This window comes from Pyrus communis, chromosome 17, assembly GCF_041283825.1.
Source record: "Pyrus communis isolate YQ-2024b chromosome 17, ASM4128382v1, whole genome shotgun sequence".
Taxonomy (NCBI): domain Eukaryota; kingdom Viridiplantae; phylum Streptophyta; class Magnoliopsida; order Rosales; family Rosaceae; genus Pyrus; species Pyrus communis.
Genome location: NC_142581.1, coordinates 7825254 through 7897342, shown reverse-complemented (window position 1 = coordinate 7897342; position 72089 = coordinate 7825254). Strand labels below are relative to the sequence as shown.

The window sequence follows — 72089 nt, the reverse complement described above, 5'->3', positions numbered from 1 at the left end:
CTTCCATATAGTATATTGCAAGTTTGAGGATATCTCTACATCTTAATTTCTGCTCTCTTTGGCTGCTTCAAGTTTGTAATTTTACGTGCTACACTGCCACTTGATTTGATTATAAAAATGTAAAACAAAATCCGTCCATAATTTACAAATTTGTATTCGATTTTTGATGTTTTTCCAGTGTAAGGCATATGTTGCACAAGCATGTAAATGGTACAAATTATTTGGTTTTGGACAGTAAGCTTTGAGTTTTACAATCCTTGCGAGGGGATTGTGACTCAGGTGAACAAATTTACTGTAGGAGAAGTTATGCATGCATTCATTTAGGTAATTGTAGGAGAAGTTATACATGCATTCTTTTGGCAATCCTTTCCCAGAACCTGTAGTGATCCTGATATGAGTCTGACTTTGCTAGCAGAAGCACGGCGTTCATGAACTATTTTCTTTCAATTGCTCCTTAAACATAAGAGGGCATACTAGCATAAACTCTTTGGCACAAGGTGGCATAAACTGCTTATCTTATCGACCTTATTCACTCATGTATCCCTCTGTTTGTTCATAATTGTGCTGAATTTATTCAATTTAAATGTGTTTCATTCATCCGATTACACCTGGAACAGATGATTCCCGCAGCAACGCGCATGCGTATTTTCTAGTAATCATTAAAGTTGGGGAAAGATATGGTAGTCTTACTCAAACATCCATATGTTGACGTTGGATAGTTGAATCCATTAGATCAAATAAACGGTTATGATTTTGTTAAATGTAGATAAATGCACTGATACTGAATGTAGATAAATGCACTGATACTGAATGTACAGAATTGGAATCCAACTCGAACTATGTGTGATTGACTTGTGGTTTTAACGTGTAACTAGCTTAGAACATTGGTGAAATTCCCCTTGTAGAGAAATACGTTCGTAAAGCCAACAACAACTTTAACTTTCTTTGCTAAAGCAAAGTCTTATCTAAACAGCGCCAATCAAACCCCGACAACTACTAACTTTGCTTTTCAAAGTCATAAAAAGAGTCTGGATACTAATTATGAAGTACCAACAACGACTCAAAGCAAGATTTTGATGTTATCTTCGGGTAAATTGTAGCAATAGTCACTCAATTTTAATTAAATTAGAGCAATAGTTTATAAACTAAAAATTCATTACCATTGATTCTTTAACTCATCAAAATATGGTTATGATTTTTTTTTCGTCAACTTAGTTAAAATTTTGTCAAAATAAATTATGTTGGAAGGAGCATTGTTACAATTGAGGTCCCTCGTCAAAACGTGTAGCTATAGTTATTTTCGTCAACTTCGTCAGAATTTTGTCAAAATAAGTTATGTTGGAAGGACCATTGCTACAATTGGATTAAACTTGAGAGGGACTAGTGATTCAATTGGATTCAAGTTGAGAGATCATTTCTCCAGTTGGATTAAAGTTGAGGGATCAATGATAATGAATTTTTAGTTGAGGCACCATAGCTAAACATTTTGATGAGTTGAGGGACCAATGGTAAATGATTTTTAGTTAAAGGATCATTGCTTTAATTGAGTTAAAGTTAAAGAACTATTGCTACAATTTACTCTTTATTTCCTATGCTCTTACACTTTATCTATACAAGTCACCCCTCAGCGTATTGGAAAAAGGAATGATGAGTTGTGTTATATCCATTTCTATTTCTATAAGAACTCAGAGGTTGGCTTCCTCGTGGGAAGATCCGAAGTTTTTTTTTTTCCCCGACATATTTGTGGGAAAACTCTCTCTTGCTCTTGGCTAAGAAAATGGAAAAGCTATTTTCTCTCGGTGTTAATTAACGAAGGGACAAGCTCTATTTTCTGCTTGCCCTCGCTCTCGGTGACAAGCTCTTGGCTTGCACACCTTTCCTTTTCAGCTCACAGTCTCATGTAGACCTGACAATTTCTTACACGATCCGTTAACACGACACGTAAACGACACGAAAATAACGGGTTTCGGGTCAACACGATAACTAATCGGGTCATTATTGGGTCACACGATAATAACCCGTTAATAACGGGTCCTTAACAGGTTTACACGAGAGTGACACGCGGATAACCTGTTTCGACACGATAAGAAAAATGCTATTTTGATGATTTTAATTTTTTAAACTACTAAAAAAAACTTACTATAAAATGCAATAGATATAATGAATATGTATATATTGTTTATTAATTATTATTCTATATAAACTTTAAATTTTAAGTTTTATTTATTTATTTATTTTTATAGTATATTATAGGCAAAGATTGAGATTAAAAATCATAAAACACATTAAAAATAAAAATATCAAGTAATATAAAAATACCAAACACATAAAAAAATTATAATAATTAATTTCCCGCCTAATATTTCAAGAGTTTCATCCATTTCCCGCCTAATGTTTGGGAAATTTTGCAGCCTATATCCATCTATTTCCCGCCTAATATTTAACCCAAAGAAACTCTAAGTGTTAGTTAATGTATCGTTTTGATGGGATACGCATCCTATGAAACAAATTTCAATGATCCAACCGTCAAACTTGTTTATATATGCTCCGAGATCGCATACGCTAAAATTTGCAAAAAAAAAAATATTCAGAGATCAAGAAACGAGACAAAACTTTTCAACGGTTATAAACGAAAAATCACGATTTAACGGTTGTTTTAACTCTGATTTTGATGATTTTTTACAGCTATATTCTTTGACCCTATATGAATATAATGAATGAATTCGATCTTCAATTTAAAATATTTACATTGGTGGATACCACAAAATCTTATGTTATACTTGATAAAAGTATAAATAAACTCTCAAGTGTTAGTGAATTTATCATTTTGATGGGATACGCATTTTACAAAACTAATTTCAACAATCCAACCGTCAAACTTGTTTATATATGCTTCGATATCGCATACACCAAAAATTGCAAAAAACAAACATTCAGAGATCAAGTAACGAGACAAAAAATTTTGACGGTTATAAACGAAAAATCACGATTTAACTGTTATTTTAACTCCGATTTTGATGATTTTTTACAGCTACACTCCTTGACCCTGTATGAATACAATGAATGAATTCGATCTTCAATTTAAAATATTTATACTAGCGGACACCACAAAATCTTATGTTATACTTAATGAAAGTATAAATAAACTCTTAAGTGTTAGTGAATCTATCGTTTTGATGGGATACGCATCCTACGAAACTAATTTCAACGATCTAACCGTCAAACTTGTTTATATATGCTTCGAGATCGCATATGCCAAAAATTCCAAAAAACAAACATTTAGAGATCAAGTAACGAGACAAAACTTTTCAACGGTTATAAACGAAAAATCATGATTTAACGGTTATTTTAACTCTAATTTTGATGATTTTTTACAGCTACACTCCTTGACTCTATATGAATACAATGAATGAATTCGATCTTCAATTTAAAATATTTACACTAGTGGATACCACAAAATCTTATGTTATACTTGATGAAAATATAAATAAACTCTCAAGTGTTAGTGAATCTATCATTTTGATGGGATACGCTTCCTACGAAACTAATGTCAACGATTCAACCGTCAAACTTGTTTATATATGATTCAAGATCCCATACACCAAAAATTGAAAAAAAACAAACATTTAGAGAACAAGTAATGAGACAAAACTTTTCGACGGTTATAAATGAAAAATCACGATTTAACGGTTATTTTAACTCCAATTTTGATGATTTTTTATAGCTACACTCCTTGACCCTATATGAATACAATGAATGAATTCGATCTTCAATTTAAAATATTTACACTAGTGGATACCACAAAATCTTATGTTATACTTGATGACAGTATAAATAAACTCTTAAGTGTTAGTGAATCTATTGTTTTGATTGGATACGCATCCTACAAAACTAATTTCAACAATGCAACCGTCAAACTTGTTTATATATGCTTCGAGATTGCATACGCCAAAAATTGCAAAAAAAAAAACATTCAAAGATCAAGTAAAGAGACAAAACTTTTCAACGATTATAAACGAAAAATCACGATTTAACGGTTATTTTAACTTCGATTTTGATGATTTTTTACAGCTACACTTCTTGACCCTATATGAATACAATGAATGAATTCGATCTTCAATTTGAAATATTTACACTAGTGGATACCACAAAATCTTATGTTATACTTGATGAAAGTATAAATAAACTCTTAAATGTTAGTGAATTTATCGTTTTGATGGGATACGCATCCTACAAAACTAATTTCAACGATCCAACCGTCAAACTTATTTATATATGCTTCAAGATCACATACGCCAAAAATTGCAAAAAACAAACATTCAGAGATCAAGTAATGAGACAAAACTTTTCGACGGTTATAAATGAAAAAGCACAATTTAACGGTTATTTTAACTCCGATTTTGATGATTTTTTATAGCTACACTCCTTGACCCTATATGAATACAATGAATGAATTCGATCTTCAATTTAAAATATTTACATTAGTGGATACCACAAAATCTTATGTTATACTTAATGAAAATATAAATAAACTCTAAGTGTTAGTTAATCTATCGTTTTGATGGGATACGCATCATATGAAACTAATTTCAATGATCTAACCATCAAACGTGTTTTAGTGTTTATATATGCTTCGAGATCGCATACGCCAGAAATTGCAAAAAATAAACATTCAGAGATCAAGTAACGAGACAAAATGTTTCGACGGTTATAAACGAAAAATCACGATTTAACGGTTATTTTAACTCTGATTTTGATGATTTTTTACAACTACACTCCTTGATCCTATATGAATACAATGAACTAATTTGATCATCAATTTAAAATATTTACAGAAGTGAATATATACCACAAAATCTTATGTCATGATGATCTATGAAAATTGAGGATTTTGTAAAAGGAATAACATGTAAGCTTTGAATTCCATTGGCAAGGTTACATGGTCGTTTAGATTTTTAAAACCCTCCAAATCTCATGAACAATGTTATTTATTTTAGTGAAAAATTAATAAAATTAATAATAATTATTGTAGAAGTGTGAAAAATGTAATCACTCGTAATAAAAAGTTTTACAACTTTCATTAAGAGGTCAACTCCGAAATTTAGTATGCATATACTGATTTAGTATTATGTTTTACATTTTTTTGGGTCAAATTATGTTTTTCATTTTCATTTTTATTGATTTAAAATATATTTTTCTTAACGGGTAACGGGTCGGGTCATATTACCTGAAAATATTAACGGGTTGATTTCGGGTCGGGTCATATTACCCGTTTACTTTAACGGGTATTACACGACACGACCCGTTAAGCTATCGGGTATGACACGAAAACGACACGAACACAAGAAACACGACACGAATGCCAGGTCTAGTCTCATGTATCTAGATAAGATATGGTCGTAAATATCTCTAACCACTCAACTTCTTCTTCTTCTTCCTTTTATTTTTTATTTTTTTTATTGTGGAAACTACCACTCAACTTCTTTGTGTGGTGTGGAAGCTTGACTATCACACAATTGTTGTCTTCTTTAACCACTCAACTTATTTGTGTGGTGTGGAAACTTGACCATCTCACACAATTATTGTCTTCTCCCATGAACTTTATTAAAGGGCAGGCTTTTCCAACTCATACACAGGAAACTAGAGCGTTCTGTGTAAAAGCTTCTTTTGATTGAAGCATCTTTGGCTTCATCATTCACGCATACAACTTGAACATTAGATTTCAACATTCAGTTCCTCCCTTCATTGTGTGAGTTTTGTTTAATCAGGAAAAGATAAACAGACATGGGAACGGGATTGGGGTCTTCATGGTTTAGCTTGTTTTTTATAGGTTGTATTAATTTGCTTTTACTCAATGCTACTCACTGTGTTTCGTTTGTGCAAACACTTTCGCATTTCGCTGAGTGCTCTGCCTTGTTTCAATTCAAGGAAAGCCTTACGATCAATATGTCTGCTTCTAATGATCCATCTGCTTATCTGAAGGTTGCATCTTGGTCGCAAGAAGATCAAGTTGATCGGAATCGGAGTAACTGTTGTTCGTGGGATGGTGTTGAGTGCTATGAGGAGTATGGCCATGTCATTGGCCTTGACCTCGCCAGCAGCTGTCTATATGGTTCTATCACTTCCAACAGCAGCCTCTTCCGACTTGTTCACTTGCAGAGGCTCGACCTCTCAGATAATCACTTATTCTCTCCAATACCGTCAAGATTAGGCCATGATCTTACGAGCCTAACATATCTCAACCTTTCTCAGTCGTCTTTTTTTGGCCAAATTCCATCTGAAATTTCCAAGTTGTCCAAACTGTCTACCCTGGATCTGTCTTACAATGAAAAACATGAACGTGATGGTGCAAATCATTTCCATTTAAAACTGACAAAGGCCAACCTGAGAAGCCTAGTCCAAAACTTGACCAACATAAAACAGCTTCACCTTAGCTGGGTAGACATATACTCCACTGTGCCTGATATCTTGGTCAATGCATCTTCTCTCACATCTCTCAAACTTGAAGACTCTGGTTTGTATGGGGAATTCCCTGTTGGCCTTTTTCACCTACCTAACTTAGAGGTTCTTTATGTGTCCTGGAACTTAGACCTCACAGGTTATTTTCCAAACTTTAACAGGACCAATTCCTTGAAGAAGTTAACAGTTGCGCAATCAAGCTTCTCCGGTCAACTGCCTACCTCTCTCGGAAACCTTCATTCCTTAAATCTATTGGACATCCATTTCTGTAACTTTTATCCCCATGTTCCATCTTCACTCAGGAACCTTACCAAGCTCAGGTATCTTGACATTTCTTCATTTTATGATTCCATGTATTTTCCTGGCAAAAGTTCTTTCACAACAACAAACCAATCTCTAGTTTCCGAATCCTTGTCTTGGCTTGGAAAGCTAACCAAACTTTATCACTTGGGCCTTTCATATACCAACCAAAGGGGAAAATTCCCATGTTTTGTGTCTAACCTGACCAACCTTGAATATCTAGATTTGGGCACTAATGAAATAACTGGTCAAATCCCATCTTGGGTTACAATGAATTTGACCCAGTTAACTGTTCTAGATCTTTCCTTTAATAACTTGAGGGGATCAGTTGAGTTTGATCAGTTTTCCAACCTCAAGAAGTTAAAGGATCTTCGGTTATCAAACAACAAGTTATCTCTACGGATCAAATCCAATTTGAGTGCTACTCTTCCTATGTTCCAAATTCTGCGGCTGTCTTGGTGCAACTTAACAGAGTTTCCTGAATTTTTAAGTAATCAAAAGGAATTGTACGACCTACACCTTTCTTATAACAACATTCATGGCCAAATACCAAAATGGTTCTGGAATGCAACTACAGATACGTTGTTGAATGTTGACTTCTCTGGAAACTTGTTAACCGGTTTTGACCAAAATCCACTCATTCTTCCATGGAAAAATATGTTGTATTTTGGTATAGCGTCCAACAGGTTACAAGGATCACTGCCAGTTCCGCCACAATCAATCACAGCTTATGATGTCGCAAACAATGATTATAGTGGAGAAATATCACCTTTGTTTTGCTGCTTGGATTATCTACAACTTCTTGACTTGTCCAACAACAACTTGAGTGGCATGCTTCCGCAATGTTTGGGGAACTCCAGTACATTGGAAGTACTGTACCTAAGGAACAATTCTTTCCATGGCAATATTCCTCAATTGTGTGCAAACAAAAATAGTTTGAAAATGGTTGATTTAAGTTTCAATCGGTTGCAAGGAAAGTTGCCAAGAACAGTGGCCAATTGCACTCAGTTAGAGTTTCTCAATCTTGGAAACAATCGCATCAGCGACAGCTTCCCATCTTCGTTAGGGGCACTTCCAGTACTAAGGGCTCTCATTTTGCGGCATAATGGATTTCATGGCATAATTGGGAAGCCTGCAACTATACACGAGTTCCCGAACTTGTGCATCATTGATCTATCTAACAATGATTTTTCCGGTATGTTGCCCTCAAATTACCTAGAGAACTGGAATTTCATGAAATTTGTTGGTGAAGCCAATCAAACTTATTTTAAAGTCTCTTCAACCGGCAACCCACATAAAATCTGGTATGAGTATCCATACACCATCACGATTGTTGCTAAAGGTGTTGAGTTGAAATATTTGGATACGCCTTATCTTTTGAGACTCATTGATCTCTCAAGTAATAGATTTGAAGGTGAGATTCCGGCAGGTATAATTGGGAATCTAAGAGGCCTTCATTTTCTAAGCCTTTCCAACAACTCTCTCACGGGTCTCATCCCCTCATCTCTAGGGAACTTGGCAGCTCTTGAATCATTGGATCTCTCTGAAAACCAGCTCTCAGGAAGGATCCCTAGCAATTTGGTACAACTGAATTTTCTTGCATATTTCAACGTATCCCACAACCGTCTTTGGGGGCCTATCCCACTTGGCCAACAGTTTGGTACATTCCTAGAAGATTCATACCAAGAAAACCCGGGTTTGTGTGGAAAGCCTTTGTCAAAGAAATGCAAGGATTCTGAGAGCACAAAGCTACCACCACCATCAATCCTTGAAGAAGGTGAAGATTCGGGATTTCGATTTGAGTTTGATTGGTACGTGGTTCTGCCCGGAGTCATTAGTGGACTAATAGTTGGAGTGATTTCTGGGAACACTTTGGCAAACAACAAGCATGAATGGTTTGTGGAGAAATTTAGCAGGAAGAGGCAGCCAAGAGGCACAAAGGGAAAGGGACGCTGGACATAGTCATTATTTTATCCATGAAATGTTTGGCTCTTCAAGGCCAATTCAGGTACTTTCTTTTTATTCAATAAGATTTCTCTCATGCTGTCGTCGAGGTTTCCTTAAAAACATTAATTCTAACTTGTGATGCATGCTTGGTGTTAATAAGTGTAACATTTATTTGTGAGAGTTGTATTATATTTCTGAGCAGTGAGTATCTAAAATTATATTTCTAACTGAGTAGTGAGTACCCAAAATTTTACTGCATGCATCTTCTGGCATTGCTGCCTTAGTTTGCCACCAGAAGGTTTTTGGCAACCTTAATGAGGAAGTTGCCTTTCCGAAAGTAACTTGGAATAAATTAAAACATGACAACTGAATCGAAACTAACATGCTTGCATATATAGTCACTAGGAATGCCTTTATGTTTTTCTTTTCTTTTGAGAAAAAATGGGATTCTTTTCAAATGAATTATTGGTCATATGATTAGGGAGTACTTACACAAACTACAGCATAGCTGGCAGCTTGCTTTCTTTATCAATTGCTAGAAGAATAGTTAAAGCAAATGAATTTATGAGGGCTAGCTTATATGATGAATGGCTTCTTAATCTGTATGACTACTATATTTACCGTTACGATCGATTCTTCATTAATCCATTCATGATATATAAATTATAAATTTCATTCATCTCTTATAATCTATTGATTTGTCCATTTTACTATTGCAGGTTTGTCGAAAACTTGCTTAAAGAGTAGATTGTCGGTGTGATTGAAGTTGGTCGTATTAGTTTTGCACAATGTTATTTTCCTGGTTACATTTGTTCAATCTTAAGCTTGGTTCATCTGAACATGTAATATATGTAAATAGCGTTGTAAAAATTATCATCTCTGTCTGTAATCATATTATATATTATATATGTAAAATAGTATCACCTTAAACGGTCTTAAACCCCGCAGCACCGCCTAAAAATTTTCATCTATAAATTAGTATATAGAAAATCATAAAATATTTATAACATATTTTCATTGGCTAAAGTTGTTGAAACCATGTATGTTATGGTTTGATTATGCCATGCAGGCGTGTTTCGTGAAGGATTTGTTTCTGCCCAAAAGTGTAACATAATCATGAAATTGTAACCGGTTCGATCCTCACTTCATAATTGACGATTTGGCTACATCCATAGTTTGAATACTAGGTAAATGGAATTCATGTTTTAACGTATTGCTTATTGATGCTGGTATGAGAAAGTAACATCGATCATTATGTTTTAATTAGCTTGGCTCGAAAATTAAAACATGCACAATTTTACCTTTTTAGTTGGAACTCTCGATTCTACTTTGCATATTATTTTGATTCGTTTCACTTCATGATAAAACTTAGGGAAATTACCAGAAATGACCTATTTTCTTAGAATAAACTGGCTATGTACAAGTTATGCACATTATGCACAAAAATGAAATGACGAAACACGCACATATAAATTATAAAAACTCACGGCTTTTTCCTGACTTCGAAGAGAGAGTTGTGAGCTCTGAGTGTTTATGTTGAGCTCAAATATGTGAGCATATCATGTGTATATCGTGTACACTGGGCTCTTCTCCTTCATTTCTCAGATCGCCGCCCTCCATCTTCCCTAATCTCTCTCCCATGGCAAAATCTGACTCCGAAACTCAAAACCCAATTTCTCTGTGTTGGTGGTAAGACAAAGGCATGAGATTCCAAAACCCAATTTCCAGGTTTGAGGCAATTTTGATTGAATTTTTTAGGGTTTTAGAGTGGTAGACAAAGGCATGTGATTCCAAACCCGTTTTCCCAATACCCACATAAATTAATCACAACCAACCTGTTCGATCCAAGGCAAGAACATTCCCTTAAACTGGCTAGTGAAGTAGAATAGCAATTTACAGGCCAAAACTTTCTCCCTTTGTGACATGAACCTCAAGACTGTCGGACATTTAGAGGCCATAGTCAAAACACAGATTTCTTAAGATATTAGTATAATTTGATGTCCCATCTTGGTAATGATACACACTAGATCTCCTTGCCGCAGATAAGTGATTGCTATACCTTTGGTTGGCTTTTTTATTCTGAGCAGACTGAATCAAGCCAGGCATCAGATCATCGACATAGATTAAAAAATCATCCCCTAGGAGCCTACATGGTTTCGCCAACGCCTTGTAAATGGGATTTGAGAAATTGGGTTGCTTGTTGAATATTGTAGTACCTTGCCATCGCCTCTTTCGCAAAAACCCATTTGGGGGTTAGGGTTCTTTGAGGGTGAGAGAGTTTTTCAAAGAAATATGCAATGACTACGTTCGAGAAAATAACCTATTTATAGACAAGGGCATTTAGGTTATTTTCAGTCTTCAAAAAATCATATTTCTGTCATATTGTTATGTTGGAGTGGAAAAAAAAATTCTGAAATTCGCGAACCAAACCAAAAAAGTCCCGATACCGAACCAAAAACGTTTTGAACTGAAAATTCCAAACCATTCGGTAACAGATCCCGAAAATTTTGGTATGGGATTTGGAATCCCATATGCCTTCGTTCAAGAATCCTGAATTGAACCAAAACATTCATAAAATATAGGGAACTTTAACGAAAAGTCCCCGGTACTATTCACTTTAACTAAAAATCACATTTTTATATGTCTTTGCATGTCTTTGTTTTGTGTTGCATTTGTTATATGAAGGGAATGTTTAGAAGTGCTTTTAAAATGTCTGAAAGCACTTTTAGAGAAAATATTTTCGAGTTTCAAAAGCACTTAAAGTGTTTCCCGAAAGAAGCACATAACGAGTGCTTTTTCAAGTGCTTGTTATTTTGGAGAGTTAGCATACTCTTACTCATCTCCCTCCACACACCCTCACCACTTGATTGGCCGTGTATTATGCCACTTAGTGATCCCTCTTTATTCTGGCTGAGCGGCGATTATCTGACAATCTGGGCTTCCCTTAACGGGGCTACGAACCATGGTATCGGAGGTTTGAATCCCTCCTTACCCACAACCAGCCAAAAAGGGAAGAACCTTTCCCTTTGGATGTAGGAAAATCATGATCGGGAAGCGGACCCGAAGCTATGGTGGGTTAGGTTTCAATCGTTAGGTTTTTTGCCAAAACTAATCCGAAATTACTCTTTAGTTCGGTTTTCTTTGGTTTTTTTGTTTAGTTTGACTTTGATTCAGTTTTTAAGTTTGGGTTCAGTTCGGTTTTTTATTTTATTTTATAAGACCTTGCAAGTGCTTTGCAAATCCAACTTTAACCCAAATAAATTGAGATGGTGTGGATTTCATTCAAACTAGCATCTTCGCACGCGCTTACGCATATGCGAGAGGCATTTTTGCATTACAGCCACTACGCGCTCCAAAAATGTGTTGCTTTTGATATTCTTATATTTCTTAAGTGATTACTAAAAATAAATCTGATCCCATTGCCAAAGGAGATAGCCTCGTCCAACTATTTAGGCACACACTTAAAATGTAATTGAAATAGAGAGACTCTCTCAAAGGGAATTAGATTATGCCCCCTAAATCGCAAATGAAGTGCGTGCGGAGACTCTCATTGTTCCTGCCCTAGACTGTATTGCTCTTTTTTTTCTCTTTTCTTTTCTTTTTTGTCAAATGATATATTTTGTTAGATTAGATGTTAAATTTGCCACCGACGGAGTTTGAACCCACGCCGTCATACAAGATTTCAACACCTTTCCACACTATGGTAAAGGGTCACTTGCAGGAATGTATTATTCATTGCCAAAAAGATCAACTAAAATGTAATTGGGCGCTCCTGCGTATGCGAGAGGCTTTTTTATTATTATGGGCGCCATGAGCTCCCAAATATTTTTTTATTTATGTTAAAACCAGATCTTTGATTTAGTATTAAGTACTTTTTATCTTCGATTTTGAGTCCCCTTTTATTTCTTTTGTTTTTTTTACATATATTTGTTTTATGGGAAAATTAGAATGCCCTACATTTTTTCTATTGGGAAAATTAGAATGCCTTACATTTTTTCTATAGTTGTTAGATTAAACGTTCATCCCTTTTAAAGATTTGATTAAGGTGCTTTGATCAATTGCCACCTCAATAATTTTCTATTTATTTAATTTCCATGTCATTATTTTATATGCATTTATATAGAGGTATAAGGTAGCTTAGCAACTAATTGCCTATAATATAGGAATTTAATTTCATCAATCCCCTTCTATGCATTAAATGACATTTTTTTAATAAAATAAAATAAAAAATTAATTAACTAATTCCTCATTACCGTAGTATTAGTATTTAAAAGAAGAAGAAAAAATTCTCTTTCTATTAAAAATGTCTCAATAAAAAGTCTTCAATACATATTTTTTCACGTGTATATATATATATATATATATATATAAAATATACTTAAAACTTATGATACATTTGAGAACAAAAGTGTCGACTTTTGGTATGTTTAGATTTCAAATGTACCGAGAAACCAAATGTACCAAAAATTCAAATGTACCATAAAACCAAACGTACCCATTGTTATGTAACCCTTTTGGTACGTTTAGATTTCAAATGTACAGAGAAACCAAATGAACCAAAATTTCAAATATACCATAAAACCAAATGTGCCCATTGTCAGGTAACCCTTTTGGTACACTTAGATTCCAAATGTACCAAAAGACCAAATGAACAAAAAATCACAAATGTACCAGAAAACCAAATGTCTCTATTAGATAACCCTTTTGGTACATTTACATTCCAAATGTACCAAGAAATACAAAAAATCAAATCCACTGTAAAACTAAATGTGTCCATATTATAGGTAACTAGACGTAGCTATATAATCAAACAAATCTTTATTATGTGTTGGGTCTTCTAAATAATAAAATCTGAAATTTTTTTTATTTATAAATATTCTACTCTATTCCAAAAAAAAAAAAAAGGTAAAATTATAACAAACAATAAAAAAAAAGCATAGAGATGGATAATAAATGCATAAATATAGGGATAAGAGGAAAAGAAAAAGAAAAAAACAAAATGTCTAGCAAAAGTCGTGAAAAACTAAAATTCTAAACAAAATTGAACTTATGTGAAAAACTGAAATTAATAACCAAAATTTTAGGAAAATGTTTGAACAAATTTTCAAAAGGAGTGTATGTTTAGTCTAAAAAATTAAAAAAACGAGGGGCCTATATCAAAACGTCCCTTATTTTATTTTGTGTGCATTTGGTAAGTGGTTGTCATTCACCATTTTAAATACGAAGAATAAAAGAAAATTCATGGAAAAAGAAAATAATTAAAACTAAATAAACAATGTACATGCAACTGATAGCCAAAAAACAGAACATTTGGGTATCAATGGAAAATAGCACTTCATGAACATTTTATTTTATTTTATGCTTTTCACATGTATTGAATGAAATCGACATGCAACTACGTAAGCTACATATTTGGGATAGGTAATACACAAACTCATCGAAGCAAAAACAAATAGAATTAGTATGTACATTTGCACCGTTAGATTTAAATGCATTTTAAACTTCATGTTTGAACTTATGGTGTACCAAAGAAAAAATATTTGTATAGCAAACCTGGCTACATCATTGTTATTGAACATATGGTGTAACAAAAAACAAAAGAAATCATTCTTCTCTTTATCAATTAAAATTGCATACCATGTATAATTAATATGTTCAATGTCTGATCAAGACTAACAAACATGTTTCAAAGAAAGGGGGCAAATTATTAAGGTACCGTAATGACAATAAAGAGAAACTTTTGAGTTTCGTTTTTCCAAAATCAAAATTCCCGAAATTTTCAAGAATAGAGTACCAAGAGTACCAATTCTTCCCTGTCTCTTCGTCTTCAAATTCCTAGTGATCAATTGCATAAAATATGAACAAAATCACATCACAACCCATAAGAAAAATATAAATTAAGCAATAGATTTCGTGGCGTTACCTTTAAAAATGGCCATATGATGCTCCGCCTTCCTACAATGCACTTGGATTGATAGAAACTATCCCAATATTTGAAATTTAGGTAAATCTCAGTTTACTACCCTCAAGTTTTGTGGTTTTCAACATTTAGTACATGAAATTTTTTTTGTCCCAGAGTCATACCTAAAATGTTAATTTTGGGACAATCTCATACATCTATTAGTCTTGCTGTTAAGTCTCCCGTTAACTGATGACGTGGCACCCATGTGGACAATAACTGGACGCCACGTGTCATTAAAAAGTTTTTAAAATATTTAAAAAAAAAAAAAACCCAGTACCCACTTCTTCCCCACCCGACACCCTCCACCCCCTTGGTCTTCTCCACCCGAGCACCCCCTTCTCTCATCCCCCATCACCCACCCCTTGCCCACCCGAACCACCCCTTCTCCCATCGGGCCATCTCCCATCTCCAACCGTACCGAGATGCTGTCACATAAGTCCTTCATCATCAAGAAGAAGCTGGCGAAAATTGCTTTATGATTTTCATTCTGAGAAACAGATAGAAACATTTTATGTTAATTATCGGGAACTTCTATGGAGTCTCGTAACGGAGATTGCTATATGAAATTGTATTTGATTTGTAGTTCAATTTAATTAGTTTGGTTTGTAAAATAACAAAATCTAGGAAACTTAATCATCAGGAAGAAAGAGACTGGGAGAGTTGAACAAGAAGAGAGAGGTCGCGGGTGTGAGAATCCAAGAGGCCGTTAATGAGGTCGCAGGGTGAGAATTGCAGAGGTCGAGAAGCAAGTCGAGCTCGTTAGTAAATTGAACTACAAAGGGTGGCTCGGGTGGGCAAGGGGTGGGTGATGGGGGATGGGAGAAGGGGGTGCTTGGGTGGAGAAGTCGAAGGGGGTGGAGGGGATGGAGGGGTGGATGGGTGGATGGGTGGAGGGTGGAGGGTGGGGAAGAAGAAGTGGGTACTGGGGTTTTTTTTTTTTTTTTTAATGACATGTGGTGCCCAATTAGTGTCCATATAGGCGTCACGTCATCTGTTAAAGGGAGACTTAACAGCCAAACTAACAGATGTATGAGACTATTCCAAAATTAACACTTTGGCTATGACTCTGAGACGAAAAAAATTTCATGTACTAAATGTTGAAAACCACGAAACTTGAAGGTAGTAAGTTAAGAAACGCGGGATAAAAATAGAGATAGAAATTAAAAGTCAAAGAAAACGGTGGAAGGAAATGCCTGAGAGACTGAAAATCAATTAAAGGTGGAATCAAATCGCAACTGCTCATGGCAATTTGAAATCTAATATCACGTTCATACTTTATTGTCTTTTGCATTAAGTCTGAAAATGATGAATAAAAATTACGTTAGTACTGCAAATATAAAAACTAACATATAAAACAATGAATAATTTGTAATAAAAGATAAAAACGAAAACAAAAAATTAACCATTGCCAAAGCCTCAACAACTAGGGGTGGAAAAAAATTCCCGAAAATCCCGAACCGAACCGAAAAAATCCCGATCCCAAACCAAAAATTTCCCAAACCGAAATTCCCGAAATTTTCGGGATGCTATCCCGAGCCAATCCCAAAATTTCGGTATGGGATTCGGGATTGGCTTCTCGATATTTCGGGAATCCCATACCAAACCGAAAATATATAATATTAATTATTATATATATATATATATTTATACATATATATATATATTATTCTTTTATAATTGATGCTAGTAGTTTCTAATTCATGCTCAGCAACCTAGAATGCCCTACACCTTGCATATTTTTCATGTTCTGTTTGATATTCATGTGGATTTTATTATTGCTGCTGCCATGGCTGATGATTTCAGAAGGCTTGATTCTTTTGTCTCTCAACAGATTGCAAAAAGAGTTTAATTAATTTGAATTTTGACTATGATAAAAAGAGTCAAGCATGCCAGTGTTCAATTAAATGGTAGTGTGAATGAAATGAAATTCCTAGTTCATGAATGTGTTCTTGAATTATATATTTGAAGAACAATTCATAATTTCATATTTCAATTTGGGATTCCCGATTTGTCCCAAAATCCCGAAAATATTTCGGGATTCCCGAAATTTGGGATTCCCGAAAATTTGGTTTGGGATTGGTCTTCAAATTCCCGTCCCGAAAAATTTCGGTTTGGGATTCGGGATACTAGTTTCGGTATGGTATCCCATACCGAACCACCCCTATCAACAACCCAAAAAACAGAATGGCAATATTAATAACAAAGAAAACAAATTAAACAAATTTCAAACCTTGTTCGTTGTTTGTTCCACTGTTAGTAAAATTCCAGAGATTGATTGATTGTAGAAGAACTTCTATTCAATAATCCTGTAAAAATGCATGCGAAGATTAACATTAAGGAATAAAACACAAACGTTAATAATTGAGAAATTAGAATTATGGAGGAGGAATAAAATTCAATTAACCACAAAACGAATTGTGTTACCGGCTTTGTCAAAGGGCCAATTCTTGTTGGTTTTTGCCAATTTCATCTTCTCCTCGAGGCTCCAGCAACACAATTTCAATTTGTTCTCTCAGATTCTTTTATTTTGTGTTTTATTTACATCTCTTCCCGCAAAACTGCTTCATATCCCACATTTGCTTTTATTTTCATGCACATTTGCATTCTACAAAACTGCTCCCATTACACGGTTCAAGCCTTCAACTGCAAAATAGCAGTTCTAACTATAAGTGTATTTAGGTTTCTTTTTTATCTTTTATTTTTTATTCAATTACTGAAAGTAGTTTGAAAACTGCAGTATCTCCCACAATCCCACATTTCTTTCCAATTTTTTTCATTTATTATTTTTTTTTAATTGGTTTTTTTTAGTGCATCTTTCACCTTATGTATTTATCTACTTTTTTTTTTTTTTTTAATGAAGATCAGTTAGCAATATTGCATTGATCACTTACTTACTACGTGGACTCTTGACCAGTATTGGTTTTAAATTCCGTTTTCCTTTTTGTTTTTGTTTTTGTTTTTTTATTTATTTATTTATTTATTATTTTGTTTTCCAATACATTTTTTTTTTGTTGAGATATGGTTTTTTACCAGTTAGTCTTATTTTTTGAATTTTTGGGGTTTTGATTGTGAAGGAAACAAGTGGTCATTTTTAGCATTCCGTTTTCTTTCCAAGAACCCTCTCACGGGTCTCATGATCTCATCCCCTCATCTCTAGGGAACTTGACAGCTCTTGAATCATTAATGATGATTTTGTTAAAATAAAAAATAAAAAAAATAAAAATTTAAAGAGACTTTAGACTCTTGCTTAGCGTGATAAGCATGACAGACGGGACAAAACTTAATCAGGAAGAGCGCTCACTTGACTTCAAGTCTTCTACGTTGATGTTTTACTGCTGCTCGGGACGACCATTTTAAATGTGTTCCGCAGTGTCATTATCAGATACACTAATCCTGGCCGTTTCTGTTCTTTTTTTTTTTTTATTTGTTCACTTTAGTTATTAATTATATCGTTGAAAAAAGAAGCAAAAAGACACCACATTGTAATTTGTGTATTTAAGTTTGCTATGGGAGACTCATATTTGACAAACATTAAACCCAGAAAATAACAATTACATAAAGTCAGGAGATGGGACTGCGATCGTCTTGGCGGTTTAATGTTTCTTACTTGTCCAGACACAAACCATAGCCCATGATGATGAGTGCTCTGCCTTGCTGCAATTCAAGCATAGCTTTGGGATCAGAAAATCTGCTTCTGATGAGCCTTTTGCATATCCAAAGACTGGATCTTGGATGCGAGAACGAGATCAAAATCGGAGCAACTGTTGTTTGTGGGATGGTGTCGAGTGCCATGAGGAGTCTCGCCATGTCATTGGCCTTGACCTCAGGAGCAGCTTTCTTTATGGTTCTATCAGTTCCAACAGCAGCCTCTTTCAACTCGTTCACTTACAGAGGCTTGACCTCTCAGATAATGACTTCAATCTCTCTCCAATACCATCACGTTTAGGTCATGATCTTACTTATTTGACGTACCTAAACCTCTCATATTCCGTATTTTCTGGCCAAATTCCAATCGAAATTTCAAAGCTATCAAAGTTGTCAACCCTTGATCTGTCTTCTAATAATGATTTGGAGCTTAAGAGAACCGACCTGAGAAGCCTAATCCAAAACTTCACCAGCATAAAAGAACTTGATCTCAGCGACGTGGACATACATTCCACCGTTCCTGAAATGCTGAGGAATGCAACTTCTCTCACAGTTCTTTCACTTGGGACATGTCAGTTGTATGGGGAATTCCCAATAGGTATTTTCCAGCTACCAAACTTAGAGGTACTTGATTTCTATGAAAACTTCAACCTAGCCGGTTATATTCCTACCTTTAACAAGACCAATTCATTCAAGGTATTGGATGTTGCCGAGACGAGTTTCATGGTCAGTTGCCTAATTCCACACACTCAAGCAACGACTTTTGGGTTAAAATGACAAATTTATCCTCGAGGCACACCGGGATTCCCACACTCAAGCAACGGACAATAATGACTTAATCAAGGAAGAGTCAAATGTGATCAAAATAGTATTTATTCAAAACTCTCTCATCACTCCTCATCAAGTCCTCACTCAAAAGGTAACTTCCAATTTTCCTATTCAATTTGGGATTAATTGCCAAGTTAATTGCAAGATATTATTTCACATAATATCTTGCAATTACACTCACAATTTGACCATATGTGGCCGGCCCCTATTCTCCAAATAAGGCCGGTCACTCCCCTATAAATAGCCATACTTTCCCACTAAAATGCGAGACCATTCTCTCTCTAAAAATTCCTAAACACTTTCTCTTTCGAATTCGAACTTTAGCATCGGAGATTCTTCGGCCAAAACCCCCCCATCATCTTGAGCGCATGAGACTTTTGATCTTAATTTTAGATGTTATTATTTTATAGGTAGATTTTCGTTAAGAAAAAAAATGACTAAAATTTACATCCACATAACTAGCTTTGAACATCGGTAAAATTCCCCTTGTAGAGAAATACGTTCGTAAAGCCAACAAAACTTAACTTTCTTTGCTAAAGCAAAGTTTTATCTAAATAGCTCTAATCAAACCCCGACAACTACCAACTTTGCTTTTCAAAGTCATAAAAAAAGTCTGGATACTAATTAGAGCAACTCCACCCCTAAAGACTTTGCGCCTGCACCCAGCCCATTTATCCACTTCAGTGAACAGTAATAGACCCTAATGAACAGTAATAGGCCAAAGCATCTCCACCCCAAAAAAAATGTGCTGGCACCTAGTCTAAAAATGCGCTGGCACAAACGATCTCCACTCCTACAAAATGCGCTGGCACCCAGTCCATTTAAAATATTAAATAATTTTTTTATAAAATAATAAATAAATAAAATAGTTTTAATTTCGGATAGGATTTTTAACCAATCTCGTCACGCCACGTGTCAATATCCGAACGTACTATTTTTTTAATAGATTTCCGCTAAGATTTTCAACCAATCCCGACAACCCACGTGTCACTTCCTGTTTACAATAATTTAGGCAAGATTTCGATAAGATTTTTAACCAATCTTGTCACGCCACGTGTCATTATCCGAACGTACTATTTTGTAGATAGATTTCTGATAAGATTTTCAACCAATCCCGACACGCCACGTGTCACTTCCTATTTACAATAATTTAGCCAAGATTTCGATAAGATTTTCAACCAATCACGTAGTGCCATGTGGCATTGTCCAGAACCTCATCTTCTCTTTTGTTGTCCATATAAACCCTACATCCCTACATCCCTACATCCATCCTCACACTATACTCAATCCTTTTTTTTTATCTCAGAATTCTTCTTTATTGTTTTCAAATCTTGAGTTCTTACAATGTCTTCTTCAAGGAGAGCGTATAAACAGTTGCAAGAGCAGTAGATAAGGTTGTTGGCACAACAGGAAGAATTGGTCAATCTTGACCAAGGTGGAGGTGGAGATGAGGCCTTCGCAATGAAGGAGGATGAGGATGATCACCATAGAAGGCGGAGGGCCTCACATTCCCGCCGTATCATGGAAGCTATGGGTCAGATAGCCAAACCCAGACGTGCGGCAAACATCGATAGAAGAAGGGAAAGACGAGGTAAACATCTCTTGGAAGATTATTTTATTCCCAACAGCGTTTTCCCTAATCATGTTTTTAGACATCGTTTAAGAATGCAACGAAGTTTGTTCGATAAAATCATGAGTGATGTTTGCAACCATGATCCATATTTTGTGCAAAAAGAGGATGCTTTTCATGTTCTAGGTCTTCTTCCTGAGCAAAAAATTATAGCTGCCTTGCGAATGCTTGCATATGGAGCATCTGCAGATCAAGTGGATGAGATCGCAAGGATGGGAAAAACAACAGTTTTGGAGTCCCTGATGCGGTTTTGCTCTGCAATTGAAGCCCTCTACACCAATGAGTACCTTCGGCAACCCACGCCAAGGGACATGCGAAGGCTTCTGAGGAAGGGTGAGATGCGAGGCTTCCCTGGCATGATTGGAAGCATCGACTGCATGCACTGGACATGGAAAAACTGTCCAAGTGCGTGGCAAGGAGCTTATGGCGACATAAAAGGAGCCAAAAGCATCATTTTGGAAGCGGTGGCTTCTTTTGATACATGGATTTGGCATGCTTTTTTTGGTGTTCCAGGAGCTCAGAATGACCTAAATGTCCTTGTCCAATCTCCAGTGTTTAACGAACTGCTACAAGGAAATGGGCCGAGATGCACATATTGGGTTAATGGTAATAAATACGAGGGACCATACTACCTTGCAGATGGTATTTACCCAAGGTGGTCAACATTTGTCAAAACAGTGCCACATCCGCAGAGTGAAAAAGAGAAACACTTCGCAAAGTGTCAAGAAGGGTGTAGGAAGGATGTCGAGCGTTGTTTTGGTATCCTGCAAGCTCGTTGGGCCATTGTCAGGGCTGCAGCTAGAATGTTTGATGTCGAGGCTCTTCGATCCATCATGATGACGTGTATTATTCTCCACAACATGATTGTTGAAGACGAGTATGATTATGATACCGTCGATGAATACGAGCCGGATCCGATTAACAACTCAAGTACACAAATCTACTATGCTCATGACCAGACCGAAGATCCCGTGCAACACGAGCCGTTGGAACGGGATGGACGTTACAATGAATTGATCGTTCAAAGGTACACTTCATTGCAAGAGCCATACTGGCACATAACCCGCCAGAATGACTTGATTGACCATCAGTGGGGATTGCACGAAGGCGAAGATAATTAAAATAAGGCTTGTGGTTGAAGAATAAAGTGTATTGTTTTTTAAGTAATCTTATTTAGTGTGTTTTTTTTTTTTTAAGTTTAAATGGTGAGGTTATGTAATGTTATTTGGTGTAATTTTAAATAAAGTTCTAAAAATAAATAAGAAATTACATAAGAAATTAAATAAAGTTCTAAAAGTAAATAAGAAATTACATAAGAAATTAAATAGAGTTCCAAAAGTAAATAAGAAATTACATAAGAAATTAAATAAAGTTCTAAAAATAAATAAGAAATTACATAAGAAATTAAATAAAGTTCTAAAAGTAAATAAGAAATTACATAAGAAATTAAATAAAGTTCTAAAAGTAAATAAGAAATTACATAAGAAATTAAATAAAGTTCTAAAAATAAATAAGAAATTACATAAGAAATTAAATAAAGTTCTAAAAATAAATAAGAAATTAAATAAAGTAGTACAAATAAATGCGAAATTATACAAAGTCTGTGGAGTTAGGATATGTGGTGCTAGGATCTTGGTTGCTAGGATTTCTGTAGCTGGAACCCCCTTGACTTGTTTCGGCATCTCTTGCACGCCTCCTTCGCACGACATCTCTTTTTTCTGATGTCCAAAAATATTTTGAATTCGGAGACAATCCTACTAGAGACTTGTTCATAGTGTCACGATATGTTTGAGCCATCATTTCTTCTCTAAGCATCTCATTCTCTCGATGAAGTGCTTCTCTAATCATCTCGTTCTTTCGATTAACTATTTCTCTTTGTCTCTCAGCCGCCGCATCACGAGCCTCAGTAGCTGCTATTATTGCTGCCATAGCAGTAGCTTTTTCCTCATCTCTAACCTTTTCCCATGCCATGTTCAGTTCACCTTGACGAGTAAGTTCCTCCATATATTTAGTGTAGTCATTTTTGGAAGAACTACCTTTTTTCTTTGATGCCTTTTTACCTTGAGACCTGAGGGACTGACGAGTCGGTTGGGTCTCTGGCACTTCTTCAGGCGTCCCTTCCGTGTCTTCAAATGTGTTGGCTTCTTGTTCGGCTGTGTCTGCTTCTGGCGAACTGTGTAGACCCATACCGTGCATGACAACTTCTGGACCGGTTGCCACAATTTTGTATCTAGGGCAATCTTTGACAATTTGCCAACATTCCCATTTGTTGAATGATTTGTTATGGTTCTTTGCATTGTAGAATGCTTGTGCTTGTAGTGTCTATAAAAATGTGGGATAAGATAGTATTAAAAAATACGGGTGTAACACAAATAAATAAATTAAAATATTGATGGACGTGGAATGCATATAAATTACATAAGAAATTACATAGAAATTACATAAGAAATTAAATAAATTAAAATATTGATGTGGGTGTAACACAAATAAATAAATTACAATATTGATGGGCGTGGAATGCATATTACATAGAAATTACATAAGAAATTAAATAAATTAAAATATTGATGTGGGTGGAATGCATATAAATAAATAAAAATATTGTTACCTCATCCGCTAAACTTGTCCCGCTACGCAGATTACCAGAAGCATGAGAGATGTCGTTTTTCCAACAAGTAAAGGATGCGTTGAGTTTTTTCCAACGACCTTGAAGACCTTGACTAGATCTGGCATCTTTTCCATGTACATCACAAAACGCTTTCGTAATTTTACTCCACATTTCTCGCTTATCCATCTCATTACCCGTAATCGGGTCATGAGTAGTGCGAACCCAACATTCACACAACGTAACATCTTCACTGAGCTTCCACGAAGTCATTTTTTTCTCTCAAAGTGTACAAAATATTCAAATGTAGAAAGTGTAGAAAATATTGAAATGTGGTGTAAGGTGGAAGATGAGGGTTAGGTATTTATAGAAAAAAAAAAAAAAAAATTTTAAAATTTTTCTGTATTTTTTAAAAAAATTTCACAATTTTTAATTAATTTTTAATAAATTTTAATGTTGTAATTAATCTGGACCGTTGAATTTGAAAAATAATCAAATCCAACAGCCAATCAGCTGCCACGTGGCCAACGGTCAAAATTCTGACTGTTGGGCTTTTTTTTTTTTTTTTTGGTGAAAAAAACGTGGACCGTTGATCTGTGATCGGACGGTCCATTTTAAAAGTCAAATTTAAATTTTTTTTACCGTTGGAAATCCAACGGCCTACAAAAACTAGCCGTTGGAAATCCAACGACTCTGAGGAGGGCCACGTAGCCCTCACCCGTTCGAACCCACTTGCGCTGAAACACGGGGCCCGCGCGCTGCAGTGCTGTCGCCTACTCGCGCCCAGTCGCGAGTGTTGTGCACGCGCCAACGTTTTGGACCGGCTTCTGGGTCTGTCCGAAATGGGCTGGCCTGCTGCCTGGCATGGGCTGGGTGCCAGGCTGTTTCACGGGCTGGAGGGTTTGGACAGGGTGCTGGGCAAAAAAAGGTGGGGTGGATCTCCTCTTATGAAGTACCAACAACAACTCAAAGCAAGATTTTGGTTTTATTTTCTATGCTCTTACACTTTATTTATACAACTAAATTGTGTATGCAGTATATCTCTTGACTTGTCCCTTCCAAAAATACAACCCAACTAAATTATGTTTGGCTCAAACCCTTCTGCACAAAAAGGAGAATAGTCCAAAGCTCCACCACAAGAACACCCTTCTTTGGCCAATAAGTAAAAGATAGAAAATATGAAGGAATAAAGATTGTAGTTGTGATGAAACTGGTGGTGGGATCATAAATGAAAATATAATGGGAAAATGCTAATAAGTATATGTTTATTATCACCCTTAGTGAATAGGGTAATAAACACAAATTAACAAAGAAAAAAAAAGGTTACAAGAGGTACAAAAGATGAAAGGCTAAAGACTCCATCTTAATTTCCCACTAACCACAAATAATGACAAATAAACTCACTTTCTCACCAACAACCAAATAATGACAATTATAACTAGGGGTGGTATTGGTACGATTACCGTACCAAAACCCATGTACTAATTATCATACCAAACTTTTGGTATGATAAAATCTATTATCATTACTGTGCCAAACTTTCGGTATACCAAATTTCAACATGCCAAATAGTTCGGTTGGCATGGTATGGTAATGGTAATTACCACTTTGTTTTGGGCCAAAATTTGATTTTTTTTTTCCAACCTAATTCAAGGCCCAAACGTGTTTTGGCCATTCCCTTTGGGTTTCTAAAACTTTTTTTTTATTTAATTATGAGAATTTATAGAGATTCATTTAAGAAACAAGAAGTAAATAGATGGAAGAATTGCTGAAAGAACCCAATATGACACACCCCCACCCGGAATGTCCACTAGGACAATCGAGTTGTGCTGGCCGACACCCGGAAGGTGACGAAGCCATAAAGTGTAGTGATATGGAAAATGTGAATAAATCTAAACCTAAAAGTACCTAAAGACAAGAGTGTGTTGTGAGTGGGAATGAATCCATTTCACACGCGACGTCAAAGCATAAGTAAAGTACAGTAGTGTGGATAAGGATCATACCCTCAGAGCATAAGTAAAGTACAATAGTGTGGGTAAGGATCATACCCTCGTCAATACGAACTTTTAGCAACTAAAACCTGGAGGGGCGAAAAACAAGGGTGAGTGGGCCTGAAAATAAAGTTTTAATAAAAACTTTTTGAAAACGTTATAACCCCTAGTTGTAAAACCCGTATAATTTCCCAAAAATTAATAATACATACGTATATAGAAATCAGGCTTGAGAGCAATGAAAACCAAAGTGTGTGTCATGTCAAGTATCTCAGTAATAAATATGTAGGACAGGTGATGTGAATCAATATAAAATGATATGTCAGCCGGAGTTACCTAACGTGACCTGTACGGCTGAACCTATAGCTCATTAACCAATTCTTGCACACGAGTCGGAACCACCTAATGTGGTTTGTACGACATGCTGGGTGTAAATAGATACGCTCAAGTGCTACGATCACGTGAAGGCTATGCGAAGTATCGCAAGTCACCTACGAGTCGAAACCACTTAATGTGGTATGTACGACAGGCTGGCACCTGCCTTAGATCCAAGGTGAGCGTGTGGTGCGGGAGGTGAACGATCACGTGAAGGTTAGGCCCTGGCCTCGGGCGGAGCACTAACACCAGGGTGCAGGATAATGAACACTAAATGCTTTTAAACATAACCATACACACTACAATCACTATCATCAATATGCACTCACCTGAAGCTTACCTGGGCGTCCGCAGCGTCTTGCAATAATATGCATATCTATACTAATACATATACTAAAATGTAATGCAATTGACATAATATTTAAAAACGTAAATCCATTTAAAACAATTTTTGGGAAAATGGAAAACATATATATACGTATATATAGAAAACCAAAAGCCCACTCACTTGGAGTTCACGCTACAACTCCCTAGCACAAATATCAAGGTGTCACGAATGATCGACGCCTAGAACAATTATCAAATCATGTCTTAGAATTCTTATCAATAGAACATGCAACTTACATATCCTATTCGGGAAGATCTGTAAGTTGGATTCCCGATCCGTAAGTTTCTAATATCCTCAAATATTATGTACTATAACGTATCAAAGTTTAGTGACACTCCAACTGTCAGATTGTCGATTACTATAATAATCGAGTGGCGAACCTTAATGGAACTAGGTTCAAATGACGAAAATTCATCAATCGGACTTCACATATGAAATTGGGGATTCAAATTTAGCTTAGGAAGGTCAGGGAATGTCTTGGCCCACGCGCCGCCGCAGGTGGCGGTCGGCCGCCCCGACTCGCCGGATAATTCAATTATTTCTAAAAATTCTCAAACTTCACAAAAATGAAGATCTCAGTGAGTAAAGCAACTTTCATACCTCTGACTAAGGTCAATTTGGCTGGGAAAAGCCCCAATTTCATGAAAACCTGTCGGCATCCTAAAAATAGGTGGTTATTGATTCGACTCTAAACAAACTCCGACACCTTAACCAATGTATATGCTTTGTTCCAGACCTCAGGGGGAGTCTAATGGTAGTAATAATTGGAATAACACATTTCAGATTTGGTGGATCTCGGCCAAGAGTCTCACGGCACCCACGGGCTCATTTCTTCCCAATTCTGAACCTAATCTCCTCAAATTTGATATAGAAATGGTAGAAGAAAGGTTTATATGATGATTGGGAGTGGTAAATCTGCCCAATACATCGGAAAAATGATGAATTTCGCTGGAGAAACCTATGGGTCGCAACCGGGTTCGCGGGTTAAGGGGAATCCGGTTTGGTTCCCCTTCTCGTCCTTGTTTCTCCTTTCCTTCCTTTCTCTCTTCTTTGATTGGTTACTCTCTCATCTCTCATTTCCTCATTGGTCCGGTTCCCCCTCCTTTCTCTCCTTTATCTTCCATCCGCACCGACCATCTCTCTTTTCTTTTAATCTGGGCCACACACGTGGCTTTCCAGATTTTGCTCCAAAAATCTGGAGCTTTCTTGAACTTTATTAATGTACTAAAATGCCCCCAACTTAAAACGTTAATATCTCCTTCGTTATAACTCCAAATTGTGCTCCATTTGCGCCCATGCGTTCGTAGCGACAAGTACTGCGAGAATACGCCAAGAAAATGGATCTTATGTAACTCGACAAGGCAGTCAACAAAAGTCAATACATTTGCCTCGAAGGGCATTTTCGAAATTTCACATTTAAAAATTGTTAAGACTGTAACTTTTGGGGATAAGTCGTTACACAATATGCCTAAAAAAAAATAGTACAAAGATTCCTAAATTCAATCTCTACATTCTTTAAAATTGTACAAAAATTAACTTGATAGACGAAGTCAGGAAGAAAGACATTCCAATTTGATGAAGGAGAACATAAGATGGACTCCGGAGAGAGAGAGACGCCGGAATTGGAGCAACAAAGATGAAGTCGGTGGCTAGATGAGTGAAAAGATGAAAAGTTGTAGTGCAATAAGGCTTAGGTTTTTTTATTGGGAAAGTAGAGGTTAGATGGTGAGATGATTGGATAAATGAATAGGAAAAAAAATATAAAGTGAATATATAATGATAATAATACCTAATTATATATAAATGAAAAAATAAATGATATAATATTAATAGTAGTGGTACAGTATGGTATATCACTGGTAATAGTTTTGAATATCATTACCATACCAAAAAATACCGCACCATTACCAATGGTACATATTTTTTGGCACAACTTTGGTATAGTATGGTTGGTAATTCGATTGGTATGGTAATTTGGTAAAAAATTTCACCTCTAATTATAACTAATTTAATTTGTTTAATATGAAAAATGAAACAACACACATTATGTATGTATGTATGTTTGTATGTATGTTCATGTGTGTGTTTGTGTGTATTTCGCCCTAGTGAGAAGAATGTCCACAGAACAATTAAATCCTAATTTTTTTGCAACAATTTTATCTTACAGAAGGAACTGCGAGTCAGGAGGGAGGAGGGGTCAAGTTTGAAGTGTGGAGATAGAAGACGTGAGGAGGATGAGGGAGTAATCAAAACTGAAGTAAAAATAAAATAATCATTAAAGTTGGGGAAAGATATGGTAGTCTTACTCTAGCATCCATATGTTGACGTCGGATAGTTGAATCCATTAGATCAAATACATGGTTATGATTTTGTTAAATGCAGATAAAAGCATTGCTGCTAAATGCAAAGACTCGGAATCCAACTCGAACCATGTGTGATTGACTTGTGGTTTTAACGTGTAACTAGCTTACAACATCGGCAAAATTCCCCTTGTAAGGAAATACGTCGTAAAGCCAACAACTTAACTTTTTTTGCTAAAGCAAAGTCTTATCTAAACAGTGCTATCAAACCCCGACAGCCGCTAACTTTGCTTTTCAAAGTCATAAAAAGAGGCTGGATGCTAAATATGAAGTACCAACAACGACTCAAAGCAAGATTTTGGTTTTAATTTTTATGCTCTTACACTTTATCTATACAAGTCACCCCTCAGCTTATTGGAAGAAGGAATGATGAGTTGTGTTATATCCATTTCTATTTCTATACGAACTCAGAGGTTGGCTTCCTCGTGGGAAGATCCTAACTTTTTTTTTTTCCGACATGTTTGTGGGATAACTCTCTCTTGCTCTTGGCTAAGAAAATGGAAAAGCTATTCTCTCTCGGTGTTAATTAATGAAGGCACAAGCTCTATTTTCTGCTTGCCCGTGACAAGCTCTTGGCCTGCACACCTTTCCTTTTCAGCTCACAGTCTCATGTATCTAGAGAGCATATGGTCGAAAATATCTCTAACCACCCAACTTCTTCTTCTTCTTCCTTTTTATTTTTTATTTTTTATTTTTGTATTTTTGTATTTTTTTTAATTTTTATTGTGGAAACTACCACTCAACTTCTTTGTGTGGTGTGGAAGCTTGACTATCACACAATTATTGTCTTCTCCCATCAACTTTATTAAAGAGGCGACCTTTCCAACTCATACGCTTGATAAAGGAAACTACAGTGTTCGGTGTACAAGCTTCTTTTTAATGAATATGATTGGGGATGTGCTATCAACACATTTCATTTTACTTCTCACACATCATTTGATAATTTCTGTCCATCGATCTTCTTCAATTCATCCGATCTGACGATCAAAAATTAAAAAGGTGTGTGCGAAATAAAATAGAATGTATGGATATTATACCCTTATGATTAATTTAGTACAACTAATTACATACAGTACCACTACTAACTTCATACAGTTAAAAAAAATAAAAATAAAACAACTTGTAGTAATGATTTTGGTATCCCCCTTGATACACGATTAGTTTTCTAGGCTTTCGCACACATGATTAATTTAGATTTTCGGTGCAGGCAAGTTGATTTAAAATTCATCTAGTAGTGAAGCAATTGCTTTTGACAAAAAAACAACACTAATTATTCAAAAACATCATTCCTAATTTAAGGGTAATGTTAAAAAGATTAAATTTATATACAAATTTTTTAAATTAAATAACATGAAAGTTGATGATGGATTATTACTTAAGCATTAATGAACATGCTCATTTCTATTGGTAACACATCATTTAGTTTGTAACTTTTGTCTATATATTTAGTCTTTTTAGCATTACCCAAATAAACTATAACACACCACCAACATATCAAGAGGACACTATATTTTAGATAAAATTTGTAAACTAAATGATGTGTCATCAATAGAAAATAATCACGTTTATTAACACTTAACAAATAATTCAATTATCTATTTCCATGTAATTTAATTTATAAATTTTATTTACAAATTTAATCTTCATACTATTATTCCTGTCAAAATGATGGGCAAGGTGTTAATAAATAATTCCATCTATTCAGTCAAAGAATACCAAACAAGATAAGGATACAAAGCCCTAGTTTGGTACTGAAGTAATTCTGAAAAAAAAAATGGCTATAAAAAAAAAACTAGAAGCTTTTTTTATGTTTGGTAAACATTCAGCTTCAGCTCTTTTTTATAGTTTAGGGTGAAAAAAAAGCCACAAACACAAAGCTGCAAAACCCAGCTTTGAAAAACCAGTTTTTTTTTACATCTGTTTTACATAAAAGTTTATCAAACACTATAATACTGCTTTTTTTTTTTTTTTTCAAAAGCACTTTTACAAAAAAGTTTACCAAACACTCTGCTGTTTTATTACCAAACACTCTACTGTTTTATTTCACAGCTGCTTATTCTCACAGCACAGCAGAAACAATTTTTTTTTCAAAGCACAACAATACCAAATCAGCTTAAGGACCAACAATTGCCATTACCTAAAAAGAAATTTCAACCTGCAAGTTGAAAACAAGCCAACGACCCTAAAAACATAGGAAAACTAATGAAAAGGGCTTGAAAATTTTAAGTTTTAACGATAAAGACAAAATAAAGGGTAAAGTGAATAATACTATAATTGATTTTTTTAATGTAAAAATATAGTTTTTTATTAAAATAAATAGTACCAGAAGTTTTCATTAAAGTTCAAAAAAGATTCATGAGCATCGCAGTGGTTAGACGACTCAGATCCCAAATACCAAATAAGAGATCTAAACGAACTTACCATTTTGCAAAGATGATGGTCACGTATGGGTGGATGTGAAACCTGAGTTAGGAACAAAATAAAAAAGGTGAATTGCGGTTTGATTATTTGAACTTTCACTCCAGTCGAAATTGACTCGTGAACTATTAATTTGGTAAATAGCCCCCTAAACTATTTAAAATCAGCCAATTAACCCATTGTCGTTAGATTACGGAATCAATTCCGTCAAATTCAAAGAAAAATTAGTCATTTCATCATCAATTGTTACTTGTAAACTATAATCACCGATAAAGTTATGACTCATGGACACTTAATAATTCAAAAACATATGGCATAACGATAAAACATAAAAAATAAAACTTTTAAATTACGGATCATCTCACACTGTCATTACATATTATTTTGTGTCCACATGTCATAATTTCATTGATGGTTATAGTTGACAAGTAAGAATTGATGAAGGAAAGACTAATTTTCCTTTAAATTTGACGAAATAGTAGATGGAATCTACCAACAGGGGGACAATTGGCTGATTTCAAATAGTTCAAGGGGTTAATTTATCAAAAAAAAGTTCAAAGAGTCAATTTCAACGGACGTTATAATTCAAAGGATCAAATGACAGTTTACACAAAAAAACACAAAACCAATTATTTTTAAAACAAACTGGGGAAAATAAAAGATAGAATCTACTAACATGGAGACAATTGGCTGATTTCAAATAGTTTAGGGGGTTAATTTAACAAAAAAATAGTTCAATGAGTCAATTTCAACTGAAGTTATAATTCAAGGAATCAAATAATACTTTACAAAAAAAAAAAAAAAAAACACACAAAACCAATTATTTTTAAAACAAATTGGGGAAAATAAATGATAGAAATTCACACAAATTTGTACAAAAAAAGAAAAAAAAAATCACGCAATGGACTGTTTATCGGGGGTATCTCGAGACAGAGTGATAGAAGTGGAGCTGGGGTGGTGGCCATGGGGAGTCGCAGAGGCGGACGGATTTGGCCAAGCAGGGTAAAGGCCATTCATCTTGCTATTCACGCGCCCATTTAAGTTTTTTCAACTTTAATTCGGTTTTTATTATTATTTTTTATATCGGTTTTTTAAAACCCACCCCCGCCCCCCACTATGCTAATAACCAGTTTCGTTAAACAAAAAAAAAATTAATAGGCCAAAATTTGCACAAATATGATAGAATTGTATTCAATTTAACAAATTCTGCCAAAGTTAATGAAGACTTTGTAAAAGGTTGTGCTATCTACACTTATTTTTACATCTTGCTCATCCATTCATTTTTCGACTTTCGAATCGTATAAATTAAAAAAGATAAATAGATAAAAATATATTTATGAATAAAATATGTAAATAGCATTATTCTTTTGTAAAAAGAAAAAGAAAAAGAAAAGAAACTTTAGACTTTTCGTTTAGCGTGAAAAGCATAACATACAAAATTTAATTAGGACGACAATTCTTAATAGGAGATGGATTGTCTGCGCTTCTCTTCTCATGCCCTTCTCATACCTTTCTATTTTGTGCGATCACGATTAAGCCACGTCAACATTTTATATTAACTTTTTTTTATAAAAATAATAAGACAAAAAGCAAATATTGACGTGTCTTAATCATAACGGCACAAAACAAAAGAGCAGAGGAGGGGCATGAGGAGGGGAGGGCAGACAATCCATCACCTTCTTAATATGTTTCCTCAGTGTCATTATCAGAAAACTGATCCCGGCCGCCTTTGTTCTTTCTTTTTCCATTTGTTCACATTAATTATCAATTATATCATAAAAATAAAAAAATTAAAAAAAATAAAAGCAAAAAGAACACCGCATTGTAATTGTGTATTTAAGTTTGCTATGGGAGACATATTCGACATACAACAAACCCATAAAATAACAATTACATAGGCAGGAGATGGGAATGCGATCGTGTTGGCGGTGTAATGTTTACTCATTGCAATGTTTTATTTTTATGTTCCTCAATATTACCCACTACTGTTTCTGTTTCTCACTTGTGCAGACACAAACCATAGGCCACCATAATGAGTGCTCTGCCTTGCTGCAATTCAAGGATAGCTTTACGATCAGAAAATCTGCTTCTGATGAGCCTTTTGCATATCCAAAGACTGGATCTTGGATGCGAGAAGGAGATCAAAATCGGAGCAACTGTTGTTTGTGGGATGGTGTTGAGTGCCATGAGGAGTCTCACCATGTCATTGGCCTGGACCTCAGGGGCAGCTTTCTCTACGGTTCTATCAATTCCAACAGCACTCTCTTTCAACTCATTCACTTGCAGAGGCTTGACCTCGCAGATAATGACTTCAATTCCTCTCCAATACCATCACTTTTAGGTCATGATCTTACTTATTTGACGTACCTAAACCTCTCATATTCCAACTTATGGGGAAATTTTCCATATTTTGTGGCTAACCTGACGCAACTTGCATCTCTAGACTTGAGCTTCAATGATATAACTGGTGAAATCCCATCTTGGATTATGAACTTAACCCAATTGACTGATCTCGTCCTTTCCTCCAATAAGTTCAATGGAATAGTTGAGTTTGATAAGTTTTCTAAGCTTCAAAACTTAGCTTCGCTTCATTTATCAGGCAACCAGTTATCTCTGCTGATAAAACCCGATTTGAATGCTACTCTTCCAAAGTTTAAACACCTGCGGTTGGATTCTTGCAACTTAACAGAGTTTCCTGAGTTTTTGAAGAATCAGCACGAATTGATTGATCTATACCTTTCTTTCAACGAAATTCATGGCCAAATACCAAAATGGTTCTGGAATGCAACTAGAGAAAATTTGGTGAATCTCGACCTCTCTTATAACTTCCTAACAGGATTTGACCAAAACTCGCTCAATATTCTTCCATGGAAAAATATGGTGTACTTTAATATTCGATTTAACAGGTTACAAGGATCACTGCCAGTTCTACCACAATCAATCGTATGTTTTGTTGCTGGATACAATAATTATACTGGAGAAATTTCACCACTGTTCTGCAACTTGAATTACCTTCGGGTTCTTGGTTTGGCCAACAACAACCTGAAGGGCATACTTCCACAATGTTTGGGGAACTCCAGTGCTTTGCAAATATTGCACCTACCCAACAATTCTTTTCACGGCAATATTCCTCAAATATGTGCAAACAACAGTTTGAGAAAGGTTGATTTGAGTTACAACAAGTTGCAAGGGAAGCTGCCAAGATCAATGGCCAATTGCATTCGGTTAGAGTTTCTCAACCTTGGAAATAATCACATTAACGACATCTTCCCATCTTGGTTAGGGTCACTTCCAGTATTAAAGGCTCTTCTTTTGCGGTCTAATAGATTACATGGAGAGATTGGGAAACCTCCGACAAACCATGAGTTCCCAAACTTGTGCATCATTGATCTATCAAACAATGGTTTTTCAGGTATGTTGCCCTCTAACTACTTAGAGAACTGGAATTTCATGAAGCTTGTTAAAGAGACCAATCAAACTTATTTTCAAGTCTCTCCAATCCGAGGCTCAAGTGATATCTATTTTAAATTCCCGTACTCAATGACGATTAATGCAAAAGGTGTTGAGTTGAATTATTGGAAGACACCTTATCTTTTGAGACTCATAGATCTTTCAAGTAATAGATTTGTGTTGGAAATTCAACTCAAAACAAGTTGGTGCTAGCTATTGTTGAAAATCAATGTCAAAGTTAGGCATGGAAAGTTAGGCAATGTTAGGTATGGTTGAATAAAAATTATTAGGTGCAATTAATGTGTTTTGTGTGGTAATAAATAATCTTAGTTTAATCATTTGGTTTGCTATAAATACCCAAGTTCTCAAGCATTGTAAATCATCCCATCCAAATCCCACTTCCAATTGTGAAGAAGCTTGTAAGCTTTCTTATTCCAATAGTTTGTAAACCTTTTTCATATATCAAAGTCCAAGTGTTTTGCCAAAGCTTGTTGCTTCCCTCCTTTCTCTATTTCTTTCTTTGTCCAATTTTATTTGAGAGTGCAAAGTGCAAGAGGTGTGATAGAGTTTGTAAACTTATCACCCACATATTTTGGTATTGAGTTAGTAAACTGTCAAATACCAACAATTGGTATCAGAGCCAGAATACCACTCTGGCAGGTGCAGCAGTTATGGCGTCCAACTTAGTGCAACTCCAAGTTCCCACATTGAAGAAAGAAAATTATGAAAGATGGTGCATCCAATTCAAAGCATTGTTTGGATCACAGGAGCTATGGGAAGTTGTCAGTAGTGGGTATGTTGTACCCACTGCCGAGCAAGAAGCCGTATATACTGCGGATCAAAGGAACACTCTCAAGGACTTACGAAAGAAGGACCAAAAGGCGCTGTATCTTCTATACCAGGGTTTGGAAGATTCAACGTTCGAGAAGGTTGCAGAAGCAACAACGAGCAAGCAAGTATGGGATACACTCAGTACAATCTACAAAGGAGTAGATCGAGTCAAGAAAGTGAGGTTACAATCACTTCGAGCAGATTTTGAAACTGCTCATATGAATGAAGGGGAGAGCATCTCCGACTATCACTCAAGGCTCATTGTGATAGTAAATCAGATGAGGAGAAATGGCGAGAGACTCGATGAAGTACGAGTTGTGGAGAAGATACTCCGGTCACTCACATCTAAGTTTGAGCATGTGGTGACTGCCATTGAGGAATCCAAGGATTTGGAGGTGATGAGCGCAGAAGAGCTACTAGGATCCCTCCTAGTTCACGAGCAACGCATTCAGAAGAATGCAAGCCCCACAACGCTAGAGCAAGCTTTGGAGTCAAAGTTGAATATTGACAAACCAAATAAAGGTCGTGGACAGTGGAACTCACGTCGTGGGAGCTCATCCAACCGTAGCCGAGGACGAGCCCGAGGAAGAGGTCGAGGCTATGCACAAAATCAAGGTCAGTCTCAGGAGTGGAGATCTACTCGAGGAAAGGCGCATATCCAGTGTCACAACTGTAAGCAATATGGACATTATGCCAATGAATGTTCACATAAAAATGGTGAGCATGTCAACATGGCAGAATCAAGTGGAAATATTGATGAAGAACTTACAGTCTTATTAGCACACCATGATTCCAGAAGCCAACAAGATGTTTGGTATTTGGACTCTGGTGCAAGCAATCACATGTGTGGAAAGAAGGAGTTTTTTGCCGAACTCAAAAAAGGGGCCTATGGATCTGTAAGTCTTGGTGACTCCTCAAAGTTGCCAGTTGAAGGCAAAGGGAAGATCAAGATCATCCAGAAGGATGGAAGAGAAGAATACATCTCCGATACCTACTACATACCAGGTATGAAGAGCAACATTCTGAGCATTGGTCAACTGCTCCAGAAAGGGTACATTATACATATGGAGAACATGCTTCTCACTCTCAGGAATGCAAGGAGAAAGCTTATTGCACGTGTTCGAATGTCAAAGAACCGGATGTTTCCGTTGAATTTGAACACAAAGATTGGAAGCTGCAACATCGGTGTAATGGAAGATGAGTCATGGAAATGGCATCTTCGATTTGGCCATCTTAATTTCAATGGCCTAAAGTTGCTGTCAAGTGGAGGAATGGTTCGTGGTCTACCCCAGATTGAAGCCACACGCCAAGTATGTGAAGGTTGTGTGCTTGGCAAGCAAGCACGACTATCGTTCCCTGTTGGTGATACATGGAGAGCAAAGGCACCACTGCAGTTGGTGCACACAGATATATGTGGTCCATTGGATCCCATGTCTTATGGAGGTAATAGGTATTTTATTACCTTCATTGATGATTTCAGTAGAAAGACTTGGGTCTATTTTCTCAAGGAGAAGTCAGCTGCCCTAAAAATTTTCAAGGAGTTCAAGGCACTCACAGAGGCAGAAAGTAACCACAAGCTTGTGGCTGTGAGATCAGATAGAGGTGGAGAGTACACCTCCAATGCTTTCCAAGCATACTGCAAGGAGCAAGGAATTAGGCATCAACTTACTGCTGCCTATACCCCACAGCAAAATGGGATAGCCGAAAGAAAGAATCGAACCATCCTTGACATGACAAGGTCCATGCTTAAGGAGAAGAATTTGCCAAAAGAGTTATGGGCAGAAGCTGTAGCTTGTTCGATTTATTTGTTGAATCGATGTCCAACAAAGAGTGTCAAGAGGATGACACCACAAGAGGCTTGGAGTGGATACAAGCCGAATGTTACACACCTAAGAATTTTTGGGTGTGTTGCATATGCTCAAGTTCCAGAAGCCAAGAGGAGGAAACTTGATGATAGAGGTGAGAAGTGTGTGTTTGTGGGCTATAGTGAAGAGTCCAAGGCATACAAGCTCTACAACCCACTAACTGGCAAACTAGTGGTTAGTAGAGATGTCATCTTCAGTGAGGAAGAGACATGGACGTGGAACAACAAAGAAGTCAGTAAAGAGAAGATCGTCTCCACTAATTTTGAAGAACCAGAAGTTGTACCACCGATTGAGCAACAGCCTGCTCAAACAATCACAACAACTCCAGTGCACAGAATTGCAAGGAGTGGTCCTACATCTAGTGAGGAAAGCAGCTCCTCAACTCCAGTGAGGTTAAGGAGTCTCACAAAGATTTATGGACAAGAAGAAGAAGAAGAAACCAACCTTTTCTGCTTGTATGCAGACCACGAGCCTTTCTCATTCAATGAAGCTGTGGAAGAAGATTGTTGGAAGAAAGCCATGGAAGAAGAGATCCATGCCATCGAGAAGAATGACACTTGGGAGCTGACAAAGCTCCCACCAAATCAGAAGGCTATTGGTGTCAAGTGGGTTTACAAGATCAAACGCACTGCAGATGGGAGTGTGGATCGATACAAATCAAGGCTTGTAGCAAAGGGCTACAAACAGAAGTATGGAGTGGACTATGATGAAGTCTATGCTCCAGTTGCGAGACTTGACACGGTAAGATTGCTAATCTCTCTTGCCGCACATCATAAATGGAAAATTTATCAACTAGATGTCAAGTCAGCCTTCCTTAATGGAGTACTTGAGGAAGAAGTGTACGTGGAACAACCGGAAGGCTTCCAAGTACAAGGAGAAGAAGATAAGGTGTATCGTTTGAAGAAGGCTTTGTACGGCCTCAAGCAAGCACCACGAGCTTGGAACTCAAGGATCGACAACTACCTTCACCAAAATGGATTTCAGAAATGTCCATACGAGCATTCAGTTTACATGAAGAATGGTGAAAAAGGGGAATTCTTAATTATTTGTCTCTATGTAGATGATTTATTGTTTACAGGAAACAATGAGGCAATGTTCCATGAGTTCAAGCAATCCATGTTCAGTGAATTCGAGATGACTGACAATGGATTAATGTCATACTTTCTTGGCATAGAAGTGAAGCAAGAAAGTGATGGTATCTACATCTCTCAACAAAGGTACATGAGAGACATATTGAAGAAGTTCAATATGGACAAGTGCAACACTGTCAATACCCCAGTCGCAACTGGATTGAAGCTGTCCAAAGGAGGAGAGGGTGAGTTTGTAAACTCAACAGTGTACAAAAGCCTCGTTGGAAGCCTAAGGTACCTTACAATCACAAGACCTGATATAGTTTATGGTGTTGGACTCGTGAGTCGATACATGGAAACACCAAGGGAGTCTCATTGGCTGGCCGCCAAGAGAATTTTGAGGTACATAAGAGGTACTCTAAACTATGGTCTATTTTATAATTTTGGTGAAGATGCAAAATTATTTGGTTATTCAGATAGTGATTGGGGAGGTGACCAAGATGAAAGGAAAAGCACAACTGGCTATGTGTTTTTTCTAGGATCAACAGCTTTCTCATGGACTTCAAAGAAGCAATCAATTGTTGCTTTGTCATCATGTGAAGCCGAGTATGTTGCTGTAGCCTCAACCGTGTGTGAGGCAATTTGGTTAAGAAATCTGTTGAAGTCAGTGTGTCATCCACAAGTGGAATCGACTGTGATTCACGTAGATAACGTGTCTGCAATCAAACTTGCAAAGAATCCTGTTCAACATGGAAGGAGCAAGCACATTGATACCAGGTTCCATTTTCTAAGGGACCATGTGAAGCAAAAGACAATTGAACTTGTCTACTGTCACACCAAGGAACAAGTGGCAGACATCTTCACAAAGCCATTGCCAATTGAAACATTCCGGCTACTGCGTGAAATGCTAGGAATGAAGGCGTTTTGATTTGAGGAGGTGTGTTGGAAATTCAACTCAAAACAAGTTGGTGCTAGCTATTGTTGAAAATCAATGTCAAAGTTAGGCATGGAAAGTTAGGCAATGTTAGGTATGGTTGAATAAAAATTATTAGGTGCAATTAATGTGTTTTGTGTGGTAATAAATAATCTTAGTTTAATCATTTGGTTTGCTATAAATACCCAAGTTCTCAAGCATTGTAAATCATCCCATCCAAATCCCACTTCCAATTGTGAAGAAGCTTGTAAGCTTTCTTATTCCAATAGTTTGTAAACCTTTTTCATATATCAAAGTCCAAGTGTTTTGCCAAAGCTTGTTGCTTCCCTCCTTTCTCTATTTCTTTCTTTGTCCAATTTTATTTGAGAGTGCAAAGTGCAAGAGGTGTGATAGAGTTTGTAAACTTATCACCCACATATTTTGGTATTGAGTTAGTAAACTGTCAAATACCAACAATTTGAAGGTGAGATTCCTGGTGTCCTTGGAAATTTAACAGGACTTTATATGCTGAACCTCTCCAACAACATGCTCACTGGTCTCATTCCCTCATCTCTAGGGAACTTGACATCTCTTGAATCATTGGATCTCTCTGAAAACCAGCTCTCAGGAAGGATCCCCAGCAATTTGATACGACTCAATTTTCTTGCATATTTCAACGTATCCCGCAACCGGCTGTGGGGGCCTATACCACTTGGCCAACAATTTGGTACATTCCTAGAAGACTCGTACCAAGAAAACTTGGGTTTGTGTGGAAAGCCCTTGTCAAAGAAATGCAAGGATTCTGAGAGCACAAAGCTACCACCACCATCAATCTTTGAAGAAGGAGAAGATTCGGGATTTCGATTTGAGTTTGATTGGTACGTGGTTCTGCCCGGAGTCATTAGTGGACTAATAGTTGGAGTGATTTCTGGGAACACTTTGGCAAACAAGAAGCATGAATGGTTTGTGGAGACATTTAGCATGAAGAGGCAGCCAAGAGGCACAAAGGGAAGGAAGGGACGCCGGACTTAAGTCATTATTTTATCCATGAAATGTTTGGTTGTTCAAAATCCATTCAGCCTTCAGTGTAACTTTTTTTATTCAATAAAATTTTCCTTGTGCTGCGAGGTTTCCTTAAAATATGTCATTCTAACTTGTCATGCATGCTTGCTGTTGATTAGTGTAAAACATATATTTGTGAGAGTTGTATTATATTTTTGAGTAGTGAGTACCCTAAATTTTACCGCATGCCTCTGTTGAGAGTTGTCCCATATCAGTGAGGAACAAGGTTTGCTATGTACTTATATGATCTTGGGCTACTCCTCATATTGTCAATTGGTTTTATGAACATTGATGAAATTGATGAAATTGAGGTTCCACCATAAAACCAATTGGCAATATGAGGAGTAGCCCAAGATCATATAAGCACATAGCAAACCTTGTCCCTCACTGATGTGGGACAACTTTCAACACACCCCTGCACGTGTGGCGGATTTTCAAGCCTACACGTGGACACCAACTGGGTAACGTGGAGCGCGTGTGGCGGTTTGGCTTCACACGAGGACATTCCGCTCTGATACCATGATGAAATTGAGGTTCCACCATAAAACCAATTGGCAATATGAAAAGTAACCCAAGATCATATAAGCACATAGCAAACCTTATCTCTCACCGATTTGGGACAATTCTCAACAGCATCCTCTTGCATTGCTGCCTTAGTTTACCACCATAAGTTTTTTAGCAACCTTAATGAGGAAGTTTCCTTTCCAAAAAGTACCTTTAATCCCACCATACGCATGAAATATAAAAAATTAAAAAGATTCTCATAAATTAAATTTCAATGGTTGAAATAATCAAACATTAAATTTTAACGACTTTCCGATTAAATATTGATGATATAACAATTAAAAATTGATGACATAACGATCAGGTGACAAGTATACTAGAAACAAATCATTTCAGAAATTAAGATTTGAGAAATGATTATTATGGCAATTTCCCAAAACTAAAAATTGAATGGCAAAGAAATCCTCAAGGCCTTAATCCCATGGCAAGAACTAGACCAGAGAACACCTACAACCAAACCACAGATTCCATAATGATTCACTTCTAGCTAAGAGAGCAGTTAGCCAAGTATGTCATCTATTGCACGATTTTAGAACTATGGTATCATTGGCTGCAAATTCATTGTTTGTTTTCCAAGACTTTTTCTGTTCACCTTTTCTCTGCTGGTTGTTGTTTGGATCGCATTTTTTCCAAGTTCTTATCACTGTGTTTGGGCAAAGAAACGTTTAGTTTTTTCTTCTTGACTTTATTCTTAACCCCAAGCAATTAAATATCACATAAAAAGATAAATTGTTGTTATAAAAACACGAGGATACTCCTACGAATTTGATCGTAGAATTCATATATTAATGACGTACAAATGTAAAGCCATTTCCAATATAGAACTCATACTCCACACCGTATATTTTTACATATGGAACAAAAAGTTATTGGGTTTTCATGTTTTCTCTCCCAAATATGCACATACTCATGTTAAAACTCAAATTTGGATTTGAAGTTTAAATATTATATTTAGAGAAGGAAAAATTAAAGAAATACCAAAAAAAATGAGTTTGTGATGAAGGACCTTGGGGACTCAGGTATTTTATTAGTATTGGAGTAGCTTGATGTAAACAAGGCTTTATCAAATCCGAAGGAAGTATCTGTTGAATAATAAACTTGTCTTGGCCCAAGTTGTCAAACTCAAAAAAATGATATCATTAAGTTGCAACAATGGGGGATATTAATCCCACTTTTAAGTGTAAGGTTTGCATCCATGGAGGATGAGTAATCCCACTTTTAAGTGGAAGTTAGGTTTGCATTCATGGAGGATCAGTAATCCCACTTTTAAGTGGAAGTTAGATTTGCATTCATGGAGGATGAGGAGTCACAATGTTTTAGTGCTTAGTAGCTTTTCCTCTAGTATAAGAAGAAGCAACAATAGCTTCAAAGTAAGTGAAGTTTGTGAGTGTTTTCTAGTAGTTTTTGAGTGAGAATATCTTGAGTAATATTTTGAGTGTTCTTTCACTTGTCAATAAGTAGATCTGACATTCGTGTCGTATTTTCTATGTTCATGTCGTTTTAGTGACATACCTGATATCTTAACAACTCATGTCGCGTAACACCTGTTAAAATGAACAAACAAATAACCCGATCTAGACTATGTTAACAAATAATATGCCTGACTTGTTACCTGTTAAGGAAAATATATTTTACTAATGAAATAATTATTTGAAATTTTAAAAAATAAAATGGAAGACCGGAAGAAGGTATTGGGCTTGAAGGGGTGGGATTAGGTTGTTGCGAATTTGAAAATGGGACACGAAGATAAAATTTTGGGAATGTGGCATGAGGCTTGGTCGTGGAATTTGGAAGGGGGAAAGTGGGTTGCGTTGGGGGTCGAGAGAAAGGGAAGGAAAGAGACTTGCAGTCGACTGGAGATCTGGAAAGTGAAGGATTCTGAAATTTATAAGTCAGGAAATGAGGCCTTAGTGATAAGTGGAGGCTGGGCTGGGTTTATCAACACTATAATATTTATTCCTTTGAAAAATTTAAAAAAAAAAAATATATATATATATATACACACACACACACTAAAAACATGAATCACAAAGACACTTATCCATTATATGCAAGTTAATGACACCTCCATCTTAATCCTTCCAACTCAAAACCTAGTCATAAGGGTAATGATGAAGTGTGAATATGCATAGCTAAATGCATAACACGTGAGTAGCTATGTAAGAAAATGGATCCTTTCCGGATCCCTTTCCTTAAATTTACCCCATCAATCAATTCGGAGTTTTGAAATTTGATTCAATGGCTAAAAACAAAGGATCCCTTTAAAAGTTGTAATAACATTAGTCATTGGATCAAATTTCAAAGACTTGGATTGATTGATGGGGTGGATTTGGTGGAAGGGATCCGGAGAGGATCCCTTTCCGCTATGTAAAAGCTTATCTAAGGTTCATTCTATTTAAAAAATAATAATATCCACATATACAACAAAAAATACGGGGACTTTACAGGTCATACATTATAATGAAGGTTCATGCAACCATGGTTGAAAAAAATATCGAGATTAAAATTGTTGTTTTGGACGTAATAATATTGATGATCGGTTTTAGCAAAAAATTCCATATCAAATTACCTAGAGTGACGGAGGAGTGTGCTAATAACGTATTGTAGCTTATTTAAAGAGAGGAGTGCGGCAATAGAGAGTAAGAGTGGGAAAAGTGTGGAGAAAGTGTAAGGATCTCTTATGTATATGTTATTCCCACTACACAGTGCTTTTATTTATAGTAGAGAATAAGAAGATGATTAACTTGTCCTCCAAAGAAATACAATCTTATAAAGAATAAGGAAATGATATACATGATATACACAATCACAATCCAAAAATATCTATACCATAATAAACCAAAATTAGCACAAATATGATAGAAATCGCAATAATGCTCGCCTAAACATTTAGATTAATCTAACGGTTAATTCATTAATAACCTTATATTATCTCTATGAGCGTGATAAGCATGACAGACAAAAGGAAAAGAAAAATAAAAGAGACTTTAGAGTTTTCGTTTAGCGTGATAAGCATGATAGACAACTTAATAATGAAGAGCACTCACTCGACTTCAAGTCTTCTACGTTGATGTTTTACTGCTGCTCGGGACGACAATTCTTAATGTGTTTCCGCAGTGTCATTATCAGAAACACCGATCCCGGCCGTTTATGTTCTTTCTTTCTCTATTTGTTCACATTAATTATCAATTATATCATCCAAAAAAAAAAGCAAAAAGAACACCACACTGTAATTGTGTATTTAAGTTTGCTATGGAGGACATATTCGACATACAACTAACCCATAAAATAACAATTACATAGTCAGGAGATGGGAATGCGGTCGTCTTGGCGGTGTAATGTTTTCTCATTGCAATGTTCTATTTTTATGTTCCTCAATATTACCCACTACTGTTTCTGTTTCTCACTTGTGATGACACAAACCATAGGCCACCATGATGAGTGCTCTGTCTTGCTGCAATTCAAGGATAGCTTTACGATCAGAAAATCTGCTTCTGATGAGCCTTTTGCATATCCAAAGACTGGATCTTGGATGCGAGAACGAGATCAAAATCGGAGCAACTGTTGTTTGTGGGATGGTGTTGAGTGCCATGAGGAGTCTCGCCATGTCATTGGCCTTGACCTCAGGAGCAGCTTTCTTTATGGTTCTATCAATTCCAACAGCAGCCTCTTTCAACTCGTTCACTTACAGAGGCTTGACCTCTCGGATAATGACTTCAATTTCTCTTCAATACCATCACGTTTAGGTCATGATCTTACTTGTTTGACGTACCTAAACCTCTCATATTCCGTATTTTCTGGCCAAATTCCAATCGAAATTTCAAAGCTATCAAAGTTGTCAACCCTTGATCTGTCTTCTAATAATGATTTGGAGCTTAAGAGAACCAACCTGAGAAGCCTAATCCAAAACTTCACCAGCATAAAAGAACTTGATCTCAGCGACGTGGACATACATTCCACCGTTCCTGAAATGCTGAGGATTGCAACTTCTCTCACAGTTCTTTCACTTGGGACATGTCAGTTGTATGGGGAATTCCCAATAGGTATTTTCCAGCTACCAAACTTAGAGGCACTAGATTTGTATGAAAACTTCAACCTAGCCGGTTATATTCCTACCTTTAACATGACCAATTCCTTCAAGGTATTGGATGTTGCCGAGACAAGTTTCTATGGTCAGTTGCCTAATTCTATCGGAAACCTTCATTAACACTTTGAGCATCTCATTTTGCAATTTTTATCCCCATGTTCCATCTTCCCTCAGAAACCTTACACAGCTCACTTACCTTGACATTTCTTCATTCTACGACATTGACTATTCCAACAAAACAAGCCAAGTAGTTCCAGATTCCTGGTCTTGGATCGGAAAGCAAATGAAACTTCATCTCTTGGGGCTTGCATATACCAACTTACGGGGAAATTTTCCATATTTTGTGGCTAACCTGACGCAACTTGCATCTCTAGACTTGAGCTTCAATAATATAACTGGTGAAATCCCATCTTGGATTATGAACTTAACCCAATTAACTGATCTCGTCCTTTCCTCCAATAAGTTCAATGGAATAGTTGACTTTGATAAGTTTTCTAAGCTTCGAAACTTAGCTTCACTTCATTTATCAGGCAACCAGTTATCTCTGCAGATAAAACCCGATTTAAATGCTACTCTTCCAAAGTTTGAACACCTGTGGTTGGATTCCTGCAACTTAACAGAGTTTCCTGAGTTTTTAAATAATCAGCACGAATTGATTGATCTACACCTTTCTGCCAACAAAATTCATGGCCAAATACCAAAATGGTTCTGGAATGCAACTAGAGAAAACTTGGAGGTCCTCGACCTCTCTTATAACTTCTTGACAGGATTTGACCAAAATTCGCTCAATATTCTTCCATGGAAAAATATGGTGTACTTTAATATTGTATCTAACAGGGTACAAGGATCACTGCCAGTTCTACCACAATCAATCATAGATTTTGAGGCTGGAAACAATGATTTTACTGGAGGAATTTCACCATTGTTCTGCAACTTAAATTACCTTCGGGTTCTTGATTTGTCCAACAACAACCTGAGAGGCATATTTCCACAATGTTTGGGGAACTCCAGTGCTTTGGAAATATTGCGCCTGCACAACAATTGTTTTCAAGGCAATATTCCTCAAATATGTGCAAACAAAAATAGTTTGAAAATGGTTGATTTGAGTTACAATCAGTTGCAAGGAAAGCTGCCAAGTTCAATGGCCAATTGCATTAAGTTAGAGTTTCTCAACCTTGGAAATAATCACATCAACGACATCTTCCCATCTTGGTTAGGGTCACTTCCCGTATTGAGGGCTCTTCTTTTGCGGTCTAATAGATTTCATGGAGAGATTGGGAAGCCTCCGACAAACCATGAGTTCCCAAATTTGTGCATCATTGATACTATGAACTTGTAAGAACAATATTACAGAGAGAATTTAGAGATAGAGAGAGATGAAAGCTGAAGATATTTTCCATGTATTGATGACTTAATTGAGAAGTTATTACATGAATGAGGTATTTATACAAGTCACAAGATTCTACTACAATAACTGCCTATCTAAGATTTAAACAAGTGTCAACATCTCAAGTGCACTATCTCTATCATCCCCCCACAAACTCATGCTTTGATAGCCCAAGCATGAGATTGCTGCAATGAATTGTGAACAAAGGTGCACTAAGTCCCTTAGTCAAGATATCGACAAACTGCTCCTTGGAAGACACAAACTGCACTTGAAGTTTGTTTGAAGCCACTCTTTCTCGAACAAAATGTACATCAATCTCGATGTGTTTAGTTCGTTGATGTTGTACGGGATTGAAGGACAATGCGATTGCAGAGAGATTGTCACAAAATAACACAGGTGGTGATGATAGTGTGATTTGCAGAAAACTCGGAATCTGTTGAATCCAATCAAGTTCAGCTACAGTTGTAGAGAAGGCCCGATATTCAGCCTCAGTAGAAGACCGTGAGACTGTTTGTTGCTTTTTAAAAGACCATGATATAGGATTGCTGCCTAAAAACACCACTAAACCAGTAATGGACCTCCTGTCATTAGGGTCACCTGCCCAATCAGCATCACTAAAAGCCTTTAGGGTCAAGTCTCCTCGAGAATAGGTGATACCACACTCCTTAGTTCCTTTCAAATAACGCAGGATTCTTTTAATAGCAGTCCAGTGAGAAACCATGGGATGTTGCATAAATTGACAGACCTAATACACAGAGAATGCAATATCAGGTCTGGTGAATGTGAGATACTATAAAGCACCTACAACACTCCTATATAAACCAAGATTCGAATATGGTTCTCCATTATCCTTCAGTAACCTATTATAAGGCAAACAAGGTGTATCACAGGATTTGGATTCAAACATTTATGTTTTCTACAATAAATCAATAACATACTTGTGCTGAGAGAAGAACAAACCAGTGGAAGTTGCATTTATTTGAATACCAAGAAAGAAATGGAGAGGACCTAAGTCCTTGGTATCAAACTCAGAAGTCAAATCAGAAATCACTTGTTGAATGGCCTGAGATGCACTACCTGTTATGATAATGTCATCCACATAGAGTAAGAGAATGACAATATTAGATCCCACAGTTTTCACAAACAAGGAAGAATCCGAGTAGGTGTTCTTGAACCCCAATTTAGGTAAAAATATGGTAAACCATTCATTCCAAGCCCATGGAGCCTGTTTTAGGCCATAGAGAGATTTATGCAGTTTACATACTAGGTGAGGATTAGTAGAGTCCTCAAAACCAGGTGGTTGGGCCATATATACCTCTTCTTGAAGAATGCCATGTAGGAAAGCATTATTGACATCAAGTTGCCGAAGAGACCAATTGAAATTAGCAACAAGTGCAAAAACAATCCGCATTGTGGTAGGTTTAACCACAGGACTAAATGTATCACAATAATCAATTCCAGGTTCCTGACTAAATCCTTTGGCTACCAATCGGGCTTTATGTCGTGCAATAGACCCATCAGAATTTCTTTTGATTTTGAAAATCCATTTGCAACCAACAAGATTCTTGTTCGGTGGCAGTGGAACTAAACTCCAAGTACCCTGAGTATACAATGCCCCAATCTCTTCTGTCATAGCTTGTAACTACACTGAACTTTTAAGAGCAGTTTTGTAACTGAGAGGTTCAGTTTGAGACAAGTCAGTCTCCTTGGAAACTGATAAGAATACCTTTTTCTTGATAATACCACCATTGCTTCTTGTCTGCATAGGATGCAGATTGAGAAGAGGAATATCCAATACTACTTGAAGACTGTCAGGATTATTGTCAAGTGCCACATGCATATGAGAGAAATCACTTGTTGCACTAGTAATGGACTGAGAGGAAGCAGGAGGGATGGACAATGATATATCAGATCAAGGGCTACTATGAGGTGGTGATCTGGGAGAAAAGGCATTGGAATGAATGTGCATTGGTGAATCGGGTATAAAGCCAGGAGATGATAGTACTGGGGATGGGAAGACAAATGAACTAGGTGGCATTACCACACTATCATAAGTAACAACTGGTGTTTGACTCACAGGGTGTGTAATAATAGGAATGACCTGTGACTTTGTTGTTGTCAATAAGTATGCGTAAGGAAATTCCTTTTCAGAAAAGACTACATGTCTAGAGACATATATTTTGTGCCTAGATACTTCAAAACACATAAACCCTTTATATTTGGATGTGTACCCCAAAAAGACACATTTTGTGGTTTTGGTTTGAAGCTTAAAGGTGTTGTAGGGTTTAAGAAGTGGATAACAAGCGCAACCAAAAGTTTGCAAATGAGATAGAATTGGAACACAACCAAATAATAGTTCAAATGGAGATTTATTTGATAAATTAGGTTTAGGCATTTGGTTAATAAGGTATATGGCAGTTTGACAGGCAAAAGACCAGAATTAAGAACGTAATTTTGCAGTTTGTAACAAAGTAATTGTAGTTTCAATTACATGCCTATGTTTTCGCTCAGCTACCCTCGTTCTGTTCAGGTGTATGAGGACAAGATTTTTTATGGACAACACCTCTATCTGACACAAAAAAACTTCAGTTTATTAGAGATGTACTCACCCCCTCCATCACTTTGCAGAATTTTAACCTTGGAATTCAATTGAGTGAGTACATATGAATAAAAGGAAATGAATGTGGCACAAAGGTCGAATTTATTTATTAAAGGAAATATCCAGCAATATCTGGTACAATCATCAATGAAAGTGGCATAGTATCTAAACCCATCTACTGAAGTACATGATGCAAGACCCTAAATGTCACTGTATACAATCTCCAATGGTACTACAGACTTATTGACAGTAGACTGGAAAGGTAATTTGCAGAACTTTCCTTCTAAGCAACTCTAACATGTACTAGGATTAGACTCTTTAGTACAGGCCATGTGTGATTTTTGTAGATAAAGCTTTGATAGCTCGCAGCTAAAGCTTCGATCTAAGTCTTCCACACCTCTGATTTCTACAATTTCATCTTCTCTAAATCATCGACTACCAATAACAGTGTGTTGTTGACATCTCTTCGTCTTCTTTGATTCTAGGGTTTCTTGAATCTCTCACATTACAGATCAAGTCCTTGCTTCTCGATTCTTTGACTACTGCGTTTCTTGCACACCAAGTGTTTGCTGTGTGTTCTATGAGGTAAATCTATAACTACAACATATTGTTTTTCGTGATTTGTTCAAGGGAAAAATGGTTACTTCTTCTCAATTATAGCTCATTCAATCCCCTATAACTGCACTTGTGTCTTCAATTTCTACATCTGTAAATGTTAAACTTGATGATACGAACTATCTGAATTGGCACTTCCAAATGCAATTACTGTTGGAAAGTAATGGAATTATGAGATTTGTGGATGGATCTCATTTCTGTGCATCTCGAATTTCCTCAGAGACAATAGAATCTAGTGTGAATTCTTTGAATTCCTCTTCTTCTACTGATTGTGATGCGTATTTAGTTTGGATGATGCATGATATGGCACTTATGCAGCTTATCACAGCTACATTATCTCCTATAGCTATGTCATGTGCTATTGGCAGCACTAGTTCTAAAGATTTGTGGACTCAATTGAAAGAGCAGCTCTCCACTGTTTCTAAAACTAGCATATTTCAGATGAAGTCTAATCTTCAAAGAATTAAAAAGGGATCTGATTCCATTGCTCAATACTTGCAACGGATCAAGGAGGCCAGAGACTATCTTTCTGCTGCTGGGGTGTACTTTGCTGATGAAGATATTGTTATGCTTGCACTAAATGGATTACCAGCAGAATACAATACATTTAGAACTGTTATAAGAGGAAGAGAAAATGCTATTTCATTGAAAGAATTCAGGTCTCAATTGCTTGCTGAGGAAGTTATCATTAGTCCAATACAAATGCACCTTTATGACTGCTATGGTGGCTAATCATCCTAATTCTTCTTAGAAATGGCCTACATAATCTGGTTTTATATATGGTGGATTTAAGCAGTTCCATAACAACAAGAATAAGGGCAAGGGCAGGTTTAATCAAAATGCTGGTCATTTTCAACCAAGATCATATTATCCTACTCGGACACATGTTTTGCAAACACCATCTCTTGGTGTACTTGGTCAGTTTCCAAACCAATACTCATCCAGCCCTTCTACTCCAGTAATGCTCACTTGTTAACTGTGCAATGTTGATGGTCATTCTGTAGCTTTTTGTGGATCTAAACCACCAGAGAAACCCAAGTGTCAAATTTATGGCAGGTTTAATCACAGTACCTGGTTTTGTTTCTACAATGAGAAAGGTCCCAACTTCATTTGAGCTGGTTCCACTTGCCAGTATTCTCAGATGCAGTCTTATTCTCCACAAGGATTTTCTCATCAGTCTCAGTTCTCAGGAAATCAATTTCAAGCTTCCTCTCCTCCTATGCAAGCTATGCATACAATGGTTTCTCAGCCATCATCACAGCCAGTATCTCAATCCATTCCTCAAATTTGGTTGACTGATTCGGGAGCAACAAATCATATGACTGCAGATCTCAACAATCTTTCTTTGGCATCACCATACCCTTTTAATGAAACCATTCAGACAGCAAATGGTGAAGGTTTGCCTATTTCTCATATTGGTAGCACTATTTTAAAACCCTCTGTGCATCCAATTAAGTTGAATTCTGTGTTGTATGTTCCCAAGCTTACACAGAACCTTCGCTCTAATACCATATTAATGTATATATTATGAACTTGTAAGAACAATATTACAGAGAGAATTTAGAGATAGAGAGAGAGATGAAAGCTAAAGATATTTTCCATGTATTGATGACTTAACGGAGAAGTTATTACATGAATGAGGTATTTATACAACTCATAAGATTTTACTACAATAACTGCCTATCTAAGATTTAGACAAGTGTCAACATCTCAAGTGCACTATCTCTATCATATCTAACAATGGTTTTTCCGATATGTTGCCCTCTAACTACTTAGAGAACTGGAATTTCATGAAACTTGTTAACGAGACCAATCGAACTTATTTTGAAGTCTCTTCAACCCGAGGCTCAAATGACATCTATTATGTATTCCCGCACTCGATGACGATTGATGCAAAAGGTGTTGAGGTGAAATATTTGGAGACACCTTATCTTTTGGGACTCATAGATCTCTTAAGTAATAGATTTGAAGGTGAGATTCCAGGTGTCATTGGGAATCTAACAGGGCTTCATTTGCTGGACCTCTCCAACAACACTCTCACTAGTCTCATCCCCTCATCTCTAGGGAACTTGACATCTCTTGAATCATTAGATCTCTCTAAAAACCAGCTCTCATGAAGGATCCCCAGCCAAGGCCGGCCCTAGCCTAGGGCAGTAAGGGCTACCGCACAGGGCCTCAAAAAATCGAGGGCACCAAAAAATTTAATTTCTATTATTATAATGTTACGTTCAGTAAGCGTATAAAAATATAAAACTGGATATTTGTCATAAGATGTCATTTGCAGCGGTGTTTCATAGCTCTCTTGCAATGGAAAGGAACACGGGTTCGAAACTCAAATATGCTTATTATTTTTTTATGCATTTATTTCATCTTCGGTTTAAATAAGTAGCTATATTTCTATATGTGCCTTTAATGAAAGTGGTTTTTACAAATTCATTTTCAATTAATTACCACCCTTTGGCAAATAATAATAATAGTAGTAGTCACCCAAGTTCAAAATGAGGACCTTTTTCTTTTGAGAACTTTAACTAAAAGCTCCCAGTACTATTCACTTTAACGAAAAACCACATTTTTACACTAAAAAGTCAATCTTAGTACTATTTACTTTACCATTTCGTTAAAACTCAAAGTTTTCAAGCTCTTTTCGTTAATTTTTCTTTTTCTTTAGTAATAATGTTCTGTTTCAATATAATGTTAGGGTTTAGGGTTACTTTTCTTTCTTATCCAAGAAAAATTAGTTATATTTTTAATAACACATATGTGGTATTTGGTTTTTCAATAATTTTTTTTTTGGTTCATTCATTGTTTATAACATTATATATAAAAATTAGAGAGAGAAAAATATGACAATTCTTATGAAGCCCCAAGGGACAATAAATTACAAAATTATCCAATAACTATAAATTTTATAAAAAAAAATACCCTTCATGCCTAGTTGATTTTTGCTTGTGAAATATTTGTGTACCCTTATCTAAATACAAACTAATATTATGGCTTAGATGTGAAATCTATTTTTTCTTAACTTATAAGTGAGAGATCTTAGATTTGAGTCTTTTAAATGACAAGTTAGACACCAAATTATGGTATACCCATCTTGTTGCTTAGCATAATCCCTCACATCCTGGTATCGTTTTATCAAAGAAAAGTTACATCGGCATGTACAAATATGAACACTAAAACAATTGATTTTTTTTTTCTTTTCTGACATGGAGATTAGGGCACTTATTTTGGTATTGCCCCGGGCCTAAAAAAATCTCAAGACCGGCCCTGTCCCCAGCAATTTGGTACGGCTCAATTTTCTTGCATATTTCAACGTATCCCACAACCGGCTATGGGGGCCTATACCACTTGACCAACAATTTGGTACATTCCTAGAAGATTCATACCAAGAAAACTTGGGCTTGTGTGGAAAGCCTTTGTCAGAGAAATGCAAGGATTCGAAGAGCACAAAGCTACCACCATCATCAATCTTTGAAGAAGGAGAAGATTCGGGATCTCGATTTGAGTTTGATTGGTACGTGGTTCTGCCCGGAGTCATTAGTGGACTAATAGTTGGAGTGATTTCTGGGAACACTTTGGCAAACAAGAAGCATGAATGGTTTGTGGAGACATTTAGCAGGAAGAGGCAGCTAAGTGGCACAAAGGGAAGGAAGGGATGTCGGGCTTAAGTCATTATTTTACCCATGAAATGTTTGGCTCTTCAAAACCCATTCAGCCTTCAGTGTAACTTTTTTATTCAATACAATTTCCCTCGTACTGTGAGGTTTCCTTAAAAATGTCATTCTAACTTGTGATGCGTGCTTGCTGTTTATTAGAATAAAGCATATATTTCTGAGAGTTGTATTATATTTCTGAGTAGTGAATGCCCTAAATTTTACTGCATGCATCCTCTTGCATTGCTGCCTTAGTTTACCACCATAAGGTTTTTAGCAACCTTAATGAGGAAATATTCCTTTCTAAAAGTGCCTTTAATCCCACCATAGGCCTGAAATATAAAAAATTAAAATAATTTTCATAAATTAAATTTCAATTGTTGAAATGACCAAACATTAAATTTTAACGACATTCCCATTAAATATTGACGATACAACGATTGAACATTCATGACATAATGATCAGGTGACAAGTATATTGAAAACTGATCATAATTGAGATTTGAGAAATGATTATCAAAACAAAAAATTGAATGGCAAGGAAACCCTTAATCCCATGGCAAGAACAAGACCAGAGAAAACCTACAATCAGACCACAGATTCCATAATGATACACTTCTAGCTAAGAGAGCAGTTAGCCAAGCATGTTATCCATTGCACTGATTTTAGAACCATGGCATCATTGGCTGCAAATTCATTGTTTGTTTTCCAAGACTTTTTCTGTTTACCTTTTCTCTGCTGGTTGTTGTTTGGATCGCATTGTTTCCAAGTTCTTATCACTATGTGTTTGGGCAAAGAAACGTTTAGTTTATTCTTCTTGACTTTATTCTTAACCCCAAGCAATTAAATATCACATAAAAAGAGAAATTGTTGTTATAAAAAGACATGGATATTCCTACGAATTTGATCCTAGAATTCATATATTAATGACGTACAAATGTAAACACATGGATACACCGTATATTTTTACATATGGAACAAAAAGTTTTTGGGTTTTCATGTTTTCTCTCCCAAATATGCACATACTCATGTTAAAACTCAAATTTGGATTTGAAGTTTAAATATTATATTTAGAGAAGGAATATTTTATATTTTGTATCACATTGGCACAGCAACTAGGGCGACTGCCCAGAGCCCCAAAACGTCGGGGGTACTAAAATAAATTGGGAAAACTTGGAGGAGCTTGATGGCACCGATGGATGCTTTGGATAAGTGTTTTTGTATAAAACTTATAGTCATACGGATTTTTTTTTTCTCTTTTACTGTCCTTTTACTAATGTACAGCTTCATAAGAAATGTCATACTTTTGTATCTCTAACTTTTATATATAAACAATATATGGACTTAAAAAATTTCAGAAAGAACCAGATACCACATATATTTTTTTTCACCACATTAATACTCATTTTTTCTTGTATAAGAAAGAAACTTACCCTAAATCCTTAACATTGAAACATAACATCTTAGTGGAGTTATACTATGACACTTCTTTTAGCGTTGCGATGGGCTTCAAAGAGATGGTTTATAATCTCAACTCAATAGAATCATCACGTGACATGCATGCATTTGTTATGTTAATAACACCCAAAAAATGGAAGATGTGAGGGACATATTCTAGTTGATAAGGATTTTCACACCCTTAATTTTTTACACACACATCTGTTTTTAGTCTTTGAATTGAATAAATTAAAGAGAATTAAAGAACAAAAATTAACATAAACGTGAAAAGAAAAAAATTGGGTGTAGATTTCATTTTTCATTCCAATTAAGTTTCCAACTACGATATGATCGACTTTTTTGGTTCATAGATCTGAGTGCCAATGCATGATTTGATAAAATGGTAGGAGGAAACCTATCTTCTAAGAATAGTGTACATGTTGACCTATTTATGTGGCACATACTTTACAAACAACATAGTACAAATGTCAGTGTTCAGGGGAGTGAGTGAAAACCGTGAAAATTTTCATGTGCTTTACAGGTTTCATCTGCTTGTAGTTTTGCAATTATGTATCAAATTCTTTCTTCACTGCAAAAGAATAGAAAACAGTGCTCTCTCTTTCAAGTGAGTCCAGCAAACAAATCCAACACAATACAAAACAACTCCCCATGACACACACTCACTCACACTCAGCTCTCTAAATTGCAGGAAATTGTGTGGGGTTATAAAATCTAATGTCAAATCTCAAAGCCTTTTATTTTATAGATATTTTTTTCTGTAATTTGTTATATGCTTTTTGTCTACGAGGACTTGGGTGTTTCCTTTCTGAGCCAAATTCCAAGCTCATGAGGACAAGCAGATAGTTGCTACCTCGTCATCATCTAAAAAGTCTTCTATTGCTGTGGGTTGGTATCCAATGCCCTCGTCTCAATTATTTTCTTGCATAGGAAATTAACTTGTAAACACATCCTCCTATGTGATATAATACCACTTTCTGTGTTCCTTGGAAGAAGAAGAAGAAACCCATCATCTGAATCTGATGCAGCATGCAGTTCCTATTTACCTTTCCAATTGGCCTCCACCACTTAATAAGCAAATCACAATTTAGTGAGAGTGGATTATTTTTATTTTTTTACAACTACAAAACATATAAATCTTGTTAAGATAATGTTACCGTCAATCGTATATGGATGCGTTTATTTGAAGAAGACTACAAGGTACACATCTTTTTAGATAATGACATAAGCAATCGTATGTGAGCGAGTGAAGAACTACATCAATAATTGATGAATGTATGGATCCCTTCGCAGGGTTCGCTTTTAACAGTTAGAGGCTAGGAAATTAAAATTAGGGTTCTTATATTAGTACTCAGAATTGTTCACAGACACACCATCTACAAAACCCTAGCTACTACCCTACGTACTCTATGGTCCACAAGCTAGGTTAAAGTAGACGAACACACACGGCGAAGCAATAACCATGGACTGACACAACGGCCTTAAAACCAAAGTCTTGAAGTATTCACTGCTGCACACACAATAACAAATATAAAATCAACAAAAACAACAAACAACAAATAACAAATCTAGCTACTTAACCCCAAAAAACAATAGTCAGCATTGTTTCCAGTTATTTGTGCCTTGGAACTTTTCCTTTGGCCCCTTCTCTCTTCCCTCGATACCCACACTTGACATTTACACTACGTACCCCAGCCTTCCCACTCCAGCCCAAAGTTTCAACTCCTTTTCTTAATTAATTAAACTTAATTTCTTTTATTTAATTAATTAAAATTTCTCGTCAACCAAAAAATATAGCCAAGAGTACTATTAGGGAGGGACACCAAACACATTCATCCAATTTATGTGTGTATTGTAAGTAAATTATCAATATATATACTGATACATTATTTAGTGAACAAATTTGATGACTCAAAATATTATTGCTTAGCTAAATTTTTTTTTTTTTACATGCTATCGATAGTATTAATTTACAATATCTCATGCATGGATATTGACCAGTATTGACAATATGTTGATCAAACAACCTCAACCCTAAAAACCAAAAGAAAACTCTCTCTCTCTCTCTCATGCACAAGTCAAAACCCCTTAACAGCTACAAACTACACCCATTTCATGCACAGGCCTATATAAATATATAAACCCTTTAGTCTCTCATCACTTATTCTCCTCTCTCTCTCTCATTTCTCTCTCTATCTCTCTCTGGTGCAAGTGTAGTTTGCATCACCTAGCAAGTTAGCGCCACCATATAACACCACCAAAAACCACCATGGATCAAAACCAAAACACATCATCACGAGAAAGTAAAGAGAAAAGATCCGAGTTCTTCATCAACGACCACATTGACATCCTCGTCGAAATCCTCAAACGCCTCGATGGCCCCTCCCTTGGCGTCGCCGCCTGCGTCTGCCGCCTCTGGTCCACCGTCGCCCGCAACGACTCCCTCTGGGAGCATCTATGCTTCCGCCACGTCTCATCTCCCCCTCCTTCCTCCGTGAAACCTGTCGTCGTTGCCCTCGGCGGCTACAAGAAGCTCTACATGGTCTGCGTACGCCCTGTTCTGAGTCGACTCAGCGACTCGGACATGGTCAGAAGAGTCTGGACTCGGCACGAGGTTCAGCTCTCTCTGTCTCTGTTCTGCGTTGATTACTACGAGAGAAGCGGGAGGCTCGGCGGCGGTGGTGGCGGGGATGCATCCGCATCTTCTCTCATGTTCCTCTGCAACACCGTAAATGTGTGATTCGTTGACTTTAGAGCACTTTTGACTGTAGTGGGTCCCGGTGAGAGTAACAGTAGTATACATATCGATTTTATTTATAAAAAAATGATGATTTTTTATATTTTTACTACTAGGGTTACTAAATAATTGTGACGATTTATTATTTTGGAGGGGAAAAAGGTAAGAAGGTAGAACCAACTTATTTATTTCATTTTATTTTTTAATTTCTTAATTTTTGACATCGGCAGTACCTAATTCCTATGTTTAATAATAAGTTTCTTGTAATTTTATTATAACAAATTGTTATATTTGCTTCTGATTTATTTTTAAATAAACTGGGACTCAGAATCTTTGGGAGCCTAAGCACGTCTAGACAAAAAAAGTGGGTAGTGCCAAAATTTAGTGGATCCTCTTTTCCTTTTGTTTCTATTGGCAAGCAGATTCCCAAACAAATGCACTCCAAATGAAAACGATTGTTCTTTATTTTATTTTATTTATGATACTTTATCAAATATTAAGTCATTTGAGTCAACACAGTAGTAAGAGTAAGTAGAGCGATAAGTAAGAATATATATTTAGAGTTCGAAACCGTCCAATACAATCGCAAAAACCCTAGTTGTGCAACGGCATGCTAGAAAGTGCTGAAGTCCCTTTGACTTGAAAAGACAAGCTTGTGAGAAGACGTTATGTTCAGCATGGTAGGCCACAAAGAACCAATTCTTCTCCCTAGCAAATTAGCAACTGGGCATTGTTGATCAGTTGTTTTAGAGTCTGTGTCCGTTGTAAAGTGAGATATGGGCCACAAAACGGGTGATTGAGACTGAACAAGCCTAATCTACTGGGTGGTCCAACAAATATGTGATCATTGACTCATGATGTTTCATTTTCTCTACTTTAACACCCTTCTCACTCCAATTTCCGACCAGCCCTCCTTTACCTCATTTCCAAATCCCTAGATGGCTTAATGCATTTAAATCTGCTAGTCATGGGCGAGTCATGTCGGGTTCGTAGTAGTGTGATCGTAACACTGTCATGTTTGTAGAGAAAGACGTAGGCTATAAATCGAATGACCAACAAGTTAATCAGTAAAATAATATTAGATTTTCTATTGTGTAAACTTTATTAACTAGGCAGCAAAAGCTTAGGAACTAAGGAATTGAAGAGCATAAAATTTAGATAGAGAAAGTATAAAAGCTGGTTTTCATTTCTGTGGTGATTAGTTACAATTGTTGGCCTTCTTGCTATTTATAATAGCTGAGTAATCTTAACAGCTAAGCAAGCTTCTAACTAACACAAGCTATAGGATCTTGACACATGTACCATCAAGATCACTACACCTGTTCATTTATAGATTTACACCTAATAAACTTCTAGTAATTAATAAACATATAATCACATGACAATCTCAAAGTAGTTTGGAATTCTCAACTCGAGTTTGAATTTCTACGGACGCATTTTTTTAGAGATATCGGTTTTGCTTTGGCGTACTATTTGACCTGAATGGCCAAAAGAATGCACATCATTAAACTGTTGATGTGCTTCTCAATATTAGATATAGTTCTCGATGTTAAATAGTCGGACTAGCCAAAGCCCACATATCAAGTGATTTGACCCTTGAAATTTGATCAAACGGCAAAAAACAGAAAAGTTAGTAAAAACTTTTAAAAGTTATAATAATTTTTAGCCGTTGGATCAAATTTCAAAGGTCCAAATCACTTGATCTGTGGCCTTTGGAGTAAGAGATTCGGAGAGGATCTCTTTCTGGTGGTGGAAAGGGATCTTCTATGGATTTCTTCCACCAAGTTCACCAAGGGCACAAATCCAGACCTTTAAAATTTGATCCAACGGTTAAAGTTATTATCATTTTTAAAGTGGATTTCTGTTTGTAATCATTGGATCAAATTCTAAAATTCCAGATTTGTGGTCTTGATAGACTGGGTGGAAAGGGATCCGCTCCGGTGGTGGGTAGGTAGAAGATAGAATATATCATTTTGAAAGGTTGGGTATCTGTCCTAAAAGATTTCAATTTAATACCAGACAAAATTCATGGGGCAAAAGAAGAAGAATAAATATCAATTGAAAAAAAAAAAGGAAAAAGAAAAAAGCACCTGACAAACTGTGGTGTGGTGTAGTCCCATCCGTAGTATAAATAAATTTTGCTTTAGGATATAATCTTTTTTTATTTTATTTTTATTTTTTTTGTAATGATAAGACTTTATTAGATTAAATATTAGATTATTAGTCATTGATGGTGTTCAAAATTACGTCATTATGCAAAAATTCAATATATTTCTACCACTGTGATAAAGAGTGACTTGCAATTTTGATCTAGAATATTGGTAACTACTATTGTGGAATTACAGTCAAGACCTCTACTCAATTCATGCGTACTAACTCATTTTCAATAATTCACTATTGAATTTTTACATTTTTACTATATTAAGGTAACCCAAGAGAGAGAGAGAGTCAAAATTATTGTTATTTGTAGTAGAATTCCAATTTTGACCCAACATGTAAGGTAAAGGTATGGATGTTGAAGTAGAAAATGTCACATCCACAAAAGGGTTCAGCAAATATGAATTAGTAACACTATTCTTTAAAACAATCTTGACCAAATATAATTAGGAGATGAAATTTTCTGCATTCAAAATGAGTGTGATTTTTATGTTGTTCAAATTAATATCTGAAGTGTATTTATAAACTTAACTTTTCTTAATTTTATTGTCATAAATTTAATACATATCAAATATCAATTGGTGTAACAGATATGTCACACCAATTTTGGATGCAAAAATTTTGATCTCACCAAAGAGCCAAGTAAAGAAAGAATCATATATGAATTATCACGTCAACGTTACAAAGAGCTACTTGATATGCTAACTAACATGATATGTGTTAGCTAGTCTAAAAGAAGAAAAAAAAAACATGATATGTGATAGCTGTGGATGCTATCGATGACAAATGAAACTCCAACAATGGAATGTGGTTGGGCATTTCTCCGTTTCAATACACCAAAAGTAATTACAATAAACTAAATGTCGTTAGGGTCCAAAAAAATTTCGCTTAGAAGCCCGATTAGCTCAATCATTATATATTCATAGCAAACAAAGCTAAATTCATGCGTAGAGTGAAAAAAAATAAATCAACCAAAATTGTTCTTGAAATTATCATAACTCTTTTTTGGTTTTTGAGATTTGAAATCAATAGAAATGATCCATAAATTTGTTCACCATTAATCATTTTAGTCCTCAATGAAAAATCTCAATTAAAGAAGGATAAAATGCCGAAATTTTTTGTCAAATCATTTTAGCTAATGATTTACTAAATTGAGGGTATTTTTGCCATTTTAGTCCTTACTTAACACAATTTTTCACAAATAACCAAAATAATTGATGGTGGACAAACTCATGGACTACTTCTAGGAGGAGGGGAGTTCGGCTAAGTCATACAATAGGCAACCTAATTTGGTATTGAATTCGTTATCCACGAGATTCGAACGTAAGACCTCTCACTCATAAGTGAAAGAGAAATATTACCATATCGTAGTACTAAATAGCAAAAAAAGGGAAGACTTTAACAAAACAAAAAGAACAGAGAAAACCAAGGTATTGTCCAATTAGGATTTTGAGGAATTCCCCCGTTTATAAATTGAAGCCTTCAGCACGCTTTAAATGGGGGGATGAACCAAGCAGAGCAAGCAATATTAAAGTGCTGGAAAACCCTAAATCATGAGATTTAGCATTTCTTTCCTTCTGACCTTTGTCATAAGCCTCCCTTACCCTTTACATTACCCTCCATTAGAAACCCTAATTAGCCACTTCAAAACCAGCAACCATCAACAATATCTCTCTCACATCAATTTAGTGGGCCTTCAACTCCCACACCACGCATCACTCAAGCAAATTATAATTTGTTGTTATAATTATTCAATTATTGTTAATGAGAGTTGTTGAATTATCTAGAATATCTCCTAAGACACGCTTTTCTTTCAAGGTATCTCAGGGCCTGATGCCGAAAACGAACTAGAGGAGTTAAGCATCTTAAACCCCAAGTTCTGCTTGATCAAAAGGTCCTCAACAAATATTCATGGCTTTTTTTTTTTTTTTTGTGGGATTAGGGAAGTCATGAATTAGGAAGAGAGAGAACGAATGGTTAAGAATTGATATGATTCTTGATTTTAAGTATTTGATAACAGATTTTACTGTGTAACACACATTTGTTTAAAATGCAAGGAAGTCAAGAACCAGAATAATCCAAATATCTCGTTCCCTGTAAGTAAACAACGTTGTAACAATACTTGGTATTCTATGATTGAGGTTGAAAGTAATTTTGACAAAAACCACCAAGGCGAAGCTAAACAACATACGCCAACCGAATATATTTGATCTATATCACCACCGACTATGGATTGAAGCATCAATTAGAGAATGAGGTTAAATTGTTAGTTGTGAGGAGGTAAATAGATGGAAGTCGAATATGCCCCAAGGTGCATAGGTATCATTATTTTTTGTCAATGTGGTAAAATGTATATACGTTCTAACACTTGATTAACATAGTAGTTAAAATTCAAAATTTTGAGATTTTTTTGGTTATTTAGTACTACACATACAATGACGAATATCAACAACTTTACACAATTTTCATAGGAATAATATTATTCACACACTTATTTTTATTTTTTACACACCCTTATTAATTTTTAGCCGTTGACTTTCTTCAATCATAATTCAACGATCGAAAATTGAGATGGGTCTGCGGAAAATAAAACTGCTTGTGTGGAAAAATTATTCTTGTCATGCAAAATCATTTATCAGGGATTTTAATCAAATGAAGCCATTACCAAATCTCAGCCAAATAAGTTGATTAAACAATTAGCTTAATCCAAAGTCTACTTCTTCTGCCCACTACCAAACACTCCTCAAATCCAACGGAAAAAAGTAACGCCCATAACGCACGGCAGCGCAAAATAGCAACCCCACCATTAAATACTATTAACACACTGTTTACTCTCACTCGAAATTAAAAAAAAAATTCAAACCATTTTATTACCAAAAATAAATCCTGTCCAAATCTCCGGCACCTATATCGACGGAATCGCCAATTCCCCGCCGTCAATCGCCGCATTCGGCCATCCCAGCCCCAAATCCGCCTACCCAAACACCCGATTTCGCATCACAAACCCTAAAAAATAGAAATTTTACTGTTTGGTAAACTTTCTTTGCACTTTAGGGTTATTAAAAATGAGTTTCTCTAGTGATTTGTGCTTTCGATACGGTGAGATTTGCAATTAGCTGAGCTTTCCTGATTTTGCTTGAGCTTCCAAGTACACGTGGCGATCTGGGTTTTCTTCACCTTCATTCAGCTCAAATTTCAGTGAGTCAATTTTTTTTACTGTTTGCTTTGATTTTGTGCTGAATTTTTAATCTGGGTTAATAATATACTGGATTTTGGATTTCGATAGCTGTGCATGTCTGAAAAGCTGTGTAATTTAGTGGAATTTGTGGCTGGATTTGGAAAATTGAGCTGATGTGCATGCTTGTTAGTGGGTTTGAAGGGCTAGATTCTTCTGTTTTGGTACCTGGCTTAAGGGTGTTTGGCTGCCGAGAAAAAACTGAGGAAAATGAAGGAAAATTTAATCTTGATTTTATTGCATTTATGTTACATGGATCGTAATTTTGTTGTTTGTGAAAAAAGGTCAAATCTTGACAATTATAAGCCGTTTTGGTAATTGGGTTAGTGTTGAATTGATTGGCATTGCTTCTTGGTTGATATTTTTTATTTGAGACGAAAACGGTAGCTTTATTGATGAAAAAACTTAATTCGAACGCAAATCTTGGTTGAGATTTGAACTTGAATTTTGTTTTAGTTTGGTAAATGATTTCTGCATTATTTTTTCCTAAATGATTCTGCATTTATGGTTATTAATAAGTCTTAATTAGAGAAATTTGAATGGCTTAGCCAGTCACAGTGCTAATAGAAAAAATATTGACGTTTGATACTCATAAAGATTCTTACTTTATCTTTTGCAGGAATGAAAATGTGGTTACATATGAGAATTCAGCTATTTCTACAGTTAAGCATAGTGTGGTGGTCGTAGATTCTGTTTCGAGATTTTTGGTTTTTAAGTGATCTCTATTCCTCCATGGAAGTTAACATAGAGGAGGCTCTTAAAGTGAAGGAGACCGCTGAGAAGCGATTTTTTGAGAAAGATTTCACAGGTGCTCTCGCTTATGCAGTAAAAGCTAAATCACTGTACCCGGAACTTGAGGGCATATCTCATATGCTAGCCACGTTTGAAGTTTATGTTGCTTCTGAGGCAAAATATTATAGTGAAATGGATCATTATAAAATTCTTGGACTGAAGCCTTCTGCAAGTAAAGATGCAGTCAAGAAGCAGTACAAAAAGATGGCTGTGTTGCTCCACCCTGATAAGAACAAATGCGTGGGAGCTGATGGGGCTTTCAAACTTGTTTCTGAAGCAGTTACTGTGTTGTCCGACACTGCCAAGAGAAGGTTGTACGATCTTCAGAGAAACAAACAATTGGCAGCTACAGGTAATCAGCCCAATTTGTCTTCAGTTCACGCTGGTGGGGTTCAAGGTTTCAACAATTGTTCAAGTTCATCAGTATCTCATAGTAGACTTGACACTTTCTGGACCGTCTGCACTTCTTGCAAGGTTCAGTATGAGTATCTCCGTAAGTATGTGAACAAAAGACTTTCATGTAAAAACTGCCGAGGCATTTTCATTGCTGTGGAATCTGGGGCAGCCCCAGCAAATGGTTCTTTTCCTTATACTCCTTGTCCTTGGCCTTATGTGCCTAGTAATGGGTATGGGAATCATGGATTTGATGGGGTTACATATGTTCCAAGCAAGGGTACCTTTTTCCCAGGAAACGGGGTCTCAGGTTTTCATTCTGGACATGGGTATGAATATACTTCAAATATGTCGTTTCAGTGGAACTCGTATTCCGGAACCTCAGCTGGTGTTGCAGCTCTTCATGGGTCATCGGCTATATCCCCTGATGCTGTTTATCAGTCAAATGGAAATGTTAAGAAAGCTAGAGAGAAGGTGAAATCAAGAGTGAATGGAAAACGTTCTGTTACAAATGTTGTGGCTAAAGCGGATCTGACCGTGCCTGCTAGCTGTAATCAGCCACCTGAATCTAAGAGCAATGGACGGGATAAGAGAAGGAAACTTACTGTGGGAGCAAGTTTTAGAAATGGGCTCGATGAAAAAGTATCAAAATCTGCTTTAGAAGCAAAACTAGCCAATGGAAATGGGAGTATTGGAAGTGATCAGAAAATTCTTAGTTCAGGGGAACTTCCAACTAGACGTTGCTCCATGGCACCGGCTTTTGATACGAAGAAGTTGTTGCTTGAAAAGGCAAGAACCGAAATTTTGAAGAAATTGGCCGAGTTTAAGTTGGCATCAGAAGCAGCAGCTGCTGTAAAGAACACAAAAAGAGAGGCTGAAGTGCGTCAACCAGAAGTTGCACAAGCACAGAAATTAGAGATAAAGAATACTGAGCCTCTCTGCATAACTGTCCCCGACCCTGACTTCCATGATTTTGATAAAGATAGGTCAGAGGAATCTTTCAAGCCAAAGCAAATTTGGGCTTTGTATGATGAAGAAGATGGTATGCCTCGCCTGTACTGTCTGATTCGTGAAGTGGTTTCGGTAAAACCATTCAAGTTAGTCATTACTTACTTGGGCTCTAAAACTGATAGTGAATTCGGGTCCGTGAACTGGCTAGATTGTGGGTTTACCAAATCCTGTGGAAATTTTAGGGCACGGAATCTTGATGTCATTGAGCATGTTAACATTTTCTCTCATGTTTTGAGCCGGGAGAAAGCAGCCAGAGGAGGCTGTGTTCGGATATACCCCAGAAGCGGAGACATTTGGGCTATGTATCGAAACTGGTCAAAAAATTGGGACAGATCAACTCCAGCTGAAGTGAGGCACCAGTACATAATGGTGGAAGTTCTTGATGATTACTCCGAAGATCTTGGTGTCTGTGTATCCCCCCTTGTGAAACTGGCTGGATTCAAGACAGTATACCAAAGCAATACGGACAAAGCGGCCATCCAATGGATTCCAAAAAGAGAGATGCTACGCTTCTCGCACCAGGTGCCATCATGGTTACTCAAGGGAGAAGAGAGTAACCTGCCCGGTAAGTGCTGGGATCTTGATCCAGCAGCAACCCCTGACGAGCTTCTTCACGCTGCGGTGGAAACCGAAGCTTAAGCAAAACATGCTAAAACCAGGGAAGCAGGAGTTACTTGGGAGTTGTTCGTTGTAGCATTCTTCAGACAAAATGTAGGTTTTAACTGTACAAATATGTCACCCTTTGGCAAGTGGCCAGAGCAACATAAACCTCAAATGATTTTAGGGGTGCTATGTTTACCCAGTAAAAACTTGTGACAACAGTTTCAGAGTCTAATGACTGATTTGTTTTACATGATTACGCTCATAGTTGTTTTGTGACTTGTCCAGGAGAGTTGTAACACCTTATTCAGGACAGATTGGGAAATCAACAGTTATTTAATTGGGCAATTTTTACTTTTAATCTGAATTCTTGCTAACTGAGATGAGTCTACCTCTTCTCTCGCCTTCATTATATTTGCATCTCCACCATTTTCAGCTATGGAGTCCAAGTTCAAGTCTTCTTCCGGAGTTACAATGCTTACAACCCACATTGAGTTCATGGCAGAGACGCACTAAGGTCTTGGTAATCAATTGGGTAAGTTTGCTTTCCATTTGCTCACTCCAAACAGTGAATAAAGCAATCCTAACCCTCCCACACCCTCCCCAGATGAGATCTCACCTTCTTTCTCTATTTCACCTCCACTTAATGATTTATAACCATTGAATCATCCACCACTTCAAGCTCTTGCAACTCAATGCCCTATCGCAGAATCCCTACACGGATCCCGTCGGCCAGCCTAGTCATTCACCTCCTCCGCCGCAAGACCCCCTCACCCGCCGAACGGTGGATGATTCAGTGGTTAGATGCCCGAGATCAAAAAATCTCAATCGTTCACATAGAATCATGCGGCTGATATCACTCTTCTTCTTATCTCTCATTTTCACGTCTTCATCTCCACCATTTTCTCAGAGTCCACCGCACTCCACCATTTTCACAGCCACGATTGTCGTCGTCGATGGGGGAGATTATGAGAAATTGGTCTAGCGAGATAAACGACGACGATCCATGCAGGTGAAAAAAAGGTCTTGCGATGGCTAAGAGCTTGAATTTTTGTAGGATCGCCATGGATGAGTCGTTGGTTTGCAAAATTTGCAGTGGGTGATTCAATGGTTAGGAATCATTAAGTGGTGGTGGTGGAGTGGAGAGAGAATGTGAGATCTGATCTGGGAACGTGGGAGGATTATGATTGTTTTATACACTATTTGGCGTTAGCAAATAGAAAACAAACTTACCAAATTGATTACCAAGACTGTAACACTTCATCTCCGCCATGAACTCGATCAGGGTTATAAGCATTGTAACCCCATAAGAAGCAGAGCCAACTTGAACTTGTATAAAATTCACTCAGACTCTGAACGACTCAGATTATTTGATCCGAATAGTCTGCATGCAGAGAATTTGGACAAGATCCTGATCCCAATTTCACAACTATCAAAAAAAAAGAAAAACAAGAATTGAAACGACTGTGTTTTGAGACATAGACTCTAGGGTTGGTTTGGGTTAGGATCCCGAACCAAAACCCAAAGACCGAATCCCAAACCAATCATCCTCACCACCAGAATCAATGAATGTGGAAGTGGAGAGAGAATGTGAGATCTGATCTGGGAACGTGGAAGGATTATGTTGTTTTATTCACTATTTGGCGTTGGCAAATAGAAAACAAACTTGCCAAATTGATTACCAAGACTGTAACACTTCATCTCTGCCATGAACTCAATCTTGGTTATAAGCATTGTAACCCCATAGGAAGCAGAGCCAACTTGAACTTGTATAAAATTCACTCAGACTCAGACACCATAGCCAAAAAGCTAAAAATGGTAGAGATGCAGATGTAATGAAGGAGAGACAAGAGGAAGAGTGATCTTAGCCGCATTTATTTTACGTGAACGACTGTGATTATTTGATCCAAATGGTCTGCATGGTTAGAATTTGGACAAGATCCTGATCCCAATTTCACAACTATCAAAAGAAAAGAGAAAAAAAAAAAAAAAAAAAAGAATTGAAAACGACTATGTTTTGGAACATAGACTCTAGGGTGGGTTGGGTTAGGATCCCGAACCAAAACCCAAAGACCGAATCCCAAACCAATCACCCTCACCACCAGAATCAATGTTCAATTCAAAATCAAAGGCAAGGAAGATGTGGGACTTGATCATGGACAACACCGAAGCTCTGAATTGCGTCATATCACGCAGAGCACCACCTTGATGTTCTTAATTTTTCAAGCCACCAACCGCGCCACACCCAACCCATCCTTGTCCCTTGAGAGCTTGTTCTGGAAGTTCAGGGTCTGAACCGAATCTAGAATCAGGAACCTCTAAGAGACGATTTGGTGAGAAGTAAGTAACTTGGCCACGACGTAACATCTCTTGGCGACAATTGAGCACTAGAAAGATATGAGGAGGGGTTGGGGTTTTTGGAGGGAGAAGAGGTTGTTGGACTTGTCTTCAAAGGTTGAGAGAGAGCTAAGAGTATGAGGGGTCTGTGAGGAAGTGAGGTACGAACGATTGAGATTTTTTTTTATTTGAAAAAGGGACAACTGGTGGCAAGTCATGATTATCCATCATTTTTTAGCACAAAGATGCTATGAGGAATTTCACTCTACCTGTGGCTACAGTCAATCAGACTCACTAACTTGGAGCATCGAACCCAGAACTTCCCGCATTTATTTATTTATTGGAGAGTAGCAATATTCACCCTTACTACTATGCCACTTGATGTGGTTATGAACGTTAAGATTCAATGTCAACCTAATCTAATAACTATTGTTAATTCAGCTATATATAAAATCATATTAAAATATTAATCGGTTCGGTTCAGGATTACCAACCAAAAGGATATAGGATCCCAAATCCTGCACCGAACTTTTTGGGATCGGGCATCGAATGGTTCGGGACATTTTCGGTTCGGCTTCAGGTTATTTTCGGTTCGGGTTGGGAACTTCGGTATTCTATTCCACTCCTCTAGACTAACAAGTCCACATCTTTCCACAACCACCGCCTGAAAGTGAGTGAGAGGCACTGAAAGAGAAGCCAGCAACAGAAGAAGAATCAAACCCAACAATGGATCCTCAAGTGTGGCACAAAGTAGCCGCCCTCTCTGGTATCTACCCTTGTAATTTTTTTCTGAAATTACAGTCACTGTGAAATCGCGTATGTAACTGCATGTATATATGTATGTATAAATTTGTATCAGATCAGTCTCCTTTTATCAAATTATTCAAATCTGATAAAACCCAATTCGTGAATTTGATTGGAAAACAGGAATGGCAGCTCTTGGGTTGGGTACATATGGCGCCCATGGCTTCAAACCCAAAAACCCAACTTACAAAGAGGTTCATCATCTGTTTTAATTTTTAATCTTTGCCCATTTGATTTTATCTCATATGTTTCATGGTTTATCTGAAAGTTTTAAGTTTTCTGGGATTTAATTACGTTGCAAATTATGGGTAGGTTTGGCACACAGCTTCTCTCTACCATTTGGTTCACACGGCAGCTCTTCTTGCTGCCCCTATCACCAAGAACCCCACCATTGTGAGTTAAAATGTTTAGATCTTTATCAACTTACATTGCGTTGAATTCAAACCGTGATCTGAAGGTCTGAATCGTGACATTTGGGCATGTGTGATGTTTGCTCAACTTCGTATTATGTGATGTTTGTTAATCAGTTACTCGTCTGCAAATTCGTATGTGAGTACATATGCTAATTTCATCTTTTTTTGGCAGTTTGGAGGCCTTTTGACTACTGGTATACTCGCATTTTCCGGGACGTAAGTGTCATTCTTCTGCACTTTCTTTTTTGTTCAATCACATGGTTTAATTTGTTTTCGTGTTAAAAGATCCATTCACGATTTGAGTTTCTTTGCAAAATGAAGCTAGTTGAATCTGAATTTTTTAGTAAGAGCACTTACATTGTTATTTGTTAGGATGCAATTGAGATCACAGAACTAGCCTATGGTTAATATCACTTCCAATGAAGTTGCCCTTTTTGTATGATTTATGCAAGAGTTCGAATCATTTTAGTTTGTCGGTATGGCATAACCTATACCCTATGAGTTACAGGGGTTCTAGACGGATAAATGTATTAAACTGTTAATTGGCACAGTTACGGTACATGCATATTGCAATTCTAACAATCTGTAGGGTGTCGATATTTCGCTTCTGGACTCCACAAGTCCTTGTTTGCTAGGTTCTCAAGGCTTGGCATTTGGCAAACTGTACATTGAGGCTATTGCCTTGAGTACGGAGTCTATGCATCATTCTGGGGGACCTTTTCCGGCTGTTTTCTCTGAGGAAACAATATTCATGGAAGTTCTTACACTGTATTCACATTCTTAGAGGTTAATGCTGGTTGAAATGATGTGATTTTTGCAGGTGTTATACTGTGGCATTACTCGAAGATAGAAAGTACTCTACGTTGGCCCCTTTCGGTGGCTTTGCTTTCATCGCTGCTTGGGGCAGCTTGCTATTTTAAGAACTCCAACTGCTATGGATCCCTGTACAACTTATGTTGTTGGATTCACAATCTATGATGGTCCTGCACATAGATCCGAATGCACCTTACTTGAATTTCAAAGTTGCCCTAGAAGGCTAGGACTAAGTAATTGCCCAATGATGCATCATGTATATCAATGTACGGATTGTGCTACTCGGTGGTATTTTATGTTCTTTTGCATGTACGTGTATAATTCTTTCCATTTATTGGTATATGCAAATTAGATAATTCGTAGGTTTTAAGCCTAAAATCCACGCAAAATGGTATCGTGACAGCATCTCAGGTCAATCACGCTCTGTCATGCATTATAATTTTTCAAACAATAGCACCTCTGTTGCATGAAAGTACCTAAAAGAAAACCCCTTGCTAGTTTCTTTCATTTTACTGTATGGTTTCTACTCTACAGTAATTTTGTAGCTTTCGTCACGTAGATTGACAAATTTTATATCCATATATATGTTCAAACACATAAATTTTTTCGTTGAGGAAAAAAAAAAAAGAAGATAAAGCACCTTATGTTTTGTAACGTCGGGCCAGTGGTGTGCACAATTTTCTGCTCCATTTTCCCAATTTACAGAAAGCTTTGGAAGAACAAAGTAGAAGATGAGAAGCAGATCGAGCAAAAAGTAGAGGGTTGGACGAAGTGCCGTAACTGCTTTCTTGTTCACTAACAAATTCTCTGATTTCCCCAATCTGGTAGTTTCAATGTCATTGTTTCCCCATAAATCATGTGACAAAATAATCAGTGCCACCCAAAATACTTGATTTGTCTTGGCTTACCTTATGGACCACCTTCGGAATTTAATGTGCCAAGTCACGAACATCCTTGTTTTCGTGAAAATCTATCTTGTAGCGGGATGTATATCCTCAATTCCCTACAGTAGGCATCGCGTAACATAGTGACGAGTACTATAAGAAAACGAGGACATATTTTGGTTGCATGCAAAAATCTTTACTTGTTGCGACCGATGAATTGGATATTCGTGGAAGGGAGATTCGAGCACATAACATCAAGTGTAACGATGAACACTCCATTTGATTTACAGGCGACATGTCAAGGAAAAGCCAATTTTGGAAGTTACCCACTCTAGGGTGCTCCGGTGTATGAAATACACCAAGTTTTGAACTGTTAGATATTGATTTTTGTGTTTTGACCAAATATCTAATGGTTAAAAGGTTCGACATATCTCATACTCTGGAGCACCATAAAAAATCCCCTCATTTTCATTGTAAAGAGGAGGTGATATGCTATCACTTGCAAGTTGCAACTACACATCTTTTCACATCCTTGAAATTTTGTTTCACATGGGATTTATAAGCAATTTTGGAGTTTAGAGATTTATGAATATTAGCTGTATATTACATGAAAATATCAAATTTACAGCTCAATATCTTTTGGTGCCCTAGCTCAACAATGAAGGGTCATATAACTATAGGGTCCTACAAATCTCAAACAAATCAAAACCAGGTCCCATTTCTGTCTTTAAACCAGAAAGAAAGAGAACGGTGCAATCGCATTTATCAAGCACCACATTCCTCCACTTTTAGGACATGCAATTTTAAAACCCTAATCTCTCGTTAAAAAAGCTTAATGATCATTAACAAAAGCTTAATTTCCCAATAAACTCCATTGCTTTACAACAACTACACCAAGACAGAGATGTTTCTTTTGAAGAAAAAGGTTATACTAATTGCAGGAAAAACAAAATGATGCAAGAACCGTTAAGCTCAAAAATACCATAATATATAATTAATTACGCCACCTTTTGATTCCTTTAATTATGGGTATAAACATGGCCTACCCTTCACCCCAAACAAAATTAAATTATGAACAATTTTTTTAATATATATTGTACCTCTACAGTGTGGTTAACCTTTGTGTGTAGAGTGTGGTTAATCTTTGTGTAAGGTTAAAGTATCAACAATATCAACATCGACAACATATCTATATTTTAAAAATGTGTGATTAAACCGCACTGTAGAAATGTTCTATATGTATAAATCTCATCATCCATATAGTGCATGGAATTTTGAAACATATGTAGTGACGTAAATAGAAACTTTGTATAAATTATTAGAATTTGTTTATGCCGCAGAGATCTCTACACCTTTTCTTCTTTACTCTGCATACATGCATATCTTTACTACTACTTTCTTCTTCTTCAAGTAAACCAAACTATATCTCAGTCACTTCTAAAAACCCACCTCTT

At 36.5% G+C, this 72089-nt stretch overlaps 7 protein-coding genes and 1 pseudogene across 11 annotated transcripts in view; 7 read left to right on the top strand and 1 right to left on the bottom strand.

Moving 5' to 3' along the window:
* Positions 1-5632: 5632 nt before the first annotated feature.
* LOC137709378 (receptor-like protein 6) lies at positions 5633-9653 on the top strand. Its single transcript, XM_068448472.2, has 2 exons — positions 5633-8767; positions 9426-9653. Exon 1 carries the CDS (start codon positions 5785-5787, stop codon positions 8719-8721), a length of 2937 nt encoding a protein of 978 aa, XP_068304573.2. The 5' UTR covers positions 5633-5784; the 3' UTR covers positions 8722-8767; positions 9426-9653.
* Positions 9654-18271: 8618 nt separating this feature from the next.
* On the top strand, positions 18272-19090 carry LOC148689356 (receptor-like protein 7; the record flags this gene model as incomplete). The annotated part of the gene is made up of 1 exon (XM_088688447.1): positions 18272-19090. A coding segment is annotated over one exon (819 nt), but the record flags the coding sequence as incomplete, so codon positions are not given.
* A 13688-nt stretch (positions 19091-32778) lies between these two features.
* LOC148689355 (receptor like protein 27-like) lies at positions 32779-40233 on the top strand. The gene is made up of 2 exons (XM_088688446.1): positions 32779-34565; positions 39497-40233. The coding sequence occupies exons 1-2, from the start codon at positions 32814-32816 to the stop codon at positions 40067-40069; spliced, it is 2325 nt and encodes a 774-aa protein (XP_088544572.1). The 5' UTR covers positions 32779-32813; the 3' UTR covers positions 40070-40233.
* Positions 40234-43827: 3594 nt separating this feature from the next.
* LOC137709143 (receptor-like protein 6) lies at positions 43828-53019 on the top strand (annotated as a pseudogene).
* A 3570-nt stretch (positions 53020-56589) lies between these two features.
* On the top strand, positions 56590-57478 carry LOC137709506 (F-box protein SNE). Its single transcript, XM_068448592.2, has one exon. It carries the CDS (start codon positions 56729-56731, stop codon positions 57197-57199), a length of 471 nt encoding a protein of 156 aa, XP_068304693.1. The 5' UTR covers positions 56590-56728; the 3' UTR covers positions 57200-57478.
* A 4539-nt stretch (positions 57479-62017) lies between these two features.
* Positions 62018-65732, top strand: LOC137707962 (uncharacterized). Its single transcript, XM_068446913.2, has 2 exons — positions 62018-62551; positions 63208-65732. The coding sequence occupies exon 2, from the start codon at positions 63321-63323 to the stop codon at positions 65421-65423; it is 2103 nt and encodes a 700-aa protein (XP_068303014.2). The 5' UTR covers positions 62018-62551; positions 63208-63320; the 3' UTR covers positions 65424-65732.
* Positions 65733-68198: 2466 nt separating this feature from the next.
* LOC137708523 (uncharacterized) lies at positions 68199-70063 on the top strand. The gene is made up of 5 exons (XM_068447619.2): positions 68199-68487; positions 68649-68719; positions 68838-68918; positions 69111-69154; positions 69759-70063. Exons 1-5 carry the CDS (start codon positions 68448-68450, stop codon positions 69856-69858), a joined length of 336 nt encoding a protein of 111 aa, XP_068303720.1. The 5' UTR covers positions 68199-68447; the 3' UTR covers positions 69859-70063.
* A 1861-nt stretch (positions 70064-71924) lies between these two features.
* Positions 71925-72089, bottom strand: part of LOC137709144 (zinc finger CCCH domain-containing protein 18) — a 4836-nt gene continuing 4671 nt past the window's right edge. For all 5 annotated transcript variants that reach the window (XM_088689854.1, XM_088689852.1, XM_088689855.1 and 2 more), the window contains one exon: positions 71925-72089. This exon is cut by the window's right edge. The gene's annotated coding sequence lies outside the window, so the exon portion shown is untranslated.

Excerpts from the sequence above, each read along its gene's own strand:
- LOC137709378 (XM_068448472.2), top strand. The coding sequence starts at position 5,785 with ATGGGAACGGGATTGGGGTCTTCATGGTTTAGCTTGTTTTTTATAGGT.
- LOC137709506 (XM_068448592.2), top strand. The coding sequence starts at position 56,729 with ATGGATCAAAACCAAAACACATCATCACGAGAAAGTAAAGAGAAAAGA.
- LOC137707962 (XM_068446913.2), top strand. The coding sequence starts at position 63,321 with ATGGAAGTTAACATAGAGGAGGCTCTTAAAGTGAAGGAGACCGCTGAG.
- LOC137708523 (XM_068447619.2), top strand. The coding sequence starts at position 68,448 with ATGGATCCTCAAGTGTGGCACAAAGTAGCCGCCCTCTCTG. Across the intron at positions 68,720-68,837 it reads AAAACCCAACTTACAAAGAG|GTTTGGCACACAGCTTCTCT; the intron begins GTTCATCATCTG and ends AATTATGGGTAG. Across the intron at positions 69,155-69,758 it reads ATACTCGCATTTTCCGGGAC|GTGTTATACTGTGGCATTAC; the intron begins GTAAGTGTCATT and ends TGATTTTTGCAG.
- LOC148689355 (XM_088688446.1), top strand. The coding sequence starts at position 32,814 with ATGGGAATGCGATCGTGTTGGCGGTGTAATGTTTACTCATTGCAATGT. Across the intron at positions 34,566-39,496 it reads TTCAACTCAAAACAAGTTGG|ACTGTCAAATACCAACAATT; the intron begins TGCTAGCTATTG and ends TTGAGTTAGTAA.